Source organism: Pan troglodytes, chromosome 21, assembly GCF_028858775.2.
Source record: "Pan troglodytes isolate AG18354 chromosome 21, NHGRI_mPanTro3-v2.0_pri, whole genome shotgun sequence".
Lineage (NCBI taxonomy): Eukaryota > Metazoa > Chordata > Mammalia > Primates > Hominidae > Pan > Pan troglodytes.
Window position 1 is genome coordinate 30,702,512 of NC_072419.2, and position 72,089 is coordinate 30,774,600.

The 72,089-nt window shown below is 40.8% G+C and overlaps 2 long non-coding RNA genes across 2 annotated transcripts; one reads left to right on the forward strand and one right to left on the reverse strand.

Annotated features, from left to right (window-relative positions):
* Nucleotides 1–13,647: 13,647 nt before the first annotated feature.
* On the forward strand, nucleotides 13,648–39,033 carry LOC134809164 (uncharacterized). Its single transcript, XR_010154196.1, has 4 exons — nucleotides 13,648–13,715; nucleotides 25,804–27,146; nucleotides 34,080–34,159; nucleotides 38,162–39,033. It is a non-coding gene; the product is annotated as an uncharacterized LOC134809164 (long non-coding RNA).
* On the reverse strand, nucleotides 24,876–34,717 carry LOC107969901 (uncharacterized). Its single transcript, XR_001712034.4, has 3 exons — nucleotides 34,059–34,717; nucleotides 32,780–32,969; nucleotides 24,876–26,271 (listed from the first exon to the last, which is right to left on the reverse strand). It is a non-coding gene; the product is annotated as an uncharacterized LOC107969901 (long non-coding RNA).
* Nucleotides 39,034–72,089: the final 33,056 nt, after the last annotated feature.

A 72,089-nucleotide genomic window follows, 5' to 3' on the forward strand; every position in this document is an offset into this window, starting at 1 on the left:
ATGATGTTGAGCATTTTTTATATGCTTGTTGGCCACCTGTATGTCTTCTTTTGAGAAGTATCTGTTCTTCTCTTTTGCCCACTTTTTAACGGGGTTATTTGCTTTTTGCTTGTTAAATTATTTAAGTTCCTCATAGATTCTGGATGTTAGACCTTTGTCAGATGCATAGCTTGTGAATATTTGCTCCCATTCTGTAGGTTGTCTGTTTACTTTGTTGATAATTTCTTTTGCTGTGCAGAAGCTCTTCAGTTTAATCAGATCCCACTTGGCAATTTTTGTTATTTTGCAATTGCTTTTGAGAATTTGGTCAAAAATTCTTTCGAAAGGCTGATGTCCAGAACGGTATTTCCTAGGTTTTCTTCTAGGATTTTTCTAATTTGAGACTTTACATTTAAATCTTTAATCCACCCTGAGTTAATTTTTGTATATGGTGAAAGTTAGGGGCCTAGTTTCATTCTTCTGCATATAGCTAGTTAGTTATACCAGCACCATTTATTGAACAGGAAGCCCTTTCCCTATTGCTTCTTTTTGTCAACTTTGTTGAAGACCAGGTGGCTATAGGCGTGCTGCTTTACTTCTGGGTCCCTTATTCTTTTCCACTTGTCTATATGTCTGTTTTTGTGCCAGTACCATGCTGTTTTGGTTACTATAGCATTCTTAGGCATTTTAGTAGGTATTACCAACTCTCATAAATTGCTCTCCATTATTTTTTTATAGAGAGATAGTTTCCTTTCCTGTTTTCCAATTGACAACTTATATTTATCATTATATGCAAACCTCAAGTACAATGTTGAATAAAGGTATCAGTGGGCGTCCTTATTATGCTCTTTATTTTAAAATAAATACATCTAAAGTTTCTTCATTTAAAGTAATGTTTGCTGGATGCTTTAGGAACATACTTTATAGGCTAAGAGAATTTTTCCCTATTTTTCAGCTAGTAAGAGTTTTTATCATGAAGAGATTTCAAATTTTATCAAATATGTTTTCTATATATATTGAGGTGACTATTAGAATTTTCTTTAATATGCTAATGTGGTGAATTACATTTATACATTTTATAATGTTAACTTCCTGCATTTTTAGAATAAGCTTCAACCCGATTATAATATTTTAACTTTTTAATAAGTTACTCTATTTGGTTATTTTCTATATTGTTTAGAGGTTTTGCATTTACGTTCATAATCATGTTTAAGCAATAATTTCTTTTTCTTATACTTTCCTTTTTAGATTATGATATTACAGTTACCATCGTTGAGTAACGATCCTTATTTTTCTCTCCTTGTAAGAGTTTTATCATGTTGGAATGATCTGGTCTTTAAAAGACAGATTCAAATTTTATGTAAAATGGTTTGGTGTGTTTGGGATTTTTTGTGTGTGTGTGTGGAAAGATATTGAAATATTGATTCAATTTCCTTAACAATAAAAGGATTTTATTTAGATATATATTCTGTTGGCAGAGTTGTACGTTGTGTTTTTTATTATCTTTTAATTAGCTTTTTAATCTCTGCTACACCTATTGTTATGCTTCTTCCTCATTCATTTTTTTTCAAAATAGTTTTGAAATGTAGTGTTTTTATTATATTTAGTTGTAATTAATTTTAAAGTTTCATTTTGATTTCTTCTTTGCCTTATGTGTTATTTAGAAGAATGTTATTTAATTACCAAAATTATAGTATTTCTTTTTCTCTTTTTGTAAGTGATTTCCAACTTAATTGCATTGTGGTCAGAGAGAATGACTCTATGGTGCTAATTTCTTTGAAAAGTTTTGAGCTTTATAGCCCAATCTATGTTTGATGTATTTTTCTAAATATGATTTATGTGTGCTTGAGAGAAACACATATTCTCTATTCATCAAATCAAGGGTGGTAATTGTATGGTCCAAATCTTTTAAATTCTTACTAATTCTCTGTTTAGTTGACCTCTTAATAATTAATAAATAGGTCAAAATATCCCACTATATTAGTGATTTGTCCTTTTACCCCTGGAGGCCTGTTAAATATACACTATATATACATAGAACTATTTTATAGGTATGTAAAAGTTTTTATTTATTGTATAATTCTTATCATTTAAACACTATTATTATTTAAGCTTCAATTTACCACATTTTCATAGTAAAATATCTTTTTTTAATATTATGACAGCAACCCCAGCCTTCATTTGGGTAATATTTGCCTGCAATATCTTTTTAAACTCCTTCCATGACCTTATACCTGACCAGGAATACTTTGTAGGTACTTTGCTAAAATTCCATCTATTGGGATTTGTCTGGTGTTTTTCTCATACTTATATTAGGGGTCATTGGTTTCTGCCAGGAAGACTGCAGAGGTAAATTGATATTTCATCACATTGTGTCAAGGGTGGATACAGTCTACATGACTTATCACCCTTGATGTTGACCTGGCTGAGGTGGTGTTTGTCAAGTTTCCCCACTGCAAAGTTACTCTCCTCTCAACCCCCTTTTCCATACTGTACTATTTTGGAGGCAGCACCACTCATATTTAGGGAATTAGGAGTTATGCTTCATCTTCCTGAAACTGGAATATCTACATATATTATTTGGAATTCTTCTGCATAGGAGACTTATCACCAGTCCCCATTTATTTATTTGTTCAATCATATCTTTCATGAACTCATAGTTTTTTTTTTTTTTTTGCACTTTGGGTTATAATCCAAAGTTAGACTACTTCATGTTATCAAATTATTCCAACCTTGGCCGTTGGGAGTTTTTTGGTCAGTCCCTGTGCTTTTTTGACAAACCCTCATGAATGTAGCTTTATTTTACCTATTTCTTACTTTCTTGCATCACAAGGCGCTCCAGTCTCATTTCGTATATTCCCTATCCCTGTCTTAGAATCACCTCTTTTGCCAAGAAGCTGTGGTTCCTTACATTGGAAAAGGGTATTTGAAACCAAGTTGTGGGCTTGTAGTGTGATCATTGCTGCTGGGATGTGGTCTTTTCTAAGCTACCTCAGCTGACAGAGCAAGGAAACGTGTGTATATGAATGTTTATACCATGTGTCTATGTATAGATGCACACACATATATAGGCTGATGTACACATATATATAAGCTAGTAAACCACATCCCAGCAGCAATAATCACACCTCAAGCTCATATATATATATATATATACACACACACACACGTATATATATATATATTTGAGCTTGTAATGTGATATATATGTGTGTATGTAATGTGATGTGTGTGTGTATATATATGTAAAACCACATACATACATATATGTATATATGTGCATATATGTATAACCACATTCCAGGAGCAATGATATATATACACATATATGTATCTATGTGTATATATGTACATGTATACACATATACACATATGTGTACACATATACATGTATACACGTGTACACGCATACATGCATACACATGTGTGTACACTCGTACATGTATACACATTTGTGTACACTCGTACATGTATACACATGTGTACCTGCATGTATACACACATACACACATATATACTAGCCCATATATATGTACACACCTATATATAAATGTTTTGATATAATCATTTGTATCTATACTTAACTAAATAGGAGTTAATACTGATGTTTCCAACTGAGTCCATTATCATGTAAATCATTATAGCCTCCTACCCTTGCTTGTTGGTAAACTCCCACTCTAACAGTGAGAAACTTGGCTTCCACCATCCACCACCATTTACTTAATTGTTCAATTCCAGTACACATGTAAAATAGTATCAGAATTGTTGACTCCTATTCCCATGGGAAACAATGTTATTAACTAGAGCACAGTGCTTAAATTCAGTTCCTTCACCCTTAGTTTCACATACTCCACTAGGATTTCCTGTTATGTCTTCCAAAGTTAAACAGTTGTCATAAGGATTCCTACCAAGCAATACAAAATTAATTGAAATCCCATCTTTATCATTTATAAATATTAGATCTCATTTCTGAGCCTTTATATATTTCAATGATTTATGTATTTTTATGCAAATGTTTTAATTATTATACCTTTATTATGTGTTTTAATAACAGGTAATACACACATTTCTTGGTTATTTTTGCTTAATGTTTGTTAAATATGTTTAATATTTAAAATGTATTCCCATTAGTCCAGAAAATTATCTTGTATATTTTCACAGTGTGTTTCCAACCATCTGGCCCTATGAAATACTTTCTGTCCCTACCTGTTCTAGAATTTCATCAAGATGAAATAACACAGTTATATATGCTTTCAGGCCAGCTTCTTTTGCTCAACATGATGATTTTAAAATTCATCCATATTGTTGTGTGTATTCATTAGTTAATTCTGGTTTATTGATAAGTAGAATTTCATTGTGTAAATTTACTACAATTTTGATGAACATTTTGGGTTGTTTCCAGTTTTGACTATTATAGGCAAAGTTTCTATTAATATTCTTATACAAACTTTATTGTAAACATTATATTTTATTTTGAGAATATCTAGGAGTCAAATTTCTGGGTCATATGGTCAGTGTTTTTTAACTCTTATTTTTAACAGCTTTATTGAAATGCAATTGAGATTATACAATGTAACCACCCAAATGTATAATTCAGTGATTTAAAATCTATTTTCTGTTATTCCACCATGACTGCTATGAATTTTAAAACATTTTCATCACCACAAAAAGAACCTACACAACTTTTAGCAGTTAGTTCCCATTTCTCTCTGACATCCATGGTCCTAGACAATCATTAGTCTACTGTATATCTTTCTTGATTCACCTATTCTAGACATTTCATACCAAAGGAATCATTTGTGTTTGGGGCACTGGTTTCTTTCACTTAACATGTTTTCAAAAAGTACACTTACTTATATTGAATAATATTTTTAACATTTTATTCCTTTTTATGTCAAATAGTATTCTATTGTAAGGATATACCACACTTACTTACCCACTCATTTGTTGATGAATATTTAGTTTGTTTCCACTGTTTGGTTGCTATGAATAATGCTTCTATGTACATTTTCACACAAGTCTTTGCATGAACATGTTTTCATTTCTCTTGTATATATACCTGGGGGTGAAATTTCCGGTCATATGGAAACTCTGCTTAACATTTTGAGGAAAGGCCAAACTGGTTTGCAAAGCAGATACACCATTTTACATTTCCAATAATGTGTGAGGGTCCCACCTCCTTCACACTCTTGCCTACACTTTATATTGTTCATCTTTCTTAATTTTAGCCATCCTAGGGTATATGAAGTGATATCACCTTGGTTTTGATTTGCATTTCCCTAAGGGCTAGTGATGTTGAACATATTTTCATGTGCTTATTGGCCATTAACATATCTTCTTGGCAGAAATGTTTATGTAGATCTTTTCCCCACTTTTAGTTCATTGTATGTTCTTTTTATTGTTAAGTTATAAGAATTATTTGAATATTTTGGATCCTAGACTTGTATCTGATACAGTCAATCCTCATTATTCACAGATTTTGTGTTTGTGAATTGCCTACTTGCTAAAACTTTTCGGTAGCTTCAAAATCAACACTCACAGTGCTTTCACAGTTATTCACAGATATGCACAGGGTGGCAAAACGTTTGAGTCACTTGGCATGCAGCTTCCCAGCTACAGTTCAATAAAATGATGCTTTACCTTGATGTTTTAGCTCTCAGACTGTAAACAGTTGTCCTTTTTTTGTCTACTGAATGCCATGATTTTTACATTTTTATGCTTTTTGTTGTTGTTGATTTCTCTGTTTTATAGGGGCTGTGTTGATGTGCTGGCTACTGTCCCTAAATGCAGGAAGGCTGTCAAGTCCCTTACATAGAAAATACTTGTGTTAGATACATATCATTCAGGCATGAGTGATAGTGCTGTTGGTTGTGAGTTCAATGTTAATAAAGCAACAATATATATTAAATAAGGTGTCTTTAAATAGTACCATACATAAAGCAAGGTTACGTATTGATTGGTTGACACAAAAGTGATATGGTCAGAAGCTCACAGAAATCTAACCTTGTATTTTTTACTTTAGGATCAATGGTTCTGTATTTGCTAATTCAGTGTTTGTGGAGACTTTATGGAACATAGCTACTGTGAATAATGACAAATTGACCTTATATTATTTGGAGATATTTTCTCCCACCCTGTAGGTTATCTTTTCACATTTTTGTTGTATCCTTTGAAGGACAGTGTTAAGCTTTGATAAAGTATAATTATCTATTTTTTCTTTTGTTATTTTTGTTTATGCTTTTTGTCTAAGAAGACATGACAACAAAGATTATGAGATTTGCCCCTATATTGATATTATAATCATGTGGGCCAATTTAATATAATAAGTCTCTTTCTATAGATACATATTATATTGGTTCTGTTTCTCTGGTGAACCATGATTGATTTTAAAAAATTGTTACCAAGAATTGAACAGAATCTTAAAGACAAATTTTCTAAATTGATTCTAGGGTTTCTGGAATTGGCTGTCTAATTTGATTAAATAAGACACTAATGTCACTATGTCAGGTAGTAAAAAGAGGACTGATAGTCCATGGTATGTTCTGGTAATAGAGATAGGCACAATATCGTCATTGGATACTTCTAATCAAACACACATAAGAAGCAAAGGTCTGACTGTGTATATAATACTTTCAAACATTTTTGTCAAACTAACAAGTATGGTGAGCACTTCTTGGCTGCTTTCTTCTAATATCAATGGACATAGTTGGAAAATAAAAGGGTGCTCTCACTTTAACAGTAGATATTCTACAAGGCTAGAAATTCAATCTCTATTGTTAATTAGCCACTTGCAGGATAAGATTTTGGGTTTTGTTTTCAGCAATCTCAGCCTTGCGGCTACATGAGATAAACTATCAGAACAGACATAGATGCTTTCAAGTATTTCATGCAAAACTTGACCTGAAATTTTGAATCCCTGAGTTCTTGAACATATCCTGTGGCTATTTTTCCAGTTCTAGTTTACACAAGTGTAACACTCAGCAATTGGCAAAATCCTTGCATTAGTTACCTGACCTACGGGGTGAGGGAAAAATTATAATGAAGAAGGCCAAGTGGAAGCCACTAGAATGGTTTCTACCTAGAAAAATAGTAAAGCAAAAGCAAGACTACATTCTAGAGGAATTTAAATAATTAGAACCACCATCAAGGACTTCAAAAATGCAGGGGCATTAATTTTCACTGCATCTCCAACTCACCTATTTGGCCAGTGCATAAGACAGATCTTGGAGAATGGCAGTGGATTATTTTAAGCTTAATTAGATGTTGACTCCAATTGCAGCTTCTGTACCAGATGTGGTTTCACTACTTAAGGAAATTAACACATCCTGAGGTACCTGGTATGCTGCTATTGATCTGGCAAATGTATTTATGTCCATCCCTGCAAATAAAGACCACCAGAAGCAGTTTGCATTTAGGTCCTGAGGCTAGCAATACATCTTCACTGTCCTACCTCAGGGGTGTACCAACTCTGCAGCCCTATGTCATCATTTAGTTCACAGGGACTTTGGTTACCTTTCCATTTCACAAGATATCACTCTGGTCCAATACATTGATAATATTATACTGATTGGAACTAGTGAGCAAGAGGTAGCAATTATTCTAGACTTATTGAAAAGACATTTGCATGCCAGAGGGTTGGAAATAAATTTAACAAAAATTCACGGGCCTCATACCTTCACAGAATTTTTAGGAGTTCATTGATGTAGGATATGTTGAGATTTTCCTTCTAATGTGAAAGATAAGTTGTTGCATCTGGCCCCTTCTATAACTCAAAAGAAGGCACAAAGCATGCTGAGCTTCTTTGGATTTGGGAGGGCGACACATTCCTCATTTGGGTGCACTACCCCAGCCTATTTACTGAATCAACTTAAAAGCTACTAGTTTTCAGTGGGGCTCTGAACAAAAGAAGACTCTGCAATAGGTACAGGCTGCTGTGCAAATTGGTCTGCCAATTGGGCCATATGATTCAGCAGATCCAATATTACTTGAAGTGACCTTGGCACATAGGGATGCTGTTTGGAGCCTTTGACAGTCTCCTACAAATGAATTATAGTGTAGGCCTTAGGATTTTGAAGCAAAGCCTGGCCATCCTTTGTGGATAGCTACTTCCTTTGAGAATCAGGATATGGACTGCTACTGGGCCTTAGCAGAGAATAAGCCATGGGTCACTAAGTTATTGTGCAACCTGAGCAGCCCATAATGAGCTGGGTGTCATATTACCCACCAAGCCATAAAGTTGGGCAAGCAAACAACACTGTCATCAAATGGAAGTGCTGTCTACATGAGACCAACCCAGGCAGGCCCTGAAGGCACAAGTATGTAACAGGAAGAAGTCCCCGAAATGACCATGGTTTCTACTCCTGCTGCACTGCGTTCTCTCTCCCAGCCTACATTTATGGCCTAATTGGGAGTTTCCAGGATCAGTTGACAGATGAAGAGAAGTCTTGGGCCTGGTTTACAGACAGTTCTTCATGCTATACACGCAATGCCTGAAAGTGGAATGCCGCAGCCCTACAGCCTTTTCCTGAGATACCCTTGAAGGGCAGTGGTGAAGGAAAATCTTCCCAATGGGCAGAACTCTAGGCAGTGTACCTGGTTGTGCACTTTGCTTGGAAGGAGAAGTGGCCAGATGTGTGATTGCATACTGATTCATGGGCTGCAGCCAGAGGTTTGGTGGATGGTCAGGAACTTGGAAGGAACATGAATGGAAAATTTGTGACAAGGAAATTGGGAAAGAGTATATGGATAGACCTCTATGAATGGGCACAAAGACATTTGTGTCCCAAGTGAATGCTTTCCAAAGGACGACTTCAGCTAACAATTTTAATAAATGTGATAGGATAACTTTAATAAATGGAGTAGGATAACTTTCTCTGTACATACCAGTCAGCCTCTTTCTTCTGCCACCCCTGTCATCACCCAATGAGCTCAGGAATAAAGTGGCTATGGTGGCAGGGAGGGATGTTATGCATGGGCTCAGCAACATGGACTTCCACTCACCATGGCTGACCTCCTCACAGCTACTACTGAGTTTGTAATCTGCCAGGAGCAGGGAGGGACCAACACTGAGCCCCTAATAAGGCGCCATTCTCTGGGGTGATCAGTCACATACCTCGTGGCAGGTAGATTACATTGGACCGCTTCTGTCAACAAGAGGGTGGTATTTTATACTTAATGGAATAGACACTTACTTTGGATAGGGCTCTGTTTCCCTGAATACAGTACTTCAGGCAAAACTATCATTTATGGAATTACAGAATGCCTTATCCACCATCATGATATTCCACACAACATTGCTTCTAATCAAGGAACTCACTTCACAACCAATGAAGTGTTGCCAAGGACCCACGCTCATGGAAATTGCCATCCTGAAGCAGCTATGTTATAGAACCTTGAAATCGTCTTTTGAAGATTGGTTACCATGCCAGTTAGGTGGGAATACCTTTCAGGGCTGGAACAAGGTTCTTCAAGAGGCTGTATATGCTCTGAATTGGCATTCAATAAAAGGTGCTGTATCTTTCATAGCCAGGATCCATAGGTCCAGGAATTCAGGGGTGGAAGTAGAAAAGGTGCCATTCACTGTTATCCCTAGTGACCCACCAGCAAAATGTTTGCTTCCTGTTCCTACGACCTTATTCTCTGCAGGCCCAGGTGGCTTAGTGCCAAGGAGAAGAATATTTCCACTGGGAGACACAATGGTATTTCTCCTGAACTGAAAGTTAGGACTACTTAACTTTGGGGACCTCAGGCCCCTATATCAATAGGAAATATGATAGTTACTGTACTAACTGAAGTGATTGATCCTTACTACCAAGAAGAAACTGGTAGTAGAGATCAATCACTCCTACCAAGGAGGGCTGTTTAAGTTATATTTTTCTGTTGGTATTCTGTTGTTCATAGTTTTCCATTATAATCTTTTTTATTTCTGTAAGGTCAGTAATGATATCCTCTCTTTCATTCTTGAATTAATTAATATATGACTTGTCTAGTTAAAACTTGGTCAAATTTGTTGATTTTGTCAAAAACCAACTGTTGCTTTGTTTATTTTCTATATTTTTAATTTTATTGATTCATGCTCTAATCCCTATTGTTTTCTTCCTTTTGTTTGCTTTGTGTTTAGTTTGCTCTTCTTTTTACAGTATCTTAAGGTGTTCTTTGATTTGAATTTTTTCTTCTTTTTAATATAGGAATTATTCATAAATTTCTCTCTAAGCATGGCTTTAGCTTTTTCTTGTGAGGTCTGGTATACTACATCTTCATTTTCATTCATCTCTAAGTATTTTCTAATTTACCTTTTGATATCTTCTTTGACCCATTTGTTACTTAGAAGTGTGTTCTTTAATTTCCACATTTCTAAAAATTTACTTAATTGATTTCTAATTTCATTCTATTGTTGTTGGAGACTATATGTTATAATATTTCAATCATTTAAAACTTTTTGGTGTTCTTTTAATGACCTAGCATGTGGTTTATCCTTGGAAATGTTCTTTGTGCACTTGAGAAGTATAGGTATTTTGCTGCCATTTGGTCAAATGTACTATATGTGTCTATCAGTTCCAGTTGATTTACAGTGTTTGAGTCTTCCATTTCCTTATCGATCTTCTACCAGATTATTCTACCCATTATAGAAAGAGGGGTATTGACATTTACAACTATTTTTTATTATGCATCTATCCCTTCAATTCAGAATTGTTGCTTTGTGTGTTTGGGGGCTCTGTTTTTAGGCTTATGTGTATTCCAATCATGATAGCTTCCTGGTAGATTTACATTTTCTCCTTTAAAAATATCTATCTTTATCTCTAATAACATTTTTGGTAAAAACATATTTTGCATGATATTAGTATAGCATCCCCATCTTTCGCGTACTTCGTGATTAGTTGATATATATTTTCCTACACTTTCCCCTTCATTTTATTATATCATTTAGTCTTAAGTGTGTTGTCTGCAGATAGTGCTTAGTTGGACTTTTTTTTACTCTGATAGTGTATGTCTTTAATAAAATTTTAAATCTACAGAAAATAATATAATTGCCATAATATAGCTACATGGTAAGATACCCACCCTGGGAGGGTTTCTTTCTGAGTTGTGCCTTCCTGAGGGTTGGCACAATTTTAAACACCTAATTAACAAGTCATCTGTCCTCACTTAAAAGGGGACGTTTTATGAAAGATAACCAGGATGAGAATGTATCCTCTCTCAGTAAAGGTACTAATTAATGCATGTAGAGCTTACAGCTAGGCAGGGAATGGTTTCTATTCTTTTTCTGGTGTAATAGTTGACCAGGATTGAACCTTTCTCCATTAAACAATTGACTGTCCCCACCTCCCAAAAAGAGAATTTTTTTAGTCTGGTGTTCAGTGACATTTGAAGGGCCCATAATAAGCTCCAGTTTGACTAAATGTGATCACCAAAATGGCACTTTGTCTTCTCTGGCTCTCAAACACGCACAGAGTTTTAATAGGCAGATGTATATCTATTAGGGTATTTCAGAAGAAGCCCTTTGAATCCTAAGGAAACAGGTAACTACTTAACATATTTCTGTAAACTCCTTTGCACTGATGTCCAGCCTCAATTCCCTGCTAACTGTAATTTAAATACAACTTATGATTCAAGTCAAAATCCTGATTGCATTTAGTTTGCTAGTGACAGAATCAATCCATTTTGGTCAGAAAAAAATGATGCATCTGCTGTCAGACTTCCAGTCTCTGAGACATTGAGGCTTCCCAGAGCCATCTCTCTGCATTTTAGAGTGGTCTGCCTTTCTTTCTCCACTGATATTTCACAACGAGCAGCCTTAAAAATCATCTCACCTACTCAGAGGTCAGGGGCAGTGTATTCTGATCTATCATCCAGAGATAGCCAAGCAGAATGACTTCATCAACAACAGAACAGATTCTTTACGAGGAGGATAGGACAAGCATAGAGAGGTGTTGTTTAGTTTGTGGTAAAGTAGGCTTTTCACACATTGGGACTATTGTACAATGTGCTGCTAACCAGGATAAAAGTACTTACATGGCCAGGCGCGGTGGCTCACACCTGTAATCCCAGCACTTTGGGAGGCTGAGGCAGGTGGATCATGAGGTCAAGAGATCAAGGCCATCCTGGCCAATATGTTGAAACCCCGTCTCTACTAAAAATACAAAAATTAGCTGGGCGTGGTGGCACGCACTTGTAGTCCCAGCTACTCAAGAAGCTGAGGCAAGAGAATCGCTTGAACCTGGGAGGCAGAGGTTGCAGTGAGCTGAGATCGCGCCACTGCACTCCAGCCTAGGGACAGACTGAGACTCCATCTAAAAAAAAATAATAAAAATAAGCTCACACAGAGAATAATAACAGCAGGCAGGTGTGTGGTACTGTAGCTATTAGGTGCATGTAGATGGCCCTATCAAATATTTTTAGAAGATTCGTTCCTTATAAACGACCACTCATCCAATTTTTACATAATTTGCTAACCTCACACATTACTAATTCAAAAACCAACTTTCTTTTAGAACTTTAAAATATCATAATGAGTTTAAACCAACACAATTTGGCACCATGCATAGACCTGAAATGGTGAAGTACACACTACCTTCCCTTTAAATAAGGTAAAGCTGCCATATCACTCAGGTAAACTATTAGTGTTCATGGCAAACACTTGGGGAAAAACACTGTCATTCAGATGACAGGCCTTCACTTTCTTCTGTCCACACTCGTCTAGCAATCTGCAATCAGCTGTGGATCTCACTGTCAGTGAAAAACTCCAGACTCTCCCATCATCTGCCTGCCTGTCAGTTAGTCTTGTCTGGTGGGGCCATCACAGGTATTGAGAGGACTGGCTGAGACTCACAGACAACTACAAAGAGAGTCAGACACAGAGACTAGTACATGCAATGCACAATCCCAAGTGAAGACACACAGGGATCTGTTTCTCAAATGCAGCCCAAGCCAGCGAGTGTCTTTGTGTGCTGGCCCTTGTGCCAGGCACTGCTTACCTGCTCAATGTCTCACAACAGCCAGCAAGGTGAGATGCATCCTTCTTTCTCAGAAAACCATGATCTTACAAATAAGTTCCTGGGAGAAGGGAACGGAAGGAACTGGTTTGGAGAGGTCTTCTGGCACCAAAGCCTGTCTGTCCTTCTATTAGCAACCACCTGCCATGCTGCAACACTGGAGCCTGAGCACAGCAGTCTATCTCTAGAACCCGGGGCTTTAGCCACCAGATGGACTGCAGCTCTCCCGCAGGACATAGAAGCCCGGCTTCCCCAAATAGGAGGCGGGAACTGAATCAGTCAGGATTGGTTCAGTTACAAAGGACAGGCAGATTTACCAGAGGCTCAAACAAGGCATAAGTGTGTTCCACTCTCACATGAACGTCCAGAGGTCTGAGACAGCCATGACCCTCCACTGTGCCAGCTACCCACCTTCCCTATCCTGTTTCTCTGCTGTGCATGACCTCAAATTTATGGCCTATGGCAGCCCTTTTATTTTCCAGGCAGTAGGATTAAGGGGAGAAGGAACATGGTAGAAAAATCACAAAGGCCCTCATCAGCTGTGTCTTCGGGGAGGCCTTGAATGCTGTTGCATTCCTGTGCTTTTATATCCCTGGACACGCCTGACTGCAAGGGAGGCTGGGAAGTGTAGAGTGTAGTCTTCCTTCCAGATGGCCAGGGGCTGCTACAAGCTGTAATACAACAGGAAAAATGGAGAATGGATAGTGAGGCGTGATCAGCAGGCTCTTCCATGACAACCAGCAGGTAGGGTGGATCTCTACTTGCAACTGTAAGAGACCCTGCAGGAGACACACCTTCCCCTCCTCTGCCTTATGGACTGTGAAACTGTCTTTATGTATACGGCCATCTGTTTAACTGTTACCTGGTCTGTGCAATGAATAACAGTGACTCCTTTCTGAATAATAGGGAAAATAGAGGGATGGGAGGAGGGTAGGAGGTTCGTGGGCTTTGGGCCAAATTGCTTGGGGGCTGCTGTCTTTTTGATGGTATTGGTGGTCAATTTGGTTGAGAACTTGTATCACATGGAAGTTGAAGTCTGGAATTCATTTGTTTCCTAGAGATAGAGAAAAGGAAGTAAACGAATAGAATACATCCAGCCACTCACAAATTTGGGGACCAAGCTGTCCACTACCTAGCCCTCCCCTTCTCTAAGAGTAGGAGGCAAATGAGAGCCCAAGAGACTCTTGGATGAGGGCCCAACTGGATAGTTAGAGGAAATATTTACATCAGCAGACACATTCCTTGCCTTAAAACAAGCATCCCAGAGGAAAACTGGTCCCCTCCTCAGTCTTCCCTTCAATAGCTGATTAGATAAGAAGCCCTGGGTGCTTGGGCCAGATCACCCACCTCAGATTCCCTTGGGTGCCGGTGTCCTAGGAGACAGTACATTGCTGGCCGTGGTGGCTCACGCCTGTAATCCCAGCACTTTGGGAGGCCAAGGTGGGCAGATCACAAGGTCAGGAGTTTGAGACCAGCCTGGCTAATATGGTGAAACCCCGTCTCTAATAAAAATACAAAAATTGGCCGCACGTGGTGGTGGGCACCTGTAATCCTAGCTACTCAGGAGGCTGAGGCAGGAGAATCCCTTGAAACCAGAAGGCGGAGGTTTCAGTGAGCTGAGATCGTGCTACTGCACTCCAGCCTGGGTGAAAGAGCAAAACTCTGTCTCAAAAATAAATAAATAAATACAGTATGCCTCAAAACATGGTGGGCCACTTCTCCACTGCCCTGCAGAGCAAGGAATTCTTGCTTCAATATGGATGTCTTAAAATACAATTAAACATCATTTAACGATGGGAATATGCTCTGAGAAATGCATTGCTAGGCAGTTTTGTCATTGTGCAGACATCATAGAGTGACTTGCACAAACCTACATTGTTAGTCTGCTACACACATAGGCTATGTGGTACAGCCTATTGCTCCCAGGCTACAAACCTGTACAGCATGATACTGTACTGAATACTGCAGCAACTGGAACATAGTGGTAAGTATTCGTGTATCTAAACATTAAAAAGTACAGTAGAAATATGGTATGATCTTATGGGATCACTGTCATTTACACAGTTTATCATTGGCCAACATATTAAGTGGAACGTGACGGAAAACATTCCAGACCCTCACTGCTGAGTGGGATTTATTTAAAGCAAGAACTGGGTCATGAAGAATCTGTTTCTGTCCATCCCAGTGAACAGTTACCAAACCCCCAGACAACGTTGTTGTAAGTGGTGGCAGTTGATTCCTGTGGGTTCAGTACGATCACAGGTAAAGAATGTCTACACACTTTACACATCTAGAAGCAGTAGACGAAATTTCACAGGGAAAGCTAGAAATCTTATCTTACTCAAACTACACAATGCCTCATTTTCCCACCATAGGGCCTGCTGAATCATTCCTGCTCCTGTGGAGATGAGTTTGGAGTTTTATGCTAACATCATCTCTGCTTCACTTTTTCTCCATGGCGAGTAACTTGAAGGGGATCACTGACCGTGCCATGGCACACAAAAGCACAACTTCAGAAACAGGATGTGGCTCGGGGCCAACTTAGAGGTTATTTGAGACTCTGCAGGTTTTCAGCAGGTGCTTCCAATCCATGGACTTGGAGAAGAATGTCAGCTAATGGCTGCCACTGGGCTGCCGGGCTTCCATCCAGGGACTTTAGTAAAGTCCTGCTGAAAGAGATGTAAACCGGGAGTGGGATGGAGGCTGGATCCTGGATTGTCAATATTTGACCATCCTTTACCCCAGCAGCACCTCCACGCAAGGTTTTACATAGCAGTGGGTTTGTGTTCCCATCAAACTGGGCCTGGTCAGGGTCGAGCAAGCCCAAGCCTCTGCCCCCGCACGCTGAGTAGGGGGGCAGTACTCCTGAAGGTGTTCTCACCAGTTCGAGGCCTGCTCTGCGTAGCCCGGGCACTGCCCAACCAGGAGGATGTGTGTTTAGGAATGTTTCCCTGCAGAACTAGCTGAGTCTGGATGTGCCTGGTTGAAGCCTCCTACATTCCAGAACATAAGCTGTGATCCCCAATGAGCACGGTTGTCCTGCGAGAGATGTACTTTGCTCTGGTGGTCTGTGGAAGGGTAGAGATGCAACACCCTCTTGGTTAAAATGACAACTCACTTTAAGAGACACCGAAACTGTACAATCCATCCGGAAAGTCAGGTAAGTATCACCATCATACCTTGATTAATGACAACCCAGTTAAGCTTTGTCCTCCCATATCTTGTATGGCTCTCTGCAAAGGCTAAGGAAGGTTACATCTCAGACAACCAGGAAATTTGAGTATGGATTTTGTCTTCAGTTTCTCATCCTCTAAGTTGGGTTCTAGCCTCTGGGACAAGACAGCCTATGGAAGAATAGCAATGACAGCCTTGGAGCACCAAGGTCTCCTGCAGGGACAGCCGTTCTGAGGCACCCTTCCCAGGAAGACGACCTGCCTTGTTATTAATGTAAACCTTAAGAGAAAGCTTCTGCCAGCTTCTTAAATTGTGCAAGATTGTCCAGTTTGAGAAAATTAGCTTTATGGAAAAGGCAGGCAGTGTATTTATTATTAATTAATTTATTAATTTATTTATTTATTTATTTTAGATGGAGTCTCACTCTGTGCAGTGGTGCCGTCTCCACTCACTGCAACCTCCACCTCCTGAGTTCAAGCGTTTCTGTGCCTCAGCCTCCCAAGTAGCTGGGATTACAGGTGTACACCACCACACCCGGCTAATTTTTGTATTTTTAGTAGAGATGAGGTTTCACCATGTTGGCCAGGCTAGTCTCTAATCCTGACCTCAAGTGATCTGTCCACCTCGGCCTCCCAAAGTGCTAGGATTGCAGGCATGAGCCACTGTGCCCGGCTGGCAGACAGTGCTTTTAAAAGGAAGCCAGGGATGCCCCCACCTGAGATATGGGAATCAGCTCTCTCCAGTCAACTTGCATGGCCCAGCATGCTCCACTGGGGAACAGGCAGTGACCTGGCCCAGAGCACTGACTGTGTCCCCGTGCCCAGGTGCTCATCACACACCCAAGGGGAGGGCCACATCATAAAGCATCCCCAAACCCAGATGGCCAATGCTTCCTCCACCCTCATCTTGAACTGCTCCTAATATTAGGCTGCTTCAGCTCAGCCTGTGTTATGCCAGGCATCCCACCCAGAATGAGCCTTCTGGCTCCTGGGGCGGTTCTGAGACTGCCCCTTCCCCTTCCTGGCTCCACACTCTCTGTTTCCCCTCAGGGCCCCCTCCTGTTTTCATCAGCAGCCAAATGAGAAATAAAGGTGAGGTGGACGGTGGACTCAGATGCACTCTTGAATCACCTGCATTTTATTCTTAATACTTTCTTTGTGTTTTCTTGGCAGCTATTTAGGGCTATTGGGATGGAAAAAGTGGCCATAAAGCAAGGTGGGACTCAGAAAACACACCCTCCCTGTCTGTTGGCCCTTGATGGACTTAACACAGCCCCCTTCCTTAGCTCTGTGCTTGCTCAGGGACCTGGGACCCTTCTATTTTCCACAAATCCACTCCCTCTACTTGAAGACATGCCTGGCTTGCAGGAATTCTAGAATGAACACAGATTAGACTCTAGCCGAGTCCTCTGTGGCATGAGACTGGACACACACCCACACACCCAGCAGCGTGCGCAGCCAGGAGGCTGCAGCTGCTTCACATGCAATCTCACTGCAAGTCACTTTTCATCGTACAGCGTGTGCGTTAGATGAGACGTGTAAAAGCATCTTCAAAATATGGGCAGATTGGATCAATGGACCCCATTTAAAATAAATAATAAACTCCACCTCCAGACCTTTAATAGAGAACTCATTTCAACAGATAAAAATGAGCTGCTAAGCAGGCTTTTTTTTCAGGGTAGCTCTCCTCCTTCAGAAATGAGGATCTTGAAGGCAGAGGCCAGCATCGCAGCCACGCATGTTAATGAGTCCCTCAGGCAGATAGGAAATAATTCTGCCGGAGTCGGAGTTGATATTCAGGCTCCGTCTTTATTTTCTCTGACTGATGGGGCTCATTGCTGCTGTTTTCAGACTGAGGTCCCAGCTATTAGTTAATGGTGGGCTGTAAAGCATCAGCAAATATGCAGTGCTAAATAAGATGAGAAAAATCAATATTTGTTCCTACTACATTTGTTAGGTCTGCATATGAGTAATTTTAATTTAAAAAACATGCAGCTTTAATAGGGGAATAACCAAATACTGCACACTTGCTGATTTTGGACATAAGGATAGAGAGTAGACAAGCAGCTTCGGAATCCTGAATTATTTAAATAAAAATGGCTCTTCTTTTCCTCTGATGAGTGTAGAATTAATGTCACAAAACAGACAAATGGGAAACTACAGACCCATTATTAATAACAACAACAGCAGACTTTGAAACCGGAAAAGGTATGCATTGCACAGCTAAAGTGAATTTCAGGGAAGCTTTAATTTTTGTGCTTTTCTCTCAGTGCATCCCAGGAAGTTGGGTTAGTTTATCCGCTGCAGTGATGCAGGTGTGAGGACAAGGTGCCCAGCCCATTAGGGCCAAGAGGGAACGTGAAAGAACCAGGACCAAGGCTTGAGGCAACCTGGGGGAACCAAAGACAGTTGGTCGCCAAAGCCATAAACACCAAGAGGAGTAGATAAAAGAGGAGGTGAAGAAGTCAAAAACAGCCTAATTATTCTTGTCATCAAGGCATCCCAGAGTGCCCCCTGAGAAATGACATTAAGCGTCCTGTTGTCTGTGCTGAGACTTGAAAGTTGCAGCCTTGTCCCAACCTCGCTCTCAGGCAGACGCGGATCCTAGGGGCTTGGCAGATGTGAGAGCTCTCAGTGCCTTTGCTGTCTCTTTTTATCATCTGTAGAACTCACAGTCTGCAGGAGCCTTGAACTTTCTGCTGGGCTCTGGTTCTAATGAAAATACATCACAATAAAGACAAGACCATTAAATCAGCAAAGAGTGGATGTACGGGACCGAGAAAGCTTGTTGACAGCCATGAGCTCAAGGGTTTAGTTAAGTCAGAACACATGAGGCTTCACTTCCTAGGGACATTGCTCTTCTCAGTCTGAAAGCTCAGCTCAGGTCCGGCCAGGGTCCTGGTGCTATGGTCCAAGGTGAGCTGATGACTTTGGCATCCTGGTATGACATCTTTACATTCAAATGACCAGAGATTGTGTTTCTAGTGAACTGCAAATCAGAAAAAGTTTATCTCCAGGGCCTTGGATGAAAGAGAGGAGCAGAGGGCAGGGGAGGAGAGGGCGCTTAGTTGAAAGCAGAGCTTGGTGATCGCTTCCTCTTTCTGAGCTTTGATTGGAGCATTGCACCTCAACAAGAAATCACTCTGACTCTGACGGGCATTTGCTGGGTAGCACTGCCAAGGCCATGCAGCAGGTGGCAGGAGAAGAGCTGTTCCACGGACCTCACAAACGGGTGCAGATACAAGCAGGACTTTCCACAAGACCTTCTTTCAAATACAAGCACAGCCCTAGGAGGCCCGAGTGTTCTTTCAGTTTGGCTTTGAAGTAGCAAGAATTTTGATGAGGAGAGAGGAGGTCTATTGGACAAGAACCTTGTGAGATGGTTTGGTGGTGAGAGTGGGGAGGCAGGGGAAGTGCGCAGAGAGACCATCGCTTCCCTCTGCTCCTTGGTCCATGACACAACATCTATTTCTCAGAAGCTCTGGGCTGGTGACTTCTCTCCAGCTGTCTGGGGGCGTCTTGTGGAATGGGGAAGGACCTCTGTGATTGGTGATCTGGTGAGCCTTTTCCCCATAGGGGCCAGGTGTGTGCCCTGGAAAGTCAGTGGGTTAAAGGTCATCATTTCCTCACAGCCTTTATGTCTAGGACTCTGTGTTCTATGAGGCTTAGGGCAGCTCAAATCTTCCATGAACCTCACCCCACAAGCAGGTGGTGGAAGGGTGTACCTGACCCTACCTAACTTTGGTGTGAACTTCCCTTTTTCTAAGAATGTTGAGCATTAAGTGGCAAGTACAGTGGAAAGTTGCTCAGCATGGGTGGCAGCAGGGTAGCTGGGAGGACAACCCTAGACAGAATTGGAAAGTAAACATCACCCATGTTCCAGGATGGATCTCCATGTCTTGGAGCAAATTTAAAACTTTTCCACTTGGGAGGGGGGTGTTAGGAAGAAGCTAGTTGTTTCCAAAAGACAAAGCTCATGGTAGTGTGGCAATACACTCAGGGGTGGTGTCAGGCCTCCGGACACAGAGTGCTCAACTGCCAAGAAGGCAGGTACAGGCACATAAAGATGGTGGCTCCAGGTGTGAATCTGCAGATGAAGAGTCCTGGGGTCGGAGAGGACCCAGTAGCAAAGCAAATTTGATGCATTTGTATAGTTTATGCATCAATTTGACTTGATCAAACCATGGAGTGCCCAAATGTTTGGTAATAAAATATTATTCCAGATGCACCTGTGAGGGTGTTTCTATGGGGTTAACATCTGGATCAGTGGACTGAGTAAAGCAGTCGGCTATCCCTAGTGTGGATGGGCCTCATCCAATCCACTGAGGGCAGAAAGAGACAGGATAGCTCATGCTTACCAGCATTTCCTATAATTCCGCTACAAATCCTTCTAATAAGCCCCCCTGGTAGATTCATGGCAAAATGGTCCTATTTCTCCACCCCTCCTTGTATCTGAGCCCTCGGCAGCTCCTCCCACTGAGATGTGGAGTTCCTCTCCCCACCCCTCCAGTTTCGGCTTCCTCATGATTCTCTTTGGCCAATGGAATGCGGCAGAAGCCATGCTATGCCCTCTGCATGACTGCTCTGGGACCCCCGTTCTGCCAGTGGCATGTGCTATTTTCAGTCACCGTTACATTGCTGTGGCAATAAGAGCAGCTGATGTTTGAACCAGCTTCAATTGCTTTCTGGCTTTTTGCTCCCAGGTGGTCCTTGGAGAAGACCTGAGCTCCTTCCTATATCTTTCTGCACAGAGCTGCTTGGCTGGGCTGAGTTGGACAGACTCTTTGATTCTGCTGCCCTGTATGGTTGCTCCCACTGTTAATGTGTCGCTGAACTGCCTCAAATTGAGCCCCCTTATCCTCTGGGGGTGGGGGGAGAAAATGCTAGCTCCGCTGTGAAGCCGCTAATCCTTGATCACTCACTGTTGTAATGTCTTAGCTCTTATCTACAAGCATGAGTCATCACCATTCTCCTGAATAACATGCTGTTCCATTCTGTTTCCATTTCTATGGACAGGGCAAGGTGACCACAGCAAGCCAGGTTTCCCAGACGATTTCTGTCGGTTGTTGAGAAAAATCAGATGGTTTGGTGGAAAAATAAGGTTTCCTGTTTTCTGGCAGTTCTTCTCACACAGCACTCTGGTATCTCAACTGAACTCCACCCAGCCCTTCTTTGGGGCAGGAACCCCTCTTCCCCCAGACCCTCCTCTAAGTCCTGAAGAGCCAGGCAGGACCAGTTAATACAGGATCTTATGTCAGAAACTTAACTTCTTTAAGCTTCATATGCTCATTATATCATACGTCTGGGAATATTTTCTGTCATGGGTTATAGTGAGAAATGTAAAAAAATATATATATATATACACCTGTGGAAACACCTACAACAATATCTGGCACCAAGAAAAAAGAGCTCAGTGAATGTTATACACTCTAGTTCCCTTCCCAAAGCATTAAACAAACAAACAAACAAACAAACAAACAAAAAAAACGGGCAGAATGAAGGAAAGGGTTGAAGAGCAAACTTCAGATTTTGAAGGTCAACTTGGGCCCTGGGTTTGGTAGTAAGCCAAAATCACTATCTTAGTTAAGATAGAAGTGATACGGGTTGTGTGTTTGTGTGTGTGCAAGCATAGGCATGTGTGTGTAATCTCCTGTGTGTGTGTGTATGTGTGCGTGCGTGTGTATGTGTAATCTCCTGTGCGTGTGCCCGTGCGTGTGTGTAATCTCCCGTGTGTGCGTGCGTGTGTGTAATTGCCTGTGTGTGTGCATGTGTGTGTAATCTCGTGTGTGTGTGTGTGCATGTGTGTAATCTCCTGTGTGTGCCCGTGCGTGTGTGTAATCTCCCGTGTGTGCATGCGTGTGTGTGCAATCGCCTGTGTGTGCATGCATGTGTGTGTAATCTCGTGTGTGTGCATGCGTGTGTGTAATCTCTGTGTGTGCGTGCATGTGTGTGCTTGTGTGTGTAATCTGTGTGTGCGTGTAATTTCCTGTGTGTGTAATCTCCTGTGTGTGTGCATGCATGTGTGTACTCTCCTGTGTGTGTATGTGTGTGCGCATGTGTATGTGTAATCTCCTGTGTGTGTGTGCACACGTGTGTGTAATCTCCTGTGTGTGCCCGTGCGTGTGTGTGTAATCTCCCGTGTGTGTGCGTGTGTGTAATCGCCTGTGTGTGCATGCGTGTGTGTGTAATCTCGTGTGTGTGCGTGCATGTGTGTAATCTCGTGTGTGTGCATGCGTGTGTGTGCTTGCGTGTGTAATCTCCTGTGTGTGTGTGCATGCGTGTGTGTAATCTCCTGTGTGTGTGCGCACGTGCATGTGTGTGTAATCTCCTGTATGTGTGCATGCGTGTGTATGTGTAATCTCCTGTGTGTGTGCGTGCATGTGTAATCTCCTGTGTGTGTGTGCCCGTGCGTGTGTGTAATCTCCCGTGTGTGTGTGCATGTGTGTAATTGCCTGTGTGTGCATATGTGTGTGTAATCTCGTGTGTGCGTGTGTGTAATCTCCTGTGTGTGCCCGTGCGTGTGTGTGTAATCTCCCGTGTGCGTGCGTGTGTGTGTAATCGCCTGTGTGTGTGCATGCGTGTGTGTATAATCTCCTGTGTGTGTCTGCGTGTGTGTGTGCTTGCATGTGTAATCTCCTGTGTGTGCGTGTAATTTCCTGTGTGTGTAATCTCCTGTGTGTGTGTGCATGCATGTGTGTAATTTCCTGTGTGTGTGTATGTGTGCGCGCATGTGTATGTGTAATCTCCTGTGTGTGTGTGTGCGTGCACTTGTGTGTAATCTCCTGTGTGTGCCCGTGTGTGTGTGTAATCTCCCGTGTGTGCGTGCATGTGTGTGTAATCGCCTGTGTGTGCATGCGTGTGTGTGTAATCTTGTGTGTGTGTGCGTGTAATCTCCTGTGTGCGTGTAATTTCCTGTGTGTGTAATCTCCTGTGTGTGTGTGCGTGCGTGTGTGTAATCTCCTGTGTGTGTGTGCGTGCATGTGTGTGTAATCTCCTGTGTGTATGTAATCTCCTCTGTGTGTGTGCGTGCGTGCGTGTGTAATCTCCTGTGTGTGTGTGGTGTGTGTGTGCACGTGCGTGCGTGTGTGTGTAATCTAAGGCAAGGCTTGCGCCTGGGTAATTTATTTGGGAACTGGACCCTAGAGGGCAGAAGTACAGGACAAGGAGCTGAGACAAGAAAGAGGTTGATCTTCTATGTGTGAGCCCCCATGTGGGTGCACCACGCCAGTGCGATCATCTGAGGAGCTTATGAAAGGAGTCTCAGAACTGTTCACATGGAAAAAGAAAAGAGAGGGAAGTTTTTCCTCACACCCATCCTGCAGCCAGGGGGGCCTCTGCTCTTCTAGGCTATTCTTGTTTCCAGTTTCTTCCCACCTGAACAGGTGAATACAACACAATATAAGTTTCTCAGAGCCAAGGGCAGAATCCTGGAGCTGGTCAGAGCGGGAACAGATGTGAACCGGTATCCTAAGGAAATAAGATTGGGGCAGAGCTTAAACTGGAGGGAAGAGCACCACCCTGGACTAAAAGGAAGTTTTCTTCCTCAAAAGGAAAACATAGAGCTTCTTGAATCCAATGAGGAGTTAAACTCAACTAGGTGATAACTCGGTTTTCAATTCTCCCGGATACTGCATCACCATTTCTATGAAACTTTGGAATCCTGGTGTCTCTACAGGCCCTCTTCCGTTTGCCCCTGCATTCATCTGACTGTCATCTAATGCCCCAGAAAGCTCATGTGGTAAATGAATGATTGAGACACACAGCAGGGTAATGAATTTCAGCTCCATTCTTGGGGGAGCAGGAACAGGCAGACAAGCACAGTGAAGCTGCCCACACCAGGCGAGTGCTGTACTGGTTAATTTACCTCCCTATTTCTGCTCAGCCCACCTATCCCATGCTGCTTGTTTAATACAGAGCCCAGGTTGCTACCCCATCTTTTTCTTCCTCACCTAGCACCAGCCATGTGTCCTTGAGGTGAGACTAGGGCTCTGGCATGGCCTCCATTGTGTCCACAATGGTGTAAACCACAGCAGCCCCAGTGCCTTTGCACAATCCCAGCAGACTGTGCAATTCTGGCTTCTCCTGTGATTTCACAAGCCACGTGTGCTCCTTTACCAGGGGATAGCATTCTGGCTTTCCCACTAGCCATGGGAGTGGCTGCTGATGCTATCTGGAAGGGTGCTGGGGAAGGCAGTCCCCCATGATGAGAACTTTGTCCTGGGAGAGCAGGAGCCAGGAGGGAGCAGACAGATGAATCCTTTTCTCTGTTTTCCTCTGGCAGACCCTTCTGCCTGGCCTGTTTATACATGTCTCATGTGACGAGAAATTAGAAATCAGTCATGTTTCCTTTCCTGTAAAGCTGTTGCAAGCTCAGGATCACCCTCTTCTCCCCTCATTTTTGGTGCTGTAAGATTGCACCATGAAGTGGTAGGCCGTGAGCTCTGCCTATATTTTACTCTATTCGTGATGTCATAACAAAATACTATAGACTGGGTAATTTATAAAAACAGAAATCTATTTTCTCACAGTTCTGGAGGCTGGGAAGTCTAAGATCAAGGTACCAGCCAGCAGATTTGGTTGTCTGGTGAGGACTGCTCTCTGCTTCCAAGATGGTGCAGACAACCAAAACGAGTGACTGAGGCAGGTGTCTCAACCAATCAAGGTGTATTGAGCCAGCCTGAGAGTGTGCCCACAACATGAGCCACAGACACAACCATTCTTTCCAAAGACGTTCTCAGCAGGCTTAGTATTTATACATTTTTTCTTAAAAAGGAGGGGAGGCAGTGAGGAGAATGGTTACATACTTGTGAGACTTTACTTCTCACTAAATCTACATTTTACATAAGATAAGGTGAACCTTTGAAGAAAAAAGGAATACAGAAATAAAACAATTATGTAGCCAACTCAGGGAGGGGTGAAGGAATGATTAATCTCATCTTGCCTTTGTTCTGCACCTGGGGAGATAAGCTAGTAATTGACATTATCAGTGTGGAGCTTTAGGAACTAGATTTGGATTGAAGACCTAAAGTTACAATTGGCATGACCTTGCTTATGGGAGGCCAGCAAAGAAGTTACTCATGAGTGGTCTGTGGGGCCAGACTTTCCAGATGTCTGAGGCCTTTTGCCTTTCCATGGGGTATCTGGAGGGTGCATACTGCTGGTAACAGCTGCTTACTTGAATGACTGTGTGGCAATGACTGAACTTTAGGGCTTAATCTTCACTTTTGCATGAGGTTTTTTATATATATATATTCAATTTTACTTTAAGTTCTTGGATACATGTGCTGAACATGCAGGTTTGTTACATAAATATACATGTGCCATGTTGATTTGCTGCACCTATCAACCCATCATCTAGGTTTTAAGCCCTGCATACGTTAGGTATTTGTCCTAATGCTCTCCCTCCCCTTCCCCCCCACCTCCCGACAGGCCCTGGTGTGTGATGTTCCCCTTCCTGTGTCCACATGTTCTCATTGTTCAACTCCCACTTATGAGTGAGAACTTGCAGTGTTTGGTTTTCTGTTCCTGCGTTAGTTTGTTGAGGATGATGGTTTCCAGCTTCACCCATGTCCTGCAAAGGACATGAACTCATTCTTTTTTATGGCTGCATAGTATTCCGTGGTGCATATGTGACCCGAGATTTTTATTTCCCTTTGCAGTGCCTTCTTGCTGCATCCTCTGGAGAGAAGGAGCCCTGCATCCTCAGGGAAGGCAGAAGGGCAGGCAAGCCGGATACTGTGATGGTGCCTCTTCCATTCACAAGGGAGGAGCCCTCACAGCCTTGTCATCACCTCCTAAAGGCCTTGCCTTTTAATTTGATCACACGGGCCATGAAGTTTCAACACCTGAATTTTGGCAGAAATGCATTCAAACCACAGCAGACCCATTATCCTATTTCTAAGGAACCTGGGATAAGACAAGTCCATAGGACAGGCATGGACAAGCCTCCTGAGCCCTGGGGCCAGAGGAAATCCAAGGTAACAAGGGAAATTGGCGATCCCAGCCAGGTGCATGGCTAGAGCAGTTCTTTCCTTCAGAAGGGCAGCGATGGAAATTTAAGCTCTACTTTTTCCTTTTCCCGAGCTGTGTGATCTTGAGCAGCCTCCTTGCAGCTCATCCTTCATGTCCTAAAACAGATGATACAGCAACATCAGCAAGGTGGCAGACTAAGGAACTTCAGACACTACTTACTACCCCCAGAAACATTTTTTTAAAAACAATTAGAGGACTTTTGGAAAATAGTGAAAAGGTACAGGAGCCAAGCAACTGCCCATTCAAGAAAAAGCAACATTCAAAATGCAGGAGATTTTGTGGATTTGTACTCCCACTTTCTGCACCCTTCCCTGGAACTGAGCAGTGTTGGTTTGGAGGAGGTGGCAGCCCAGCTCCCAGTTCCTTCCCTCTAATGCTAGTGAGCAGAGTCTAACCTGTCTGGGGATGGCTTGAAGGATTAGTCCTGCTTTGTTCAACTCAGAGCTCAGAATAAGAGAAGCAGTTTAATTCAGATTGCAGGCTGAGAAAAAGCTATGGAAAGCAGCAGGAACTGCTCTTAAAAACTGCAGGGAGGCTACAGAGACTGAAGATGCCTGGGCAAGAGATTTCAAATGGAAGCATGTAATAAACCCTCTAAGGGCACACAAAGAAGCAGGAACAAGACTTTTGGAAAATTAAGATGTCTAAAAGGAGCCATGTTTATGGGGAAATAGTTAAAGCCACATGAAGGCTCAGACGAGATGCATACTCAGAAAAAACCTGAGAAGATCTTAAGCTACTCCTTGGGCTGACTCCAAGGCTCAGAACATGTCCTGAGAATTAGTGAAGATCTTCCCCATCACATAGCCTGTCCGCAAATACTAGGAGAAGTGGCTGTTTTTTCAAATTCTTAATTCTCAACAACGACAACAAAAATCACAAGGCATACAAAGACACCAGAAAATACAACTTCTTCAGGGAAGAAAATGAATTGTCGGAAACCACCCGTAAATCCAAGAAAATGATGGAGGCAAGTCTCAACCTTTTTAGAAGTATATTTTGCCAAGGTGAAAGACACACCCAGGAGAAAGGAACACGTACCCACAGGAAACATCTGCGGTCTGTGCTTTTTCCACACAGGGTCTGGGGGCTTCATTATTTATAGGGAAAACAGCAGGCAGTAGGTGAAAGAGGAAGAGAGAAAAAAAGGGAGGGTAGGTAAGGCAAGCAGTTGCATTCCTTTCAGTCTTTTGATTATTTTCACTGAGTCCACACTTTTCATGTGAAAGAAGCTGGCTAAGGAAAAGTCAATTATGCATTCTTCTGGTTCCGTGAATCTGCGTTTTTAACATAAGATAAAATAATCATAGAGTATAGGAAGCAGTCAGGTATGCATTTGTCTCAGGTGAGCAGAGAGAGGACTTTTTGTTCTGTCCTTTGCCCTATGCCTGTGAAGATAAGCTGTTAATGTACATTGTCAGGGTGAAATTTAACAGAACCACTTTAGGGTAAAGATCTTGGGGCCCATAGGAAATTTTCTTGTGAGAAAAACTTGAGGAAGGATGTAGCCATCTATTTGGGAACAAAATAGGAGGCAGGTTTGCATGACCCAGCTCCCAGCTTGCCTTTTGCCTTTGGCTTAGTGAGCTTCAGGTACTGAGATTGTATTTTTCTTTCACACACCCTTGAAGAAACATGCAAATATCAATTAAAAGAGAGGAAGTGTGCCTATATTAACATGAAATAAAATACACTTTAAGTCAAAAACTGCTACAAGACACAAAGAAGGACATTAAATATAGTTGAAGGGTGACTTCATCAAGGAGCAATGACAATTATAAACACATATGCACCAAACATTAGAGTGCCTAATTATTTGAAGCAAACATTGACAAAATTGAAGAGAGAAATAGATAGTTCTACAATAATGGTAAGACACTTCAATGACCCTACTTTCCACAGTGGATGAAACAGCCAGAAAGAACATAAATAAGAAAATAGAGGACTTGAACAGCACGATAGACCAATTGGATCTAATAAATATATGCAGAACACTCCACACAACATATGAGGAGTACACATTGTTCTCATGTAAATGTGAAACATTCTCCAAAACAGCCCATATGTGTGATATTATACATATAACATACATATTTTATATGTATCATAGATATTATATCTCTCTCTATAGAATTAATATATAGATATAGATGAATGAGATTGTCCACGGTTTCTGGCTCATAACTCCCATCATCCTTGTTATAATGTTGGGTGCTTTAGGCCTCAGAAGCAGACCTCAAAAACAGAATCTCTGTCTCTCTCTTTCTCTCTCTCTCTCTCTGACCTTCACCCTCCTTTCATCTGATCATTTTTCTCCACAAGACAACACTCTAATTTTTCCCACCTTTCCATAAAGGTCATCTGACCTATCTTGTCTGATGAGAAGACTCCTGCCCCATACCCTGGAGATGGGAATGCTGCAGAGAGAGGCCAAGGTGCATCTGAGTACACAGGCCTTGCTGGGCTTCCCCACTCAGTCTATTAGCACTAGATCATACCCTTTTTGCCAAATCACATTTCTAACCTATGTTACAAATCCTTTATAAAACCCCAAAGAGGACATGTTGGGGAGCTTCTGGATAGCTGAACATGTGGAGGCTCCTGGAGGGTGAGGCACAAGGAGAGCATGGAAGCTCTGCGCCCTTTCCGCCATGCCTCACCCTATGTACCTTTTCATCTTTATCCTCTGTAACATCCTTTATGATAAACTAGTAAATGCAAGTGTTTCCCTGAGTTCTGTGAGCTGCTCTAGAAATTAGCCTAACACAAGGAGGGGGTCATGGGAGTCCCAATTTACAGCCAGTTGGCCAGAAGGCTCATGTCCATGGCAGAGTTTATTGCTTGCTTGCTGGTGAGGAGAAATGCTGACATGTTTGTTCACAGAAATTGTCTGTATTGATTGTTGTGGTGTGAGAGCAGAGAAAAAAACTTTGTGTTATTTTTTCATTCACAATACATTAGGTCACAAAATAAGTCATAATATTTCAAATATTGAATCATACAAAATATTTTTTTCAGAATGGAATGAAACTAGAAATAAGTTACAGAAGGGAAACCAGGAAGAGGAAAATATAGAGAATCGCAATTTACCACAACAGAAAGCCCCGAGCAGCAATCCTTGTGGGAACCAGTGTGGGGACAGGAAAGCCTGAACTATAATTTGCAAATTGCTGGAGGCTTAGAGTGGACAAGTCTGAGAAGTAAAATCTCCAAGGGGACCTTTCCATTGTGGGCTATCCACATGCTATGGTTTGAATGTGTCCTTTCCAAAATACTACCCGTTGAATGGGATAGTATTAAAAGGTAAGGCCTTTGAAAGGTGATTAGACCATGAGGGCTGCTCCCTTGTGAATGAGATTAATGCCTTTATTAAAGAGGCTACGGGCAGTGTTCAGTGCACTTGCCCTTCTGCTTTCCACCATATGAGGACATGCTGTTTCTCCTCTCTGGAGGATGTGTCATTTGAGGCACCATCTCAAAAGCAGAGCCCAGGTCGTCAACAGGCAACCAAACCTGCTGGCACCTTGATTGTGGACTTCCCAGCTTCCAGAACTGTGAGAAATTAATTTCTCTTATGTATAATTTACCGAGTCTCAGGTACTCTGTTATAGCAATACAAGTGGACTAAGACACCACCCTTGTGTGAGTTTTAACTTCTAGAGCTTTATTAGAGCCTCACAGTGAATATCACAGAAAAACTCCCTCATGCTTCTGGCAGGAAGAGGCGAAAAGGAATCATTTTAAACTATGCCAAAGCATTCTGTTTTCTTAACAAGGTCTGCCCTCAGGAGAAACTATTCAACCAGAGCCTAACGTGATGACGTTTTATAAGAGCCTAAGTGTCCTGGAGAAAAGGGAATACCCCAGCAGCCATGGTGTCCCATCTAATGGAGGGGGAAGGAATTGAGAAGCACATGTGAAGTTCACGATACAGAGGCACAGACTCGCTAAAAGGCTGACACTTCATCATCTGATCATAAGACTACAGAATGCTGGCCTTCCTTTGCATATGACCACCACATGGCTAAAAGTCTGTTTACTGCAGTCCCTTTTATCAAGTATATTATTTATGGTTACCAATTAAAAATTACAAGACATATTAAGAGGTAAAAAACACAGTTTGAAGAGATAGAGCAAGCATCAAAACCATAATCTGATATAGCAGAGGTGTTGGAATTAGCAGACTGAGAATTCAAAACAACTAGAATGAATATGCTAAAAGCTGTAATGGATAAATCAATTGGCATGCAAGAGTGGCCGGGAAGTGTAAGCAGAGAGATGGAAATCCTAAGAAAGAATCAAAGATACATTCTGGACATCAAAAACACTAACAAAAGTGGAAAATGCCTTTTATAAAAACACATTTTTATAAAAAGGCATTTTTAGGCATATTAATAGACTGGACACAGACAAAGCTGAGAAAAGTCTGTTTTCAGCTTGAGGATATATCAGTAGAAACCTCCAACACTGCAAAGCAAAGAGAAAAAGACAGAAAAGAGAAACAAAACAGAATATACAGGAACTGTAGGACAACTACAAAAGGTATAAATATGTGTAATAAAAACTCTGGAAGGAGAAAAAGAGAGAGAAAAGAACAGAAGAAATAGTTGAATTTATAATGACTAAGAATTTCTCCCAAATTAATGTTTGGCACCAAACCACAGATTCAGGACCTTATAGACATCTACAGAACTCTCCACCCCAAATCAACAGAATATACATTCTTCTCAGCACCACATAGCATTTATTCTAAAATTGACCACATAATTGGAAGTAAAAAACTCCTCAGCACATGTAAAAGAACAGAAATCATAAGAGACAGTCTCTCAGACCACAGTGCAATCAAATTAGAACTCAGGATTAAGAAACTCACTCACAGCTGGGTGTGGTGGCTCACGCCTGTAATCCCAGCACTTTGGGAGGCCAAGGAGGGTGGATCACGAGGTCAGGAGTTCAAGACCAGACTGGCCAAGATGTTGAAACCTCGTCTCTACTAAAAATATAAAAATTAGCCAGATGTGGTGGCAGGCACCTGTAATCCCAGCTACTTGGAAGGTTGAAGCAGGATAATTGCTTGAACCTGGGTGGCAGAGGTTGCAGTGAGCCAAGATCATGTCACTGCACTCCAGCCTGGGTGACAGACTGAGACTCCATCTCAAAAAAAAAAAAAAGAAAAAAAAAAAGAAAAGAAAAAGAAAAAAAGAAACTCACTCAAAACCACACAACTGCATGGAAACTGAACAACCTGCTCCTGAATGACTACTGGGTAAATAAGGAAATTAAGGCAGAAATAAATAAGTTCTTCGGAACCAATGAGAACAAAGACACAATGTACCAGAATCTCTGGGACACAGCTAAAGCAGTGTTTAGAGGCAAATGTATAGCACTAAATAAGCACATTAGAAAGTGGGAAAGATCTAAAATCAACATCCTAACATCACAATTAAAAGAACTAGAGAAGCAAGAGCAAAGTCAAAAGCTAGTAGAAGACAAGAAATAACTAAGATCAGAGTAGAGCTGAAAGAGATAGAGACAAGAAAATTCCCCATTTTTAATCAGGTTCTCACTTAGGTGAGAATGTGACCAAAACTTAGGGCCCTAGCGCCACACTGAGTTACCATCATTTTGGCTTTCTGGTCTCAGCATGTCATTCATAGGTTACAGTGTCCTCATGGTCACATATTTCTTTCAGGTCTTGTCATTCTAGTTGAAGAGAGACCATTAGACATTCCAGAGATGGCTGCATGCAGACATTTAAAACTTTTGAGAGAATACAGTGCACCAGGGAGACTACTATTATGACTATTGGGAAGATAATATCGAGAGTTTGGAGTATGGTTCTTACCCAGGATCCCCATAAACCAAACCATCTAAAATGAAATAGATCAAACAATGAGCTAGATAAAGAGTCTGCTCGCTTAACTAAGCAGTCTCTTTTCTAATCCCCTACAACTGAATCTCTATACTACCCAATGTTTTCTCCATGTGCCACAAGTGTCAGCAGCTGCACAGATACTTCTGTTTAGCCAGTAAGTAATCTAGAGTAAATCTATTATTTAGCATAACTTTCACAAGAGAATTTAAGGTCTGTTGTGTAACCATAGCCTTTACAGTAGAATCTGCTATAGAGCCTATCATGAGGGATACATTTTTAATCATTGCCTCTTTTACTCCAAACCATGGAAAAAGGACCTAACAAATGATGCCCTTATAGAACAGTGAAGCCCTCCTGGCAATGTTCTTTTTAACCCATGATGTGGGTTAAGAAGAGTGAACCAGTGCTGTGTTTCTGACTATGAGGCAACATATGTACCACTAAAGTTTCTCACCTACATTGGACCTTCATCTTTCATCTATCAAGGTATAAGGTTATCCATGCATAAGGCTGGCTGCAAAATCCTTTGCAAATAAAAGTATACCCATAAGTGCACACAACAGATCCCCTTTTCATTTCTATTGTTCATAGAGGCATAAGCAAGGGAAAATATGCAAAGATAAGAGTTTTATGATAGTAGGGAAGTCTTGATCTGTGATCTTAGAAAAAGCTGTTCACATCAAGGATGCCATCTTCTTTTGGGGATAAACTTCCCTGGTTAGCTTTACCTTAAGTGTTCCAATGGGTGTACAGTTCCAAGAGTGTGGAGGGACCCTACTCAGTTGTGAAATTCTGAACCCAATGTTCAAGATCCTGAAGTTTTGTTTCAGTGTGGATGGCAAGGTCTGTCTTTCTCTGATATTCTCAGAAGATCCAATGTTTGCATTCTAGATTGTGAAGGGGTTGATTGTCCTCAGTCTGTGAACCATAAAAAGTTTCTTTACCTGGTGAAAATAGACTGTGGCATAATAATCTACTGTTATAGCATTAGCCTTCTTGCTAATGGGAAAGCTTTTATACAACCAGAAAACATGCATTGAAAATGACAATGGAATGAAATTCCTCTATAAATGTTTAAATGGCTCATCAAGTAGCTGAATGTTTCTGAAGCTTTCATTGTCTTCCCAGGAATACGGATTTGACAAAGCAAACGTTGGTCATAAACTACTTTAGCAATTTAGAAGTCACCATGCCAATATATATTTAATTTCGTTCATTTTATCTTTTCCAGGGTGAATCATGTAATGTGGAACTTTTAACTACAAAAGCTATAAGAACTTAGGAAGGGCAGGGAAGCTGTCCTGGTTCTCCATGAGTCCATGCTTAACATTGGACTTATGTCTTCTTGAATACCAGTTGTTTCTCCAATTTAGGCGCACAGCACTCATAACTAATGGGTTACTCTAGGTAATTTGACTTAGACCATGGAGTTTATTCAAATTGTATATCTAAACAATTTCAGTGTTGACTGATTTAGGATGAAAATTTGGCAAAATATTTTCTTGGTTTCAATTAATTTTTGTTCTCCTTGGGTTAGCAGTTTTATAAACCAGTCAGTTTTTTCATTAAAGTTCCAGGAATTCTTACCCAGTCCAAATCATGATTTTAAAGTGACCAGAAACCTGTATTAAAGAGTGATTTTCAGTGTCCTTTTCATCCTTTCATGAACCTCCTAAAAGATAACATATTCTCAGATTTTGTGTGCTTGCAATGTTTTCAGAAACTGCATCAGCATTAAGCAATTAACAGTGGAAATGACTTTAAATAGTCACAATTAAAGACACGATTGACAAAGCAATCTAGTTATTTCTGTGGTTTTAATAACACAATAATCATAATTATGATTGATAGCATATACTCAGACATATTCGAATTTTAGCATGACATATAATTTTGGAACATATATTAATATCATTCACTAAAATATAGCCTGAAGAAAGTTATACATTATGTTTTATTTTGACAATGCTTCCCATGTAACTTAGAATGTCAGATAGTCCTGTTTACCTCTTTTTATGGATGTTTCAGGGACCCTCTATGGTATTCTGTCCGGAATTGGTGGGTTCCTGGTCTCACTGACTTCAAGAATGAAGCCGCGGACCCTCGCGGTGAGTGTTACAGCTCCTAAGGTGGCGCATCTGGAGTTTGTTCCTTCTGATGTTCAGATGTGTTTGGAGTTTCTTTCTTCTGGTGGGTTCGTGGTCTCGCTGGCTCAGTAGTGAAGCTGCAGACCTTCGCGGTGAGTGTTACAGCTCTTAAGGCAGCACGTCTGGAGTTGTTCGTTCCTCCCAGTGGCCTCGTGGTCTCGCTGGGCTCAGGAGTGAAGCTGCAGACCTTCGGGGTGAGTGTTACAGCTCTTAAGGCAGCGCGTCTGGAGTTGTTCATTCCTTCCCGTGGGCTCGTGGTCTCGCTGGGCTCAGGAGTGAAGCTGCAGATCTTCGTGGTGCGTGTTACAGCTCATAAAAGCAGCGTGAACCCAAAGAGTGAGCGGTAGCAAGATTTATTGCAAAGAGCAAAAGAACAAAGCTTCCACAGTGTGGAAGGGGACCTGAGCGAGTTGCCACTGCTGGCTCCGGCAGCCTGCTTTTATTCTCTTATCTGGCCCCACCCACATCCTGCTGATTGGTAGGGCCAAGTGGCCTGTTTTGACAGGGCGCTGATTGGTCCGTTTACAATCCCTGAGCTAGATACAAAGGTTCTCCACGTCCCCATCAGATTAGTTAGATAAAGAGTTTCCACACAGGTTCTCCAAGGCCCCACCAGAGCAGCTAGATACAGGGTGTCGATTGGTGCACTCACAAACCTGGAGCTAAACACAGGGTGCTGATTGGTGTGTTTACAAACCTTGAGCTAGATACAGAGTGCCGATTGGTGTATTTACAATCCCTGAGCTAGACATAAAGGTTCTCCAAGGCCCCGCCAGAGCAGCTAGATACAGAGTGTCGATTGGTGCACTCACAAACCGTGAGCTAAACACAGGGTGCTGACTGGTGTATTTACAATCCCTGAACTAGACATAAAGACTCTCCACATCCCCACCAGACTCAGGAGCCCAGCTGGCTTCACCTAGTGGATCCCACACTGGGGCTGCAGGTGGAGCTGCCCGCCAGTCCTGCGCAGTGCGCTCGCACTCCTCAGCCCTTGGGTGGTCAATGGGACTGGGCGCCCTGGAGCAGGGGGTGGTGCTCGTTTGGGAGGCTCGGGCAGCGCAGGAGCCCATGGAGTGGGTGGGAGGCTCAGGCATGGCGGGCTGCAGGTCCCGAGCCCTGCCCCGCGGGAAGGCAGCTAAGGCTCGGTGAGAAATCGAGCACAGCGCCGGTGGGCTGGCACTGCTGGGGGACCCAGTACACCCTCCGCAGCCACTGGCCCGGGTGCTAAGTCCCTCACTGCCCGGGGCCAGCAGGGCTGGCCGGCTGCTCCGAGTGCGGGGCCCTCCAAGCCCACGCCCACCCAGAACTCCAGCTGGACCGCAAGCTCTGCACGCAGCCCCGGTTCCCACTCACACCTCTCCCTCCACACCTCCCTGCAAGCTGAGGGAGTGGGCTCCAGCCTTGGCCAGCCCAGAAAGGGGCTCCCACAGTGCAGCAGTGGGCTGAAGGGCTCCTCAAGTCCACCAAAGTGGGAGCCCAGGCAGAGGAGGTGCCAAGAGCAAGCGAGGGCTCTGAGGAATGCCAGCACGCTGTCACCTCTCAGTATCTCAAAGTTAGAGGTCAGAAAAGACCATTTTGAAGCTGAAATTTGATTTTGGGAAGCCTAACAAATATATTAAATGTTTAAAACACTTGATATAAAATAGAATTCCAGGTCACCATAAGTCATTCATTTAGCCAAAATGATGACTTAAAAATTTTTTTAAGCAAAAAAACTTTACTCATTGATAGAAGGGAGACTTAGCTTTCCAAACAATCAGTCTCTTGTCTTTCCCTTCCTTTTTTGGTAGTTTATTCAAAAGGCAAACAAAAACCTTTCATTATCCTTTAATATTACATGAAAGTCTTTTTCAAGATAGAAAGCCAAATTTCACCCTTGCATTAGTGTACTATTAATGTTAACTCCAATCTTTAATAAAACCTTATAGACAAATTTATCCAATCTTAATGTGTTTGACCCTAAGGTAAGATTCTCATAAACCTTTTATAACCCTTTACAAATTTTTGCTAAGGAGCAGATCAGTGTTCTAGGAAAAAGTCTGTTGTACCTTTATTCCACTGTTCAATTTCCAGATAAACTGAATAATACCCTTTTGATTTTAGCCAATATATTAACACATATAATTTTTTACAAGATTTATTTTTCACAAATCTTTTACAACTTGCTCAAGTGTTTAGCTTTATTCTATCTCATTTAAAACAATCCTTTAACCTTCTAACCTAGGCAAAAATTTACATTCTTATGCCTTCTTATAATCTTTTCCTAAAGGTGCATTTCACTGTCCTTACACACCTTGCATGTAAAACTGTTTCTTCAGTAGTTTCAAGTATATGTTACACTGTTACCTCTCAGCAACTTTGGTGAAAAATCTGGCTAGTTAGTGATTTTATTTAGGTACTAGGTGTGGAGCCTAGGGCACCAGACAGAAGTGCAGATAAAAAGACTCTTTCCAGCATAGCTAGGGAGCATGGCTATCTCCACATGTTCCTAGGCCTTACTTAGCTGTAAAGTAGGCAACTTGAACAATTTTCAAAAGCCAAAGAAGCAGTTCATGACCTTAAAGCGTCTAGCAAACCTAGTACCTGACCTGCCTAATTTAGACCAAATGTCTTTATTTTACCAAAGATTACTGAGGTCACATGAACTAAAAGGCATTATAGTTTTTTTCTTTCAAAATATTTAAGTGCTTATTTTTCTTTAAGCCAATTAATCAGAGTTCTTCTATATAAGCACCACACACACAACACATATGTAACTACACAGTCAGACAGAAGAATATCTAATAATTGTAGGGTTTTTCATTTGCCAGTTTCTTAATTGGATTACTGGCTTCAGGGTGCATCCCTTCAAGGAACAGAGCCAGGAGAGCATGTAGTTCCTAGGGCCTAATAAGCAGGCACACCTGTAAGGCAAAAACAGTTCTCCAAAGTTAAGGGTCCCGTTTTTATTTTGCATCATGGATCATGAATCCCAAAAAAGAGGGAAATGCTATGGGAGAAGACAGTGCAATGCATTTTATTGCAAAGCAACCCAAAGCCAATCAGCCCATTCTGTGATTAGCCCAAAACTCAAAACCTTTAGCTAACACAATGCAAAGCAGAACAGAGCTTTACATTTTTGAAAGAGATCCATCCACTTTCAATTCCTGGGTTTTCTTGAGGAAAGCAGGTTTTTCCCAGTACAGATCTATGGTGCTTCCTCTGTTTTTCCCAAGGAGTGCCAAGCTGTTAGAAGTTCTCTTAAGTCCTCTCCTATGTGCATCAAGAGTGGCAAGACAAAACAGAGAAAAATAACTCAGTCAACTGAGAAAAAAGAGAAAAAATCCATTTTCCAGAAAAACAAGATTCAAGAAGAGAAAAAAACAAACCATAAAGGGCTTTTAAATATAGGTATAGCTTGGATATCAATTTTTAATTAAGCTGACTTTTAACCATAGTACTCTTTAAAGAAAAAAAAAAGTCCTTCTAAATTTCTTATTACCCCACTTTAGTCAGGCTAAACAGCTGGCTAATACTTCTGACTTTTGAACTTTACCAAAAGTAACCTCACAGGTGAAACCAACAAGCCTCAACTAAGGTTATGACTTAACCTTGGCATAAAAAGTATTTTCAAAAAGGTGGTAAGCAGTTTTTACAAAATGTAGAATTTTCAAAGGTAGCACAAAGAAAGAAAAATTCAAGAAGGAAAGCCAGAAGTTGTTCATGGAGAAGACAATCAACAAATGGCAAAGGTCACACAGATACCAACAAGCAGTACTTATTCCCTAAGCCAGGATTGAACCCAGGCCATCACTGTAAAATGGCAAAGCCTTAGCTGCTGAGTTGTAACATTAGGTAGTTTACACTGCTCTTCCCAGTAGAGTATAGAGCAGTCAATTTTGAGCTTGCAATGGTTTTTAAGTACTCAAAATAATTTTTAGAGCTAACTATGACATAAACCTCAAAATTCTTGTTCCTTAGATGGCAGAGACCAAGAGAAAGTACTGTTACATGGTTACAAGATCAAGCTCGCAAGGACATAAATAAGATGGACACCTCATCCCGTTTCTTCGTTTGTTTCAGGGATCTGTAACAAAGTTTATTACTGGGCTATCTTGAACAGAAAGCTTATGGGGTCCTAAGCTCATGCTCTATTTTAAGGTACCTCTCTTCATGGCAGAATGACACAGAAAGACAAATTCATAGCACAAAGTTCACCAGATTCATTACGGCTTCAGACTAGCCTCATGAATCCTTTTTCCTATTAATTAAAACTTTGCAAGAGATAGTGATTTTTACCATTCCCGCATCCGTTTTGCACAGTGAAGGAGTGAGAGAAGAATTGTCTGCGCTATATAAGGTGAGGAGTTCAGCGAGGCCAGAGAAAGACCCACACATTGCAGAGACACCGAATTAAAAGTTCAGGTGGCAGCTGGTTGGTTGATAAAGAATCTTTTCCAGCAGTCCCATCAGCTCTCAACTTTTCCCCTTTGGGGAGAAAAAGTTCTCCATGTTCCAAAGTCCTGTATGTGCCTAATCCTGTCAGCCATAGCTGTCAGCAAAGAGTGCAAGGCAGATTAATCCAAAGAGAATAGTGGTTAAAATCCCATAGTGCCAAGTCCATTTTTGACCAAGAGGGACTTTACTGCACCCCATCCCATCCTTTACCTAGGTAAAATGTACCCCATTACTTACCCAAAGTCAGCCAATTGGTTCTGCAGTCTATTTCCTTTGGAATGGGATAGCAACTTAGCTAAAAGGTTAGCAGATTTATTTTTTTTAAGTATATTAGTCACTTAAGCTTTTTATTTGCCTTTCACTAAGTTGTTAAATAAAAATGCCAAAATCTTTTTAGAAACTTCTGCGTATCAATAAGTATTCCCAGATGAGACTAATTTGGAAGCCCTCATTTTCAAATGCACTCCAGTGCATTGTTGTTCATTTGGAACATTCCACTGTAAGTTAACTTTAGTAAGATTTTGTCATTTCTGTAAGGCTTTGCTGCTTCCAGGGCCTAATACTTATTATTCATGTATAAGCCAGAAGGAACTCAGTTCTTCAGAAATTAAAGATTTCATTTTAATCTAAGATATTGGCTTTGCTCACAGGTTCCCTTGATTAACTTAGCCAGTGATTTTTTTTTCCTAAGTACTCAGGAAAAATGAAACAAACGGGTAAAACAAAAAATCCCCGTGAATTTCCAAAAGCCAAATTTTACACCCCCTACAACATTATCATTTACTACCAGTACCTTTCTGACCCAGTCAGACCTAAGAGACCTGTAACTGGATTCGAGCCAGTTAATTAGCCAATCAAACCCACTCCTAGACCCAGTCCATGACTTCCAAACCGAGTTTGGGTCAGAAATTAGCTCAAAGAAACTCAGAGAACTCAAAGCACAAATCCATGGAGCTCTAAAATTCAAGAGAGAACTTACCACGATCCCCAGCAGCTCTGAGAGATCAATGGACACAAATGGGTCCTGTTGGTACCTCACTTGTTCACTTAGCACCCCTGGGGGTCATTAGAAGCTCTACTTCAGACCTTGCTTCTGACACCATCTGATAAAAGAAAAACCTCAGCCAAATTAAATTTAAAGGAGTGCAATGGAGCAATGAACGACTCGCGAATTGGGCAGCCTTCCCTGACAGAGTAGGCTTGGAGGCTCCAGCACAGCCACATGGTGGAAGAAGATTTATGGACAGAAAAAGGAAAGTGACACACATAAAATGGAAGTGAGACACAGGAACAGCTGGATTGGTTACAGCTTGGTGTTTGCCTTATTTGAACACGGTTCAAACAGCTACATTTGGTTGGTGAAAACTTGGTGACTGGCACGAGTGTAAGCTATGGTCTGTTTACAACTCCACTTGTTATAGTTCACGATGTACAGAGAAACTCTTAGGCCAAACTTAAAATACACAGGGAGGCAACTTTAGGCTAAACTTGATTTACCAGGTCTAACAGATAACTGTTCAAGTATCAGCCAAGTATTTGATTGTGCGTGTTTATAAGAAAAATGAACAACTGGAAGGATACAAAGAAAGGGATGGGAGAAAGGAATTAGGATTATTTTGTTATTATAAGGTGCCTACATTGTCTATGAAGTGCTATGATCTTATTTGAGAGTGGATTTGTAGTTTTTGTAAACTGCAAACTCTACAGCAACCACTAAAAAAGTACAACTTGTATACTAAGATAGGAGACAAAATGGAAAAAAATCAAATACTCAGTTAAAACCACAAAAGGCCAAAAAAAAAAAAAAAGACTGGAGGGCAAAAATTGGAAAAAAATTAAAAATTCAACAAATAGAAAACAGTAATAAATATGGCACATAGTAATCCAACTATGTCAGCAATCATTTTGAATATCAGTGGTTTAAGTGCACCAGTTAAAACACATAGATTGTCAGACTGAATAAAAAAACAAGACCCAACTATTTTCTACAAGAAACCTACTTTAAATTTAAAGACACATAAAGCAAATAGGTAAAGAAAAATATGCCATACTAACACTAATAAGAAAAAGTGCAATTAGTTATATTAATTTCAGAGCAGATTTCAGAGTAAAACTTATCATGAATAAAGAGAGGCATTATTAAAGAATAAAGGTGTCAATGAATTCCCTAAGAAATAATAATCCTTAACATGTGTGCATTTAACAACAGAGTGTCAAGATACATGAGGCAAAAACTGACATAACTCCAAGAAGGAAAAGATGAATCCACTTTTAGAGTTGCAGACTTCAATACTACTGTGAGAAATGGATAGAATCTTTAGGAAGAAAGGCACTAAAGGCATAGTTGAACTCCACAGCACCATGAGTCAACTGGATATAATACTGCTTCATCCAACTGCATATAGACTATTTCATCCAACAACAGAATGCATGTCCTTCTGAAGCCCACATGAAACATTCACCAAGCTAGACCACATTCTAGGCCATAAAATATTCCTTCACAAAATCAGAATAGAAATCACGTCATCTCTGCTCTCACACCAAAAAGGAATTGCACTGGAAAACAAAAATAGGAAGATAGTTAGAAAATCCCAAAATATTTGCAGATTGAAGAACATACTTCTAAATACATGTGTCATAGAAGAAATTTCAAGAGAAAATAAAAGATATTTTAAAATAAAATGAAAACACAACTTATTGAAATTCGTGTGATGCAGTGAAAGCTGTGCTTAGGGGAAATTTATAGTGTTGAATGCATATATCAGAAAAGAAGAAAGACCTAAAATCAATCATCTATGCTTCCCTCTTTGGAAATGAGAAAAAAAAAAAGAGAGAGAAAACTAAACCCAAACTAAGAAGAAAGAAATACTGAAAATTGTAAATATTAGAGCAGAAATCAAGGAAATTGAAAACAGAAATTCAATAGAGAACATCAATACAACTCAAAACAGTGTCTTTGAGAAGATCAATAACATCAGTGAGGCAAACAAATAAAAAACAAGAGAGGATACAAATTTCTATATGTGAAATGAAGGAGGAGCCATCACTATAAATCCCACTGGCATTAAAAAGATTTTGAAAAAGAATACTATGAAGAACTTTATGCCTAGGAAGTTGATAACTTAGATGAAATGGATCAATTCCTTGCAAGACAGAAACTGCAAAAACTCAAACAAGAATAAATAGACAATCTAAATAGCCTGTATCTATTAATGAAATGAAATCAGTAATTAATAACCTTTGAAAGCAGAAAGCACCAGGCCCAGATGGGTTCATTGGTGAATTTTACCAAACATTTAAGGAAGAAAGTATACTGATTCTCTACAATCTCTTCAAGATCAAAGCAGTGACAATACTTCCTAACTCATTCTATGAGGCCAGCATTACATTAATACCAAAAGACATTACAAGAAAAGAGAGCTACAGACCAACATTGCATAACCATAGAAGCAAAACCTTGATAAACTATTAGTAAATTTAATCCAACAATGTTTAAAAAGAATTGTACAACATAAGTAAGTGAGATTTATCTCAATATGAAAGTTTGTTTCAACATTTAAAAATCAATGAATGTAATCCATCACATCAACAAGTTAAACAAGAAAAAAATCCCATGATTACATCATTAGAGAAAAAACATGACAAAGTCCAACATCCATTCATGATAAAAACTCTCATTAAACTAGGAATAGATGACAACTCCATCAACTGAATAAAGAATATCTACAAAAGATCTACAACTAACATCACACTTAATGCTGATAAACTAGAAACTTTCCCACTAAGATCAGGAGCTCTTGGAACTAATAAGTGATTCTATCAAGGTTGCAGGACACAAGGTTAGGATATACAACCACTTTCCCATATACCACTAATGAACCAGTGGAATTTGAAATTGAAAGCACACTTTCACTCAGAAAATGAAACATTTAGGGATAAATCTGTCAAAAATGTACAAGGTCTATTTGAGGGAATCTATAAAATTCTGATGAAAGAACCCAAAGAAGAACTAAATATATAGAGAGAGATTGCATGCTCATGGATAGAAGACTATATTTTCAAGATGTCAGTTATTCCCAAGGTGATCTATAGATTCAATGCAATCCCAATTTTAAAAAAAACTCACCAAGTTATGACACAGAATAACCAACACAATATTGAAGGAGAAAGATTAGAGGACTGATATGTCAGACTTCATGACTGACTACAAAGCTAAAATAATCAGAGGAAAGTGTGGTGTTGGTGAAAGAACAGACCACAGGGCGGGGTGTGGTGGCTCACACCTATAATCCCAGCACTTTAGGAGGTCGAGGTGGGCGGATCGTGAAGTCAGGAGTTCAGGACCCGCCTGGCCAACATGATGAAACCCTGTCTCTACTAAAAATACAAAAATTAGCTGGGCCTGGTGGCATGCATCTGTAATCCCAGCTACTCAGGAGGCTGAGGCACAAGAATAGCTTGAACCTGGGAGCCAGAGGTTGCAGTGAGCCGAGATCACGCCACTGCACTCCAGCCCAGGTGACAAAGTGAGACTCTATCCCAAAAAAACAAAACAAAACAAAAGACAACCCACAGATTGAGAGAAAATATAAGCAAAAGAGACATCTGATAAGGGACTGCTATCCAAAATATATAAAGAACTCTATAAATGCAATAATAAGGAAACAGACAACCCATTTAAAAAACAGACAAAACACCTGAACAGATACATCACCAAAGAGGATACACAGATGGTAAATAAGCACATGAAAAGATGCTGCATACCATATGTTATCAGAGAATGCAAATTAAAACAACAATGAGGTACCATTACACACCTACTAGAATGACCAAAATCTAAACATGGACAACACTAAATCCTGGTGAGGAAGCAGAGCAACAGGAACTCTCATTCATTGCTGGTCTGAAGCCACTTTGAAAGATAGTTTGGCTGTTTCTTACAAAATTATACATATTCTTCTCACCATATAATCAGTCATGCTCCTTGGTATTTACCCAATGGTATGAAAACTTGCACAGGTTCACACAAAGACCTATACATGGATGTTTGTAGTAGCTTTATCGACAATTACCAAAACTTGGAAACAACCAACATGTCTTTCAGTAGGTTAAGGGATAAATAAACTTTGGTACATTCAGACAATAGAATATTACTCAACTCCAAAAAGAAATGAGCTATCAAGTCATGAAAAGACACAGAAGAACCCTAAATGCATATTCCTAAGTGACAGAAACCAATCTGAAAAGGCTACATACTATATGATTCCAACTATGTGACATTCTGGAAAAGGCAAAACTATGAAAACAGTAAAAAGATCAGTGGTTGCCAGGGATTACAGGGGAGAAATGGGTGAATAAGCCGATACTAGGGAATATTTAGGGCAGTGAAAATAGTCTGTGTGATATTGTAATGGTGGATATATGTCACTATAAATGTGATCAAACCCATAAAATGTACAACCCCAAGGATGAAGCTTAATGTAAACTATGGGCTTTGAGTGATAATGATTTGTCAATGCAGGCTCATCAATTACGACAAATGTAACACTCTGGTTTAGAATCTTGATAAGGGGGAAAGGGGACAGAAGGTCTATGGGAAATCTCTGGATCTTCTGCTCAATTTTGCTGTGAATCCAAACTTCTCTGAAACGTAGTCTGTTTTTTTTTTAAATATTATACACCATGACCAAGTGGGATGTATTCCTGGAATGAATGCAGGAATGGTTCAATACGTACAATTTAATTAATATAATATACCATATTATGAGAATGAAGAAATAAGCCCACATGATATCACAACTGGTGCAGAAAAAATGTTTAACAAAATTCAACACAATTTTATGATTAAAAAAACTATAAAAACTAGAAATGGAAGAAAACTAACTCAACATAACAAATACTATATATGAAAAGCCCACATTAACATCACACTCACTAGTGAAAGACTGTAATATTTTACCCTAAGATCAGGAAGGAGATAAGGTTGCCTGCTATTGCCACTTCTATTTAGTATAGTATTGAAAGTTTTAGGCAAGGAAAATAAATAAATGGCATCTAAATGTGAAAGGAAGTACAACTGTCTCTGTTGCAGACTACCTAATTGCATATGTAGAAAACTGTAAATATTCCACAGAAAAATGTTAGAACTAATAAATGAATTTAGCAAAAATGTAATAGCACAACTTTATATAAAATCAACATACAAAATTCAGTTATGTTTCTATGCACTGCCAGTGAACAATCCAAAAGTGAAATTAAGAAAACAATTGCATCCACAATAATATTGAAAATAATAAAATACTTAGGATTAAACACAAGGAGCCAAAGAGCTTGTACAGTGAAAACAACTAAATGTTGCTGAAAGAAATTAAAGAAGACACAAACAAATGAAAAGACATTCCATGTTCAAGAATTAGAAGACTCAATATTGTTAAAATGTTAATACTACCCAATCTACAGTTTCAATGCAATCCCTATCAAAATTCCAGGGACATCTTTTGCAGAAAAACACTCCCAAAGGGTAGTACTACTATGAAAACAGACCTATAGATGAATGGAATCAACTAGAGAGCTCAAAAATAAACCCTTGAATGTATAGTCAAATGATTTTTTACGAGGTGGCACAACTATTCAATGGAGAAAGGACAGTCTTTTCAACAAAAATTGCTAAAATAAATGGGATATCCACCTGCAAAGGAAAGAAGTTGGAGCCTTAATTTATGACATACACAAAAGTTAGCTAAAATGGATCAAAGACTTAAATGTAGGAGATGAATCTATAAAACTCTTAGAATGAAAACTTAGGAGAAAATCTTTATGACATTAAATTCGACAATGATTTATTGGGTGTGACACCAAAAGCACAATCAATGAAATAAAAAATTGATAAATTGGACTTCATCAAATGTTAAATATTTCATGCATCAATACACACTATTAACAGAGTAAAAAAGCAGCACACGGAATGGGAGATGTTATTTGTAAATCCTATATCTGTTAAGGTATTAATGTCCAGAATAAATGAAAATACGTATCAACAACAAAAACAAACAACACAATTTAAAAATTGGCAAAGGACTTAAATAATATTTCTCCAAAGATTATACAGATGATCAGTAAGTACATGAAAAGATGGCTACTATCTCTAATCATTAGAGAAATCTAAACTCAAACCACAGTGTGAGACCAAAGAATAAAAAGTAATAACTGTTGGTAAGAATGTGAAGATGTTAGAACTTTTATTCATTGCCGGTGTGAATGTAAAATGGTGCAGCCACTGTGGAAACAGTATATTTTACCTTTAAAAATTAAACAGAATTACCATAGCATTCAGCAAGTCCACTTCTGGGTCTATATGTAAAAGAACTGTATACATAGAATTACACAGTAGAATACACAAAAGCAGGGTCTTGACCACATATCTGTATGCCCATGTTCATAGTAGCATTATTCATAAGAACCTAAAGGTGGAAACAACCTGGATGCCCATTTATGGATGAATGGATAAAATAAATGTGGAATATATGTATAACAGATTATTATACAGCCCCAAAAAGGAATAAATTTCTGATATACGCTGCAAGATGGATGATCTGTAAGGCATTATGCTAAATGAAGTAAGCCAGACACAAAGACAAATATCGTATTTTTCCACTTATAGGAGGTACTTAGAACAGTCAAACTCATACAGACAGAAAGTAGAATGGTGGTTAGCAGGGGCTCAGGGAGGCAAGAATGGGTTATTGTTTAATGAGAGCAGAGCTTTGGTTTGGGAAGACTAGAAAGTTTAGTAATAGCAATGGTTACACGCCAATGTGAACGTGCTTAATGCCACTGAGCAGCACTCTTAAAAATGGTTAATCTGAAAAATTTTATGTTACGTATATTTTACCACAATAAAAACATAGATAATAGCATTTTTTCACAAAACACAGGCAAATTTACTTGTAAATTAAAGATGGTTGAGCAAATGTTAGAGGAGAAGATATTTAAAGTAAATGTCCTCATGGCAAGGTCAGAAGCTCTTATCCTAACAGGTGGACCGCAAGTTCTCACGGGGAAGGGGGAGGATCTCCCCATTTGACTGGCCAGCAGAAAGCTATAATTTCAATAACTCCCAGAAAATTCCTAGGGAAAGTGCTCTACCCTCATAGATCTCTCTTGGTTGAAACCTTTCATAGCCTACAGCAGGATGTGGTAACGCTCTTAGCTGAGGCCCTGAGTTCCACTTCCTGGAAAGGAAAAACAGAAAAGAATGGACCATAGGAAGGCTTCTGTGTACTGTTAGTTCTCTCTTACTCAATGGAATTTAGAAAATATTCAGAAGCACAGTTACGGGGCTAGGCTCTGCCATTTCCTGGACATGCAATCAGGCACAAATTACTCTGTGGCTTTGAGCCTCCGTTTTTCCATCTGTAAATGGGAATTATTGTAACATTCGTTGCCTAGACCGTTTGAGTTAACAGCCTCGATTCCTCACCCGCTACAATTGCCCAGCTCCTGCTTCTGTGCTCATCCACTTTCTGGCCAATAGGATGCAAAGACTTGATATGTTTCCACATGTTCTGGCGCTTCTCCACTTCTTCATGAGAATATATGCCAGCCGGTTGGAGAATGAGATCCTCCCTCTTCCCCATGAGAACTTGGGGTCCACCGTTAGAGGATAAGATTGTCCACCTTCCCATGAGAATTTGGGGCATGGAGCCGGTCATTGCGGTGCAACCATCCTGCATATTAGCTGGCCATACATGTATGAGTCATCCCTTGAGGCCAGAAGTGCCTCATTGAAACCCAACTCCTGGTCAATATCACTGACCCTCAGACTCCTGAGCTCATGGCTGCTCCTTGTTTCAAGCCTCTCAACTTTGGGGTGGTTTATTCCATGGCTTTGTCTTGACAATAAACACTGACCTCTGTGCCTCCACCCTGTGGGGCTTGTTGGACAATAAGTTCAATTAGGTCATAGATGTGAACACTTCTCAGGCTTCAGTGTGCTTGAGAATTAACTGTGGATCTTATTAAAACACAGATTGCTGGTCCTTTCCCGGAGATTCTAAGTCAGTAGGCTTGGGGATGGGACCCGAGAATTTGCATTTCTGACAGACTCTCAGGGGCTGATGTTGCTATGAGTTTAGAGACCACACTTTGAGGAGCACTTCCCAAATCTGATTACCTTTATAAACCCCCATGGGGCACCAAAAAGGAGAGGTGAGTTGCCTGGGGACCCTGGCCAGAAGCTCACATCAAAAGCAGGGGGTCTCCCACCTCACATCTGCTTCAGGAATGAAGTTCAGGTTCTGAACGTTCTCTCTGACTTGCTATAAAATTCTGACAAGTATCCTTACTGCCCTCGATTTCAAAGAGTCCCAGATTACTAAACTATCCATGTCCTTCCCATTGTTCCAGGCTGCTAACTCACAGGAGAAATCCAAAGGCACCTGGGATGTCCCTGACCCCAAGGGACAGAAATTCTCAGGACCATCACTGCAGGCAGCACAAACCAGACGTCCCAGCCTGGGCTTCTTCACACAAGAGGCACTTCCTCTGTAACCCTGGACCACTCAGTCACTTCCCAGCCGCTGTCTCCTTCCTTGTGAAATAGGGCCATTGTGCCTTCATTGCAGGCCTGAATTGAGCATCAAATGGGAATATTTCTGCAGTGCCTGGGATGATCCCCAACAGAGTAAGGATGCTCAGAAAATGTTAGTTCCCTTAGTTCCCTTCTCCCAGGGGACTGGTGACAAGACCTCACAGAGCCAAGCAGAACAGAAGCAGTTCTAAGCCAATGTAGGGAATCTGGTCTTTGAGCATAGGAAGACAGGGAGAGGAGGGGAGGCCCTAGGGCATGCAGGAATGCACTTAAGAACAAAATATGTAAACTTTAACATAGAAGCATACAGGTGAGTGTATGTTATGAAAAAAAGACAAGGAAAAATTATATATATATGTAATATATATCTAATATACTATATATAATATAAAAATTATATATAATATATAATATAAAATTATATAATATATATTACATATTAAATATATAATATATTATATATTACATATTAAATATATATTATATATTTTTATATTTATATAATATATATTTTATTATATATAATATAATATATAAAAATATATAATACATGTGGTGTTGTATATGCAATAAGAAAGAAGAAATAACACCTAATAAGACTAAAATAGCAACGCATGGCCTGGGCACAGTGGCTCACGCCTGTAATCTCAGCACTTTGGGACGGTGAGGCAGGCAGATCACCAGGTCACAAGATCGAAACCATTCTGGCCAACATGATGAAACCCCATCTCTACTAAAAATACAAAAATTATCTGGGTGTGGTGGCGTGTGCCTGTAGTCCCAGCTACTTGGGAGGCTGAGGCAGGAGAATTGCCTCCCCAGGAGGCAGAGGTTGCAGTGACTCAGGATCACGCCCCTACTCTCCAGCCTGGCGACAGAGCAAGACTCCATCTAAAAAAAAAAAAGCAACACATATAAAACTGTAATTATACTAATTTAAAAATGAAAATTTTCATATTGAATTAAAAAGCAAAACCCAACTATGCATTATCTATTTGAGGAATACTTAAAAACAAGAAATAAATGTTGAAAATAATGTTGCAAAAATATACCAGACAATATTGGAGGTCTCATATTACTCTTTTAAAAAGTAGAAGACATGTCATTATATCAAGGAGCAATAGAAGTTCATTATCAACTGGGTATAAAGCATGAAGATGCTATAATCATCAGAATGTATTCATTTACAATATATGCTATAAAAACATTTAAAGAAAATAATTGTAAGAATTAGGAGTAGACATAAATTACTACCTCCTGTAGATTTTAACAAATCTTCTCAGAAATGATCAGTCAAGCAGACCAAAAAATTAGATAAGTACTAATAACAGTCAGAAGGCACACATACATTTTGGTCTTACATTGTTGAACACAGAAAAACCTGCATTCACCAGGCCAACCAACAGGGAATCCACAATGAGGACCCTGCTTTCTGAACTGCCTGTGGGCCTGCACACGTTAATCGGCTACAGCAGCCTTTCCCACGTGGAGCTCCACAAGTGAATAGGGCCCTAAAGAAACAATTTAAGTGAACATTGTCTTAATTACACCAAGGAAGGGACATAACCAGGAGCAGCCTAGGCACAGAAGGAATTCATGAGTATGTTGCCTACAGTGGATTCCTTAGGACATCGGGCTTGGTTCCTCCGTGAAGTCTGGCTGGGTACAGAGTGGGATCATGCGGGAGTAGACAGCAAGTGGACTTTCTTTTGTGGCTGCTTTATTGCTGCTCATAAAAACCCACGAAGCATGGGCTGAAGACCACAAGTGAAATGACGTGGAGGAGGTTGTGTGCTGTGTTCTTAGTGTTGTGAGCCCCCTCCAGCTACTGACGCTGGAATCCAGCCCAGCACGTCCTCACACTATTCATCACTCTTAGACCTAAGTTGGTACATAAAACACTGCTTTATGGTGTATTATGTCTCCTGTGAAGAATTTGTTCTCCCAATTAGCAGAGTTAATCCAGAAATATTTATGCATTTGAGAGAACTGGTGATAAAATACTGTTGTTAATTACAATGATTCTTTCAGAAAAAGTGAATCATATTATGCTTTTGTATCATTATTAACAGTGTGGTCCCTTTGATCACAACCGCTCTCTCATACAGAGTTGAATAATCACATGGACTTTAATTCTGTAATTTATCATTCTACAAGGTAACTATAGAACAATTTAAATGCCTGTCTAGCTTATGAACACTAATTGCTTTTAATCATGTGATGTGCTATGACAGCACTCTCCATTGCAAATGAAGCTCATGGGTTTGAAAATAGCACCCAAAGCATGGCCCTGATGGGAGGCAGCCTCCTGGGGATGGAGAGGCAGGCAGGGCAGCCTTGTGTCTGAGGCTAATCTGGAAGGAACTCGCAGAACGGACTTCAAGTCAACAGTGTTACTTACTTTTTTATTTTTCTCCATCTGCTTCCACATTCACCTACCTTCTTCTCCAGTCTTGTCTGGGATTTTAGCTGGAGTTTTTTGTCTGTTAAGGTAGAGTAGTGTTTCACTGACCATTTCATTGTCCAGTGTCTTTCTTCTTATCTCACGTCTCAAAGATCACTCAAGCCTGTGTGCCTCCACGTGAGCAGCTCAGACACCCCTGGGCAACCAGCCACCCTGGGAGCACTGTCCTGGCATGTGCAGCTGCCGGCTCTGCAGGCCCTCTTCCCTCATTCCATCACGTTCCCATTGGAAACCCCCCGTTGTCAGAGAAAGCAGAAGCAGATGTGAGCCAGGCAGCTCTCCTGTTCTTTGTTAAGTAGCTTCCAGCAATATGAGCCAAGGGCCAAGCGACCTGGGCGGCCACATTGGCCTTTTCCTTCTTTTCTTTGTTTTTTTTTTTTTTTTTGGTTTGGTTTGGTTTTTAATAGAGACAGGGTTTCACCATGTTGGCCAGGCTGAGCTCCAATTCCTAACCTCAAGTGATCCACCCACCTCAGCCTTCCAAAGTGCTGGGATTACAGGCATGAGCCACTGCGCCTGGACCCTTTTCCTTTCCAGTATAATTAGTGATGATCTCCTTGCCCAAATTTCAGATTTTAGAATCTGTGGTTCAGATGCACTATAGTGTCCTTAAGCATGTGGTTAAAGAACTTATACATACATAGTTAATGTTTGACTTTAAAAATGGTTTTATTTTAATAAAAAATAAAGATATATGTGTGCGAGATGTGAAAGCTGTCAGATTTAAAATAGAGGCACCTGTGCTAAAAAAAAAAAAAAAAAAAAAGCAAACTAACAAAAACCACCCTGATACGTAGAGCTGGGGAATGCCATGAAGGAAGAGTTGTCATGCATAAAAGTCCAATAACAGAAACCACCATGAAATACTCCACAAAAAACACAACCTTGCACAGAGACCATTGCAACCTTACACAAAACATTTCTGCAAGGACATCTGCCCAGCAACTGCCTGTCCAGCCTCGAACCGGTGTCACCCTAGTTGTGGATTCTTGTAGCCAAGGACAATTATTTCAAAACAATTATGTAATCCCCCTTTTTTTCCCTTTATTTGTCTACACTTACCTGGCAGGAGAGACACCAGGATCAGGAAGGTGTTTTCCCAAGGGAGGCTCCTTGTGCTGACTCTCATGATTTCCCCAAGTGTAGGACACTCGACTGCATAATCTGTGTAGTGGGAGATAGTGTTTATGCCCTCCCCTGCAAATAAAATAAATCTATTAATAAAATTTAAAAATGAAAAGCTTTTGCCTTTTTATTACCTCCCAAAATACACACACACACACACACACACACACACACACACAAAACACAGTTCGCAGTGCCACACATATTCCCATTGCAATATCCTACTCCAGAATAAATATAATTTTCTTTTAGGGAGGCTCTCTCTGCTTGTTATTTAGGTAGACAAAAATTTTCAAAATATCAAATAAAGCCAAAGTACATACAATGAAATGTAGTCAGACTACCCTAAGGCAAGAAAGTGCCTGGTTTTCTCCCCAGAGATGCTTGATTCTATCAGCTCTCTTTTCTGTTTTATTTCATTTTTCTTTGTTTGCTTAACTTTTGAGAAATAATGTATGCAAATACAAATACTTTTGCTCATGCAACATTTTTAAGATAGTATTTTGCTATGTAAAAGTAAATTTTCTATGCAAATACAAATATGTTTTTTCCTTTGACACCAATGAAAATATGTATACTATGTATTCTACAGTTTTTTTATATTTTATATTTTGGAGATAATTCCATAATATCGAAAATAGAGAATTCTTTTTCTAACAGATGCATGATATTTCTTTCTACGAACAACTCTTAATTATTCATCTGGCTCTCTGTTAATGAACATTTGCTTAGATCCAGACTTACTCTTACAAAGTCATTCTTGTACGTTTGTTTTTGCAGGGAAGTGATCATATCTACATGTTAAATTTCCACACTGGGAATGAATGAGACAGACTGTGGTTCATTTTAAATTTAGGACAACATTGCCAATTATCCTTTTGAGAGGTTTTATAAAATTGACATGCCAACTAACCACCTTATTTTTCTAAGCAGTTGTTTTCTGGACTTTGTCCAATGAATTCTGAAAAATCACATTTTCTAAGTATTTTTAGTTAATTATTTGGATATTTTCAAATATATAATTACATCTTGTAAAATACTGATAATTTTATCTTTTTCATTCCATGTATTGGAGTTCTTTTTTGTGTCTAATCTAAGTGACCAGTGTTTCCAGGGCAATAAAAATGAGAGATAACCATGGATATTCATGGTTTGTTCTTGCCTTTAAGGAGAGGAGACTCAGGGTGTTTACAGACAGCATGGGTTTGAATTGTCTTTAGAGGCATCTATGTGGAGACATGGCTACAGATCAGTATGTTAACAATCAATCCCTTTGTCCTTCTGAGCCTTATTCTTGATGTCTTTTCAGCATTTTTGCATAGTTATACCCTCTTTCTCCTTTGACCTCTATGATGCAGTACTTCATAGCGTCTTATAGATTTACTAATATTGAACATTTTTTAGAGTCTTGGGATGAATTCCACATGGTTGCATTGAGTGATTTGCCAATATCTTACTCCAGACAGTTGCAATGAGAATCTCTCATATTTCTGGACCTGCTTTGTGAAAGTCCAGGGCACAGATAGGCCGGTCCTCTCTCCTTTGCCTGTTATTGCTCTACAGCAGCATGGGTACGGTACTCCAAGCTTCCCGGCTCCAGATCTCCAATCTGTCCTTTCTCACTTGCATTCTAAGACATTAAATTGTCAGAAGAAACAAGCCAAGGAGTAATTGGATGGGCTTCCTCTAACTGAAGACGCCAGTGAGAAGCTACACAGACTTGAGACCACCTGCTGTGGCTCTACCTGCTCACATGTGCTTTAAAGCTTAGTCCAACCCCTCTGCAGATGGACAGTCTGATGTCTATTTCTGCCACCACTGTAGCCACCAATACTTGACCAATTATCCTCATTTATCCGATACAGAACCTGAGGTCTGGGGTGGTAACTGTTGCCTGCAGTCACCAACTAGTGATCCGCTCATCGTCTCTGAGCACTGCAAGGAGTCAGGTCCTCCTGGCTTTGAAACCTGGGCTTTCTTCAAGATATCTTATTGCTGTCTTCTTTTATTTTCCTCCAAATGTTTTCCTCCATTCAATATTTAGATTTGTTTCCCTATGTGGGTGTATGTATTCCTAAAATAATCCCCCCTCCCTTTTGACCATTTTTGTTACATGTTTGTTTGGGGCAAACTATCCTTTCCACTGGCATCTACCAAGGAGGAATAGCAGCTCAGAGACAAGAGCCCTTTGGAATTAAATATACTCTACAAGAAACAATTATTTCCTGGGTTCCTCTCTTTTCTGTGCCACATTCTTCGCCTCCTCAATATTTCAGAATCCATCCTTCCACTCCCTCAAAATCTATTTCTTGTGGCTTTCTTACCAATGTATTGTTTCCACCATCTTTAGGATTCTTGGGACCTCACTAGCAATCCAGGGTATTCATCCCATTATTATCAGGGGCCTCTGGAACCTGTAGAATGCAGCATTCATTCTCCTGGGAAAATAGGTTTTTAAAATACCTAGGATCACATTATCTTCTAACATTTAAGCCTTCCAGCAAAATATAATAAAGGTTTCAAAATGGAAGTATGTTGTCATATAACAAAATGTATTGACATAAGCAACTATGGTAGTTTAGGATAACATTGCGGGTTACCTTCTAATTTATTTGCACAGTGATTAGTAAGATAAACTATGGGAAATCAAATTTGACTTTAGGAATTTAAAATTATTTTGAACTAGATTCTTTCACCATTTGCCCATTCACCTAGCGGCCAACAAACCAACCACAAGACTAAGAATGATCTGAGAGCTACTCAACTATTATTCTACTACCTTACTTTTATGAATCATTATCCATTATATTTTCCAAAACATTTTGATATGGATTATCTACATAAACCTCAATAGATACTAAGGCATTGTTTTCTTGTTTCAGTTTTATCTTCGTCCTGTATATGCAGATCTTTTAAATTTCCCAATGCCTGAATACCCTGCACTCATTTGAGGACAGGGAATAGATCTGAAGAAATAGATTATTTTGCAGTCTTTAATCCCCTAGAGCAAATACAATTTAAGAAGTTGACACATCTTTTAAGATAATTTGCACACCAATTACCCTGGAGATTTTATTTGTGCAGAGATTTCTCTGCAAACGTGAAACCTATTGACCCTGTTGAGTGGTGCCTTAAAGAAGCTGAGCACTAAAATCACAGCTTCTAAAACTTTTCTAAAAGTTTTGCCAGAATTAAACTCTACTCATGCATCGTCTCAATTATTCCAGCTCTGTAGAAAAAGAGTCGAATGTGCTCTTCTAGTCTCTCGCTGTCGCCAAGGCTGGAGCGCAGTGATGCAATCTCCGCTCACTGCAACCTCCTCCTCTCAGGTTCAATTTTGAAAAATCACATTTGCTAAATATTTTTGGTTAATTATTTGGATATTTTCAAATATATAATTACATCTTGTAAAATAGTGAAAATTTTATCTTTTTCATTCCATGTATTGGAGTTATTTTTTGTGTCTAAATGACCAGTGTTTCCAGGGCAATAAAAATGAGAGATAACCGTGGATATTCATGGTTTGTTCTTGCCTTTAAGGAGAGGAGACCCAGAGTATTTACCTCCCAAGTAGCTGGAATTACAGGCATGCACCACCATACCCAGCTAATTTTTTGTATTTTTAGCAGAGACGCAGTTTTGCCATGTTGCTCAGGCAATCTGCCTGCCTTGGCCTCCCAAACTGCTAGGATTGCAGGTGTGCATCACCACACCTGGCCTGACTCTCCATTATTTTTAATATGAAGAACACTTCTGATTATGTTTGGAGAAAAATCATATAGACAGTTAAAGTGAAATCGAGTTAATGACATGGATCAGAGTGTGTTGGTCGTGACAGTGCAAGCAGATTGGATCCCTCAACTAGATCCAAAGCAGGACTAGAAAAAGGACATTTCAAAAGTGAGACTCATTTCTGTCACATTTTGTCAACTAAGTCATGATTCCTTAAGAGATATGAGCTCCCCAGGGTCAGGGTGTGTCCGGAATTTGTGGGTTCTTGGTCTCACTGACTTCAAGAATGAAGCCGCGGACCCTCGCGGTGAGTGTTACAGCTCTTAAGGTGGCGCGTCTGGAGTTTGTTCCTTCTGATGTTCGGATGTGTTCGGAGTTTCTTCCTTCTGGTGGGTTCGTGGTCTCCCGGGCTCAGGAGTGAAGCTGCAGACCTTCGCGGTGAGTGTTACAGCTCTTAAGGCAGCGCGTCTGGAGTTGTTTGTTCCTCCCGGTGGGCTCATGGGCTCGCTGGCTTCAGGGGTGTAGCAGCCGACTTTCGCGGTGAGTATTACAGCTTATAAAAGCAGTGTGGACCCAAAGAGTGAGCAGCAGCAAGATTTATTGCAAAGAGCGAAAGAACAAACCTTCCACAGTGTGGAAGGAGACCGGAACGCGTTGCCACTGCTGGCTCGGGCAGCCTGCTTTTATTCTCTTATCTGGCCCCACCCACATCCTGCTGATTGGTAGAGCCAAGTGGTCTGTTTTGACAGGGCGCTGATTGGTGCGTTTACAATCCCTGAGTTAGACACAAATGTTCTGGACATCCCCATCAGATTAGTTAGATACAGAGTATGGACACAAAGGTTCTCCAAGGCCTCACCAGAGTAGCTGGATACAGAGTGTCGATTGGTGCACTCACAAACACTGAGCTAGACACAGGGTGCTGATTGGTGTGTTTACAAACCTTGAGCTAGATACAGAGTGCCGATTGGTGTGTTTACAATCCCTGAGCTAGACATAAAGGTTCTCCAAGGCCCCACCAGAGCAGCTAGATACAGAGTGTCCACTGGTGCACTCACAAACCCGGAGCTAGACACAGGGTGCTGATTGGTGTGTTTACAAACCTTGAGCTAGATACAGAGTGCCGATTGGTGTGTTTACAATCCCTGAGCTAGACATAAAGGTTCTCCAAGGCCCCACCAGACTCAGGAGACCAGCTGGCTTCACCCAGTGAATCCCACACTGGGGCTGCAGGTGGAGCTGCCTGCCAGTCCCAGTGCCGTGCGCCCGCACTCCTCAGCCCTTGGGTGGTCGATGGGACTGGGTGCCGTGGAGTAGGGGGCGGTGCTCATCGGGGAGGCTCGGGCCGCACAGGAACCCACGGAGTGGGTGGGAGGCTCAGGCATGGCAGTCTGCAGGTCCCCAGCCCTGCCCCGAGGGAAGGCAGCTAAGGCTCGGTGAGAAATCGAGCACAGCACCAGTGGGCTGGCACTGCTGGGGGACCCAGTACACCCTCCGCAGATGCTGGCCCAGGTGCTAAGTCCCTCATTGCCTGGAGCCAGCAGGGCTGGCCGACTGCTCCGAGTGCGGGGCCTGCCAAGCCCACGCCCACCTGGAACTCCAGCTGGCCCGCAAGCGCCCCAGGCAGCCCCAGTTCCCGCTCTGGCCTCTCCCTCCACACCTCCCTGCAAGCTGAGGGAGTGGGCTCCAGCCTTGGCCAGCCCAGAAAGGGGCTCCCACAGTGCAGTGGTGGGCTGAAGGGCTCCTCAAGTGCTGCCAAAGTGGGAGCCCAGGCAGAGGAAGTGCCGAGAGCAAGCGAGGGCTCTGAGGACTGCCAGCACGCTGTCACCTCTCAAGGGGACAGCAGGGATCATAGACACCTAAGGCCAGGAGGAAGCTCATGAGCTCATCTTCCTCACCCCACTGCCTCCAGACAGAGAGGATGCAGTACCTGTACCTCCTCCTCTGATACCTTGAAGATGCTCTGTTTGAAAGATTCCTTTTTTTTAACTTTTATTTTAAGTTCAGGCGTACATAAGCAGATTTGTTCCATAGGTAAACTTGTGTCACGGGGGTCTGTTGTACAGATTATTTCATCACCCAGACATTAAGCCTAGTAATCATCAGCTATTTCTCTTCTCCTGTCCCTCCTCCCACCCCCAACCATCTGCTAGGCCCCAGTGTGTGTCGTTCCCCCGTATACGTCCACGTGTTCTCATCATTTAGCTCCCACTTAGAAATAAGTGCCTGTGGAAGATTCCAACACGCCCCTCTACCTGCCATCTGCACACTATCCCTGGCTGATACTCAGGAGGTGAGTCTGAACTCAACGTGACTCTCCACGTCAATTCCCAAAGTGGCAGCACAGAGTGAACTTAGCCCTGACTCTCCCCTTTCCAACCTGCAAGCCCCCATGATTGGATCCTCTCTGTTCAGAGACCAGGTTCTGAACATCAGGAACCCAGCCGCCACTCCACTGCACCACCCAGGCCTCTGGTGCTGGGTTATGGACTATGTGCGACCCTAGCACTCCCTTCTGCTAGCAGCAAAAGAAGAGTAGTCTGAGAACCCGCCTTGGGCCTTTTCCTCCCAGTCAAAATTGAAATTGTAGTCCTCAGCTGTCACTTTCTAACATCAAGAACTTGACCTCAAAGAGAAAGCAGGCTGAGGAGAAAGCTGATCCTAAACGCCTGGGGCATCCTGGGTTTCCTGAGAAAAGGGTTTTTTGAAGGGGCATGTCCAGCCTCACAATTCCCTGGATTTATTCTGGATTTTTCAGAAATAAATAAAATGTGGAGAGACCCATACATATAGAAATAACCTCTTAAATTATAAGAGATGCAGCCATACAGAGAGACCCCACCCCTCAGGACCCCAGCCCCATCCCACTGTAACCCTGAGAGCCCTGGGAGCCCTGCAGTCCTGTCTTCTCATGAGTTCATTCAAAGAAGTGGCAGCAACATAAGAAAATGCAGCAGAAATGAATGGAACATGCATTCAATCTCTTAAAAAATAATAAAAGCGGGAAAAAAATTCCTAATTTACGGGAAACTTTAAAATTCTCCCAACAGTCTCCCCACTAAAACTTTTTCACATCCTGGATGACCACCACCCTGCAGCTATATCCTCATCACTCTCCTCCACCCCCTTTCCAACCCAGGCTGCCCCATGGCGAGGCTCCGCTTTCCACCCACTTCTTCACCTCTGTGTCAGAGACTTCCTGCTGGCTTCAGTTTTACCTCCCTTTTCCCATCACTCAGATTAGGTACAAAAGGAGGGAAATGGATACAACAAGCAGGAATCCATAGCATGACAAACACCTAATACTCCATGTATTTTCTTTCGTTTCCATTCCATTTGTCATGCAGCAGATTCTATTCCCTAGCACCACAGTTCAGTGTCCTGTTTTCTTGCCTGTATCCATTTGTCCCCTCATGCACACACACACACGCAGACACACACACATGTGCACACATGCACAGACAGATGCACACATGCCTGCATACATGCACATGCACAGGCACACACACATACATATGCACACATGCACACACAAACACAGGCACACACGCACACATACAAAGTGGATGTCTGAGTCACCTGTAGGGATGATTGCAGTGTATTAACTCTGTTGTCTTCCAGGCTTGTACATGTAAGGATTGAGGATACTTCTGGATACCATGAATTTCTCATGGATAGAATCCTTAAGGCACAGAATCGCAGCTCCTGTAACTCATTGTCAGCCTGGGTGGAGGTTAAAAAATAACAGCAACAAAGTATTTCCAAATATTATACTTTTTGGAAATCAAATTAAATCTCTACCCAGCTCTCTCTTACTCCAACAAATGATCCTTCTCAAACATTCATTCTTCCCCAATCAACTCCTGCCATCCAAAATTATTTGCCTGATGTCTATCCCTGATGAGAGAATTACTTTAAATGCTCAAATCATTGTGTGAATGAAAGATCCTGAGGGAAATAATTTTTAAAAATATAATCAGATCTGGAGTTTTAGGGAGTTTTTATGTAGCTCTGTATAATTCAGTCTTTCTTCAGAGGAGGGATTCTCAAGACAATCCATGTGGCCTCCTCACGTCCAGCCTGGCCAAGTCTGATACACACCACTTCGTCTCCCATGCATGAATATGTTCCCTCAGCACACATGGGAACTCAGGTTCTACAGAGTATTTCAGCCTTTATCCACCAGCTTCTGCTTTCCCTACTTACAGAGGATATTAAATAAAATAAACAGTGGAAACATGCCATGGAAATGCCCAGAGAATGTGGGGCTGGACATCGTGTCAGTGTCACCAATATGCACTGGTGACATGAAAATCAGATCTCTGAGAAAACTCAATATTTTTAACTAGTCTGAGTTGGGGGATAATCCTGCATACAAACACATATTCAAAGATGACCAAGAAATAGTTAACTGATTTCATCTTCAGTTTTTCTGCTTAATTTTTGGACAACAATATACCCCCACCTTAGAGAAGGCAGAAGGTATCAACATTTACATTTCCCATATGATTCAACCCCAAAACAATTCTGGCTGGATTTCAGGATCTTCATGAAACTATCTGTTCATGGCTGTGTAGTAAATAATTAATCTTACTAAGGTGAGGTCTGATCTTAGTACCCACTCCTGGGCTTCCGATAAGTAATCTCTAAAGCCTTGGAATATTCTGGGAGTAGTCTTTGCTATTCATAGTGGGCCCCCTGGGACCACACCTGATAGTTTATGCTATGAGTGGATTCTGTATGGAGGCTAGCTAATCCAGGAAGACCACTTGAGTAATTAGATGGTTGGGGCTTTGAGCTATGCAAGATTAGCTTGAGCTCCTGGAAGGGAGAGGGGCTGAAAAATTAGTTCAGTTATGTTGTTAATGATTTAATTAATCATGCACATAATGCATGATTATAAAAACTCTGGAGACTGAAGCTCAGGTGAGCCTCCTGGTTAACCACACTTTATGTGTATTGCTGCACGTTGATGATGGGAGGGTAACGCACACCTGAGGATGACAGAAGCTTTATGTTTGGAACCCTCCCAGACTTCTCCCTGTGTCTGTTTTGTTAGCTTGTTCTATTTTGTATCTTTATGCTATAAAAAATTTTTAATGCAAGTATACTTTTCTGAGATCTGTGAGTCATTCTAGTGAATTATCCAGCCCGAGGGAGTTTGTGGTGACCCCTAAATTCGAGCCAGCTGATATGAAGTGATGCTATTCCTGGGGACCCTAAAATTGCAGCTGGTGTCTGAAGGGAAGACAAATTTGTGGGGAGTAGTCCCTTAGACTTCGCAGTTTGAATAAACTCCTTTATAATGGATACAACCAATACTTCCTAGAGCTGTAAATCTTCTGATTCTTCCAGGCAAGGTGCTATTAACACCTCCAGGCTTTATGTTCTATAGTGGATCCCAGGTCACTGAGGTAATGTGGTCTTGTCAAACCTGAGTTTCCAAGGGATATGGTTGAACTGTTTTGGAACAATAACTTTTAGTGAAATCACGGGACAACCTTCTCCCCCTTTCTTTCCTAACTGTTCCTTGGCTTATAGATTGTTGATAAAAGAAGAGTACTTTGATACCTACTGGGGTTCAGAGGAGAATAGCAGTGCCACAGTTTCAGGAATATCACTGAGCAAGTTTATTTCCCAGCGTTACCAGCCTTCCTTGTTCCTAAGGAGACAGATATCAGGCTCTGGTTGGCTAGTATCCGTCCTAGGAGAACTCTGGACTCCCCCTGAGTTGACACCTTCACCATCTCTTTTCCCCTAGCTTCAGTCTTTATATCTGCAAAGTGTGGGAAATGCCAGCACATGGTGGTGATGACATTCATTGTAATGCTAATGGCCCAGACTTCTTAAAGGGACAAAAGTAGTATATATCAAGGTTTTGCAACAATTGAAGACGCTGAATCAGTGATGCAGGCTCCAGTTCAGGGGTGGTCAAATGAGGGGAAAAGTGGTAATGTAAACACAGGTCTCAGAGGAAAAAGCACAGAAATAGATTACATATCGTCAAGTGGAAGACAGGAAAAGAAAATTCTGCATGGATACGCAGCAAAGTTCCTCACAAATAGGCTTATTCCTGCAGCGTATTTCATGATAACCCTTCAGTTTCCATTTCATTTCTTAACTTGTGATATTTACCCACAGCATGTCGGGGGCAACCCACAGCATGTCGGGGGCAATTTTACCCACAGCATGTCAGGGGCAACTCAGTGTGTGATTCTTGGTATGTCGGTGTGGGTAGCATGTTTCAGAGTCACCAGAAGATGAGAGTAGACTTAGCACAAGGGATTCAGGGTATTAGGAAGTGAAAGCTTCAAATATTGCAGATATTGAAAAGTTATGGATTTAAAGCAGATTATTCCATTGGCATTCCTCTGCATGAGGACGGCAGGTGTCCTGAAGTGAATTAAGTGTGAATGCAACATGCTTAACTAGTTTGAAACCCTTTTGGATCTTGGGTCATAGTCAAACACCTAGGGCTGATTAAACCATTTGAGGGTGAGAAATATAAATAAAATTCCGAGCCCCTCCAACCAATTGAAAAGTCCTCCTCTTGACCAAGGGGACCTCCTCTTGACCAGAGAAGCCTTAAAAACTCAACTCCCAGCTATGACAGGACAGAAAGTGGGACATGCCTCATTACACCCCTCCCTCACTAACTACATTAGACTTCATTTCTTAAGAAACAGAATCCAATGTTTTTCAAAGAAAGACTTGCTCCATCACTTATTTCAACAATCCTCCTGATGCTGCAGCCAGACCCCCTCCGCTTTTTGCAGTTTCAGAACAACAGCCCATCAGCATTTCCTCCTCATAAGAGATCACGAATCACAACCTGGCTCTGGCTGGTCTATGGAGGCTGCAGACAGGGCACCTCTGTGTCCTCCATGTCACCATTTCATGTGTAGAGCCTAACTGTAATGCATTTAAGTGTTAAGTCTCCACTCCAAAGTGAACACAGGATTTATATAACATGTATGTTTGCTTACTACATATGTGCATGTGAATATCCATAGTTCTTCCCATAACCTGTTCAATGTGTCTTCTTAGCCAGCCTGTTGAGCATAACTTCCTGTCTCCTCCATCCGTCTTTGAAGTGCCTGCTTTTGGTTCTGCTGGAGGATGTGCTTCCCAATCTGTAGGGTGGCCAGCCTGCAGGCTGCAACTCTTTATGAGAAATAAAGCTCTCCTTTCCAAATCTATAGGTCTTGTGATTTTAAGTGGACAAAGGTGAGGAGCAGATCTGGGCAAGCCAGGATCTTAAGCAGGGAGCTGGTCAGTGCCAAGACCACAGGGCTAGGAGGCTGCCCCTGGTTATCCTCAGCCAGAACATCCTAGGACCAGAACTCAGTTCCAAGTGAGATCAATGCAGGAACAAGTACAGAGAAATCCAGAGGGAAGATATAGCAGAAAAAGGCATGTAGGCTCAAAGGATGTGGCCTGGAGATGGAGTGAGTCTTGGGGCCACCTCCAGATATACAAAGAGAAGTTGACACGAGGACCCCCAGAAGCAACAGAAGGACTGGGACTGAAAGGTCTTACCCAAGATCAGGGCACTGGTCCTCCTGCCCCCTAGCTCTCATTCCTCCACTAGAGTTCTTGCCTCCCTTAGCACTTCTTCTCAACCTCATAGATATTCCCAAATCATTTTATGGGTGACAACATGAGACCCATTTTATGGTCAAGTCCTATGCTCAAGATACACGCTAAGAAATGATAAAATGTGCAAGTTTCTGACAGCAAAGCCAAGGTTTGTTGCACATTTCCAGTCTGTCTCTCTGTGCATCAGTGCTCCAGCCCTGGGACTGTCAAGTCACCAAGCACTGCTCCCAATATCTAAACTTGAACATCTGAGAATGTGAGAGAAGCACTCAGTTGCTAATTTTAAAAAAAATGACTGCTCCTGTTTGCTGTAACAAAAGCTCTACTTGAAAGAACACAAGGATACCAAGTGGGCATGGGATGGCAGAATATGACAGTGTGACAGCCAGGACACAGTGTCTCTTTCACTAATCACTGAAAACAACTGAATCTTGTTATCAGGACCTAACCTCAAGAATGTGATACCCAGACAGACACTTCACAATGGGTCTCATTATCTTGTCCAGGCTCATCTTCATGGCTTTGCACCCCACCAAGTCTGCTCCTGTGATCTGCTGTTTCCCTCTTTCCCTCTCCCTCTCTGATATAGTTTGACTGTGTCCCCACACAAATCTTACCTTGAATTGTAATAATCCCCATGTGTCAAGGGCGGGGCCAAGTGGAGGTAATTGAATCATGGGTTTGTTTCCCCATACTGTTCTCATGGTAGTGAATAAGTCTCACGAGATCTGATGGTCTTATACATGGCAGTTCCCTTGCACAAGCCCTCTCTTGCCTGCCACCATCCATGTAAGACATGACTTTGCTCCTCCTTGCCTTCTGCCATGATTGTGAGGCCTCCCCAGACAGGTGGAACTGTGAGTCCATTAAACCTCTTTCCTTCATAAATTACCCAGTCTCAGAAGTGTCTCTGTCAACAGCATGAGAACAGATTAATACACTCTCCCTCCTTCCCCTGCCCTCCTTTCCCCCACTACATGTTCTCACTTTCACTCTTACTCTCACTCTCACTCTATCTCTGGAAAGTATATAAAAACAGGAGCAAATATACAAATCAAAAAAGTTCATAAAGATTTCCTCAACCTGAACAAACCATTGGAAAACTGCTCCTATTTGAGGTGAAAGCTGCACCTGATGGCCCTTGGGTGTGACTCAGAGTAGTTCACAGGAACATAATCCCAGAGGAAGGTGCGGAGAGGCTTCATGGGCATCTGGGTGGATTATAGTCATGAGATGGGGTTGCTTACATCTCTCTACACCGAGAGTATAGATAAGGGTGATACAGCTGCTGAGAAATGTGGTTGTTCTACTCCTTTAAAATAATCAGAATGGTTCTGTTTCCAGGAATGTGGAAAATACATACTTTTCCCTGATCTTCCCACTCTGTACAATTAAAGACCCTGGAAATTATAAATAAAGACTATAAGCAGACTACAAAAGATAAGGAGAAGAAAGAAGACTGGCTAGGAACATTAGGACCCAAAGAATGGCATGAAGGTCAGCTTCCTGGGTTTTCCTTTTTCCTCCTGTATCCCAGATGTGAAGCTGAAAAGTTGCAACCCAAAAATGCCACCAGGTAAAGACAACAAAGTCACAGCAAAAACCTATTCCCTCTGGCCAAAAGACTAGTGAATGGGCAGCCCAGCAAGACAGAACACCTGTAGGCAATAGCTGCTTCACTCCACTCATCACCACAGAAAGCAGGGCCAGGTTGGGGGCCTAGACCTCCACCTTTACTGGGCTGTCACCAGGCACATGTCCCTCTCCCTGCTGGGGTGGCAGCTGAGCAGGCCTAGTGCAGAGCCAGCTTTCACCAATGTGCAGTAGTAAGGAGGCTCTTCTCCCGGCAGTGTCACTGGAGGCTGTGTGGGGAGCATAATGAGGCCTTCCAGCCTGCCCCACCAAGGGAGGCATCAGGGACATCAGTGGAGGTGGGGATGGGTGGGGTGGAGCATGGGGAGAAGCCAACTGCTGCCCAGTCCAGCAGGAACAGATGCCCCCATCTCCAGAGTTCAACTGAGCCCACGTTGGCAATCTGGATTCTCCGACCCAGCACTGAGGAGGCAGCCCCTTCATTTCCCCTGCAGATAAGGTGCCAGAAGAGGTCAGCTAAGACAGAAAACTTAAATAAGATCCAGAGTCATACAATATAATACTCAAAAGGTATAGGTTTCAGTCAAAATCCACTCATCACACAAAGAACCAGGCTGACATCAAACTAAATGAAAAATTGGAATCAATAGATGCCACTGCCAAGATGACAGCTGTTTGAACCAACTTACAGAGATTTTAAAACAGCCACAGTGAAAATGCTTTCATAAGCCATTGTGAACGTGCTCACAACAAATTTTAAAAAATAGAAAATTTTAGCAGTCTCACTAAAGAAAAAGAAGCTATGAAAAAGAATCATGTAAAAATTTTAGAGCGGAAAAACATAATAAACGAAATTTAAAAACTCAGCGGATGGTAACAACAGAATAATGGATGTGGCAGAGGTAAGCATCAGTGATCTGGAAGATAGAAAAATAGAAATTACCCAATGTGAACAATAGAGAGGGAATAGACTAAAAGCAAAAATTAAACAGAGCCTCATAGACCTGTGGGCTAAAGCAAAAGTTCTAACATTCAAGTCATCAGAGTCCTAGAATGAGAGGAGAAAGAGAGGGTGGGCCTAAAAAAAACTACCTAAAGAAATAATGGCTGAAAACTTCTCACATTTGGTAAAACATACAAACCTACAGATTGAAGAAGCTGAGCAAACCTGAAACAGGAAAGCCTCCCCAAATCCACATCAGGGTAATGTCATCAAAGTAGTCAAAATTCTGAAAACTGTAGGCCAAGGAGAAATCTTGAAAGTAAATAAGAGGAAAATGACACAATGAAAGTAGGGAAAAAGTAATTCAAATGACAGTGGAATTCTCATTAAAACCATGAAGACCAGAAGAAAGTAGAACTTTTTTTTCAAGTGCTGAAATAAAACAACTGTCATCCCAATATCCTATAGCTGACAACAATATCCTTCAGAAGATATAAAGACATTCCCAGATGAAAGAAGACTTAAGAGAATTTGTCACCAACAGACCTACCCTAAAAGAATGATTCACAGGAGTTCACTAAACGGAACAAAAATGAAAAAAGGAGGAATCTTAGAACATCAAGAAGAAAGAAATAACATGGGAAGCAAAAATATGGGTAGATACAAGAGTCTTTCCTACCCTTCTTGTGTCTTCTAAATTATGTTTGATGGCTAAATTAAAAATTATAACTTTGTCTAATGTGGCTCTATGTAGGGTAAATATTTAAAACAATTATATTATAAACTGGGAAAGGTAAAGGAATATACAGGATGGTTACTTTTATAGGAATTGATAAAATGATGACATCAGAATATATACATACATATATACACATATACATATATATATAGTGTCATACCTAGAGCAAACACTAAACAATGTTCAAAAAGCTACACAAAGAGCTACACTGAAAATCACTCTAAATAAATAAAAATGGGATTCTAAAAAACGTTCAACTGACCAGAAATCAGGAATAAATGTTTAAACAAAAAACTACAATAGCTACAAATAAAATAAAATACCTAGAAATTAACTTAACCAAAGAAGTGAAAGATCTCTACAATAAAAACTATAAAACATTGATTAAAGGATTTGAAGAGGACACCAAAAAATGGAAAAATATTTCATATTCATGGATTGGAAGAAAGTAGAGTTAAAATATCCATAGTATCTAAAATTCAATGCATTACCTATCGAAATGACATTCTTCACAGAAATAGAACCACAAAAGACTCAGAATAGCCAAAGCTATCCTGAACAAAAATAATAATAAAACTGGAGGAATAACATTACCGGGCTTCAAATTATACTACAGGGCTATAGTAACCAAAACAGCATGATACTGGCATAAAAACAGACACATAAACCATGGAACATAATAGATAACCCAGAAATAAATCCATACATCTATGGTGAACTCATTTTTGACAAAGGTGCCAAGAACATACATTGGGGGAAGGACAGTCTTTCAATAAATGGTGCAGGGAAAACTGGATATTTTTATGCAGAATGAAACTAGACTCCTAACCCTCACCATATACAAAAATCAAATAAAAAATCAAAAGACTTAAATCTAAAACCTCAAAGTATGATACTACTACTAATAGAACAAAAAAAAAATCAGCAAGGGTACAGAAGAATTCAACAACACCATCAATCAGCAGGTTCAAGTCAACATTATGGACCACTCCACCCGACAGCAGAGTATCCATCTTTTCAAGTATTCAAACAACATATGCCAAGATAGACCATGTCCTAGGCCACAAAACAAACTTTACTAAACGTCATTGATTGAAAAGATCAACAAAACTGACAAACCTATAGCAAAACTGTCAAAGACATAAGAGAGAAGACTCAGATTACCAACCTCATGAGTGAAATAGGAGATACTATTGCAGACCTTTGAGGTAGCAAGAGGAGAATATGGCAATACTAAAAGCAACTCTGTATTCATAATTTGACAACTCAGATGAACAGTTCCTCAAAACACATAAACTACCACAGCCAAACCATAGATAATTTACATAGCCCCATAACGATAAGAAAAGATAGCATAGTTCTCTATTCATCTTATGAAGCTAGAATGAACCAAATAGCAAAACCAGACAAAAACAGTAAAGAGAAAGATAACTAAGACCAATATCTCTTGTGAAAATAGAAACATCTTTAACAAGATAATAGCAAATATATAAAAAGAAGTAAACACCATGACAAAATGAGCTGTATTCCAGGGATATAATCTGGTTTAAGTATTAAAAAAAATTAATGTAAACCACCAAATCAACAGGCTAAACAAGAAACCATACGTGATCACATCATTCAATGTAGAAAAAGCATTTGACAAAATTGAACAGCCATCTATGATAAAAACTTTCCTAAAATATTAAGAATAGAGGAGAACATTCTCAACTTGATGACAGCATCAATTATACAAGTTGAAAGTAGCAGGATGGAAAACGATATATCATGCAAACAGTAATCAAAGAAAAGCAGGAGTGACTGTATTAAAACCAAACATAATAGACTTCAGAGCAACTATATTAAAAGCAGAATTTAATGAATTAGAAAAAAAGACAGTAGACCCAACATGTAAGTTTAAAAGATATTGCTTTGATTCTGTTTCTCATAATACAGAGAATACATTCACTAACTTGGGGGAAAGCACAAGTACACCTTAGAAGAAATGATGATTGGAAAATAACTGTTAAAAGAGAGAAAAAATACAACAATCAAAGGATACTAATTTACTTAGCTCTACACACACAGAAAAAAATGGAAACCTGATGAAATAAGTAATTTCCTACTGGTAAATATTATTTACCAACTGATCACAGTAATGATATGAAATCTAAAAGAGAAAAACTTCTCTTCACGGATAAAATAGAGAAGACCTTCAGTGAGCTTGTACCCTGCATCCCCCCCAAAAACACTCACAAAGCCTCAGCCCAAATGGTTAATATGGGTAAATAATGGTAGATAACAAAACTTCAAGAACAAGATAATTTTATGTTACTTGAATTGTTCTGGAGCATAGACAAAGAAGAAAATATTCCAAATTATTTTGTATGGATCAAATGTAATTTTGTATGAAAAAGGAAGATACAAACAAATATCACCTATGGATATGGATACAAACATTCTAAACATGTTAGCAAACAAAATCTAGCAGCCCTGAGGCGCCATTTCTTACCCATCACATTACAAGATAAATTACAACAAATCTTGCAGTGACTTATGGGGAAAAGGCAGAACAATATAACACTGTGGAGGAGAATTTGAAAATATCTGACATTGATACCTTTGACTCAGCAAACCCATGTCTAAGACTTTAAAGGTGCACCTGCTCAAATGTGAAACAACATGCTACTTTATTCAGTGTGGTATCATTTATATCATGAAAATATTGGAAACAATGCAATCCGAATGCCCATCTGTAGAAGAGTACCTAAATAAACTACAGTGTAGCAAACACTGGATCACCATGAAGCTCTTTTTAAACATGGAGGCAGACAGCTTCCATGCACAGCATGTGGAATAAGGGGTGACTTTCAGGTCTTATTGTAAAGTGGAAAAACAAAGAAAACCAGGTGCAGGGCAGGGCATGTAGGATGCCACAATTTGTTTAAAATTTAAAAGAACACCATAAATACATAGGTTTCTATGTGTAGATGTATAATTTTGTTTTGTTTTGTTTTACTTCAGAAATAAACACTGAAAGGATAAATCAAATGCTATCAAAAATCGTCATCCGTAGGCAAAGGGGCCAAGTAAAGGGAAGAGAGATAAAGCTGGGCTTCCCAGGGCAAGTTAAGTTTAAGTTAAGACTTTATGTTTATAAAGTTTAAGTTTAAGTTAAGTTTAAGTTAAGACTTTATGTTTATAAAGTCTTAACACTTGAGCCATGCAAAATCTTACATAGTAAAAACAATAAAAACAAAATAGAAAAGAAAAAATAAATTCTAAAAGTGAAAACAAATAAGCCTAAGCATGTATCAAACGCGAAGCATCACCACACAGAGAAAACATTTACTTCAAACAAATTTAAACATAGCCCTCTATGTATCTTTAGGGAATACATTCTATTGACAAGAAGAACTGCAATGAAAAAATTATCTTTAATCACTAATTTTCATTAGTAGCAATACTGATATAGAAATGTTCAAGCTATTTTATGTATACTGTATGGAAACAAATAAACTAATGTTATTAATCCAGTTCTTAGATGAAAGAGAAATCATGCACAACTATAAAAGTTCAAAAACTCCTATAATATAAGGTTTTAATTGGAAAAATTAAAAGGCCCTACAGCACTGTCACTGGTGGCAGCGGGTACCCAGTGCAGAACCAGCAGATTGTGATGAGTGCTTGGTACCACCCTGGATATGGCTGACTCCAAGTCTGGGGCAGGGAACGTGCAAGGGGAACCCAGATGTTCTATGTAGGTGCCAGAGGATGAACAAAAGACAAACCAACACACACCAAAAACACACAGGCCAGAATCCAAAGAGGTTCCCACCAGGCACATGTGGGACAATTTAGACATCAAGAAAAATCACTGTAATTGATTTCTAAATATTGAATGAATAAGACTGTATGTGCCCTTAGTGGGAAGAGGAGGGAACTGAGAGACAGAGGACTACGCCTTTACCCTCAGTGGAGGTGACTGACCAATTTCTTTTCCTAAACATTGATTATTAAAGGAAATAACTAATCTTTTGTCATGCCTGTTTATAAATAATTTAGTCACCCTCAGTTGACAAAGACAAACTCTTCTTCCTAGAAAAACGCCCGCTGAAAGAAATGACAGAATTGGAAAATGACCTTTCTGTAGCCCTCGGTGATGGATTGATTCCAGCAAGGATCACCAATGGACACTAAATCTGTTAGGCTACAGGTCATGGGAAAGCCCCACAGATTACTTGTTAATTTCAAGAGCAAAGTTAATTTACAGTGGAGAGATCAGGCTGGCCCTCCATGAGCCAATCGGTGAAACCTGATGTCAGCAATTATGGGATGCAGAATTAAAGAGATAGTGTTACCCATGAATTGTTCTTGCCAAAAACATTCAGACTGAGTCCGATCAAGCCATTAGACCAACTTCTAGTATACAGGAAATACAGGGTCAGGGGAATAAATTAAATGACACCACAGGAAATAATAAGATAAATCTGATGTCAGATACTCTACATGACATCAAGCTCTGTCTATCTAAAAAGCTTGCACTATCACAGAAAAGAAGAAATGGCAGTAGGTCAGTCCTAGATTAAAGGAACTGTAGTAACAACAACCCAAGGTACTGTAGCCACTGGTCAAGATTAATTGGACCAGAGGTCTGCAATCGGGCCAAAGATGGCCAGTAGGAATGCCCTAAAACGACAATGGCCAACTGCTACATCCACCTTATCAGCCATGGGAAAGGAACCAAAATAGGGAGTAAGAGAGAAAACAAGATAGGCAAGCCTCACAGGAGAGTTTTCACATTTCTGAAGATTCTACTGAGTCTTTGGAATAACCCCATTGCATAAGGGAGCCTGATTGTTTCTCGTCTTTGAAACTTAAAATAACAAGACCTCAAACCCGGGTCACTCCAGTATATTCTAAGAAGCTTCTTTTTGATAGTGACACCTGAGCCCAGATGCAGGGCTGAAGGACTCTTCATGTCAGAGAAATCATGTGTCATTCTGAATAAAAGGTTGGATTTGGGCCAGGCGCAGAGGCTCATGCCTGTAACCCCAGCACTTTGGGAGGCCGAGTCGGGCAGATCACCTGAGGTTAGGAGTTCGAGACCAGCCTGGCCAACATGGCAAAACTCTGTCTTTATTGAAAATACAAAAATTAGCTGGGCATGGTGATGGGCACCTGTAATCTCAGGTACTCGGGAGGCTGAAACAGGAGAATCACTTGAACCCAGGAGGTGAAGGTTGCAGTGAGCCGAGATTGTACCACTGCACTAGCCTGGGTGACAGAGCAAGACTCCATCTCCAAAAAACAAAAAACAAACAGAAACAGAATTAGGATTTGGAGCCCTCTAGTTTTTTGCTGTTCATAGTGTGGTCCATGGGCCAGCAACATTGGCATCGCCTGAAAGCTCATTAGAAATTAGAAATTTTTATTTTAACGCAGTTTCCAAGTATGCATTAAAATGTGATAAGGCCTAGCCTGCATTGAAATCTCAGCCTTTCATGACCAAACATTAGCTCTGAGAATCAGAGGCGATGCAGTCATTGCCACTGGGAAGTTTAGGCTGGTCATTATCATGAGTTCATTTTCTTTAACTGGGTCTTCGTTTGGGTTTCCCCAAAAGCAGACCCTTAGATAAAAATGTGGGTACAAGTATTTTATTTGGGAGGTGATTCCAGAAAACAT